Source organism: Panthera tigris, chromosome D2 (genome assembly GCF_018350195.1).
Source record: "Panthera tigris isolate Pti1 chromosome D2, P.tigris_Pti1_mat1.1, whole genome shotgun sequence".
In the NCBI taxonomy this organism is placed as follows: Eukaryota; Metazoa; Chordata; class Mammalia; order Carnivora; family Felidae; genus Panthera; species Panthera tigris.
This window is the reverse complement of record NC_056670.1, coordinates 13660849-13732168: the sequence shown is the minus strand read 5'-3', so window position 1 is coordinate 13732168 and position 71320 is coordinate 13660849. Positions and strand designations below refer to the sequence as shown.

Here is a 71320-nt window from a genome sequence, read left to right as displayed (position 1 = left end):
AAACGATTATCGTCGTAAGCGGCCACGTTCCGGGGTAATTTGTTATGCAGCAGCGGGTGGTGAATATGGGCAGGTGCTGGGATGATTTGCACTTTACAGAAGAGGAAACCGAGGTTCAGAGAGGACAGGAAACGGTGGAGCCAGGATGTGGACCGACCTCAGAGTCTTCACAATCAATGACTAGGGTCAGCCTCGGATCATGTTAAGCATGTAGCTGCTGTTGTCCAGTCAGAGTTGGTATCGTGCAGAATCCTCACGTGCACAGACTTTGGACAGGTGACTATGTCTCCTCCAAAGCCAGGTAACGTTTTTGAAAGATTCCAGGGGGAAAAAATGATACAGCATGCAAACAATGGTAGAACATGGCCGGTGACCCTCTGGCAGAGATGACCTCCCTGCCTCCCATCCCACCACCCCCAAAATGATCACTCCCAGCGGTTTCTTCTCTACCCCTTCACAATTATGCAGAATACAGCAAGTGTGCATGCATGATGGAATTTCCACAATTTTATAGAGAGTGCGTGCACGCACAGCACGCACATACGTACAGCCACGTGTGAAAGGTTAGGGTCACGATTCTTCTGGTTACTTATGGCTGTGTGGCAATTACTCCAAAATGCAGAGGTTTCTGAGGGTCAGGAAGGTGGGAAGGGCTCGGCTGTGCGGTCGGCTTCGTAAGGCTTTGCAGTCGCAGCCAGACAGAGGCCAGGGCCACCGGGGACAGGACGGCAACTCCCTCCCTCCCATGCTGGCTTGGGCGTCCTCATAGCACGGTGATCTCAGGGCAGCCTGACTGCTCACTTAGCGGCCGAAGGCTTCAGGAACAAGTGTCACATTTCATAATGTGGAGTTGGAATCACATGTCATTTCTGCCAAAGCATGTTGGTCAGAACAATCACAAACATCTGCCTGGTTCCAAGGGGACGAGGCATATAGACCTCACCTTTGGGCGGAAGGTGTGTCAAAGAACGTGTATACACATTTGTAAAAAAAAAATTGTTAATGCCTATTTCTTTTTGAGAGAGAGGGAGAGAGGGACAGAGCGTGAGCAGGGGAGGGGCAGAGAGAGAGGGAGACACAGAATCGGAAGCAGGGTCCAGGCTCCGAGTGGTCAGCACACAGCCCGATGCGGGCCTCGAACCCATGAACCACGAGATCATGACCTGAACCGAAGTTGGACAATTAACCAACTGAGCCACCCAGGCGCCCCTGTATACACGTTTTTAAATCGCCACAGGGATACACTCCTCTTCTCTCTACTGTGGAACAAGTACACACAGCTAACAGCATCTCGAAAACAATGCGGGAGAGGGGAAGGCAGAAAAAATATTAGAGCTTAGATTTCTGTGTTTTAATCTACTCATTTTATGCTACTTTTGCAACTGTTTATGTGTACTCATAAATATTTATAAATACATCAACAAATACGTTGGGGAATGTGCTCCAAAGGTTTTGCTAATGAGGCACACCATTTAAAAACTGTCAGATAATTGAGTGCAGAGCTTGTTTGGAATTCTGTTTCCCTCTCTCTCCCCCTCCCCCACTCGTCTTCTATCTCACTCTCTCTCAAAAGTAAAATACAAAAAAAATAAATAAATAAATAAACAGTAAATAAAAGGAGGGGGGGGAAACTTTGCCAGATATTGCTAATATCTTGTCCAGAGCCTGGCTTTCATTCTCTGCTTATTAAAAACAACAACAACAACAACAACAAATCAATGATCCCCTGAATCAAGATCCACCAATAAACTTTGAACCTTTTTCTAGAAACTGCTTCACAGGGTTCTATTTTCTTATTCTATTCTATTCTGTTCTATTCTATTCTCAACAACAACAAATCAATGATCCCCCGAATCAAGATCCACCAATAAACTTTGAACCTTTTTCTAGAAACTGCTTCACAGGGTTCTATTTTCTTATTCTATTTTATTTTATTTTATTTTATTTTATTTGTGAGAGCACGAGCAGGGGAGGGGCAGAAGGAGAGAGAATCCCAAGCAGGTTTCACGATTCCACGAACAGGAGATCATGACCCGAGCTGAAGTCAAGAATTGAACGCTCAACCAACTGAACCACTCAGGTGCCCTAGAGAGTTCTATTTGCTAACCAGTCTCAGTGGATCCCAGCGTTTTTGACATTCTGAACAACACGACGTGTCATGGTACGATTTTGCCGCTGTAGTTGTGGGCTAAATTCAGGCAACGGAATTCCTGGATCAAAAGTTATGTACATTGAAAATTATGATTGATGTTGCTAAATTGCTCTTAGAAGACTCTTAATATTGGCAAATGACCTCGAGTTGACGGTCCTCATTGCAATGTTTGCAAATACCTGTTTCTCCACGTATCTTCACAGGCAGTAATTATTACAGACTTTACCTTCTTTGCCAGTCGGACGACAAGCGACATCCAGTTACCACCTGGATGTGTGTCTTCAATTTCAAGTGAAGTGCTTGTTGGACATTCGTATTACGTCTCTTATAAACTGCTCAATTTATATTCTTTGCCCAATGTTTGTATTGGGTTATTCTGCGTTTTGTCTATTGATTTGTACGAGTGCTTTGTTTTGCTTTTTGGTTTTGTTTTTAATTTTTAACGTCTATTTATTTCGGAGAGAGAGAGAGAGAGAGAGAGAGAGCACGGGTGGGAGAAGGGCAGAGAGAGAGGAAGACACAGAATGGGAATCTGAGCTGTCAGCACAGAGCCTGACGCGGGGCTCCAGCCCACGAACCGTGGGATCATGACCTGAGCCAAAGTCTGACACTCAACTGACTGAGCCAAAGTCTGACACTCAACTGACTGAGCCAAAGTCTGACACTCAACTGACTGAGTCACCCAGGAGCCCCTGTACTAGGTCTTTGTGATTTAAGGAAATTAGCCCCGTGTTTCTAGTACATGTTGCAAATCTTTTCCCTGTTTTTAAAGGTGCCTTTGTCATACAAAAGTAGATATGCTCTGGTAGTATGGAATTTATGGTTTTTACATCTGTGACTTCCTCGCCAGAAGGGACTTGCTGTGCAGACATGATCAACAAATGCTCCCGTGATTGTGAAATCTTAGGATTTCAAATGTTATCTTTGAGTTTTACCTACAAGAAATGTATTGGGACCAAAGAGTAAGGTAAGCTTAACTTCTTTTTCCAAACGGCCAGCCATTTCCGAACGGTTCCTACACCATTTGCGGAAGAATTTCTCTTCACACCCCTTTCCAGGGGCTCTTGCTACCTTTTACCTAACCCACCCACCCCCACCGACCCCTCTGCGCAGATGGTGACAGTGACCAAGAATTAAAGCAGATGTGACTTGTAGCGTTGGGAGAGAAAATTGAGAAGCCTGGCAGTGGTCCTCCTGTCGGCCTTCTCACTGGAGGGAGATGCGTGCCCCACCTTGGGGACTGAGCTGAGCCACCCCACCCTGTTCCCCCGGCCCCCCACCCCGGGCCTTGCGGAGAACATCGTTGACCCTGTTTTGGGTCAGCGCGCTAGGCCGAGCCACGGTGAGTTGCTTTCACGGAGCGTTCTGGATGGACCCCGTTCGGGAAAAGCTAGCAACGCGCAAAATGGAATGTGAAATAAATCATTTGTCTCCGTGCAGGTGAACAACCGTAGGACTTTATGTGGACCCGGCCCCGACTTTAAGAAGGTGCGAGGCCCTCCGCCCCTGTGGCATTAACCCATTTGACTTGGTGGGGCAGGGTAGGGGGAAGCCTCTGGTGAGATCTTCACTTTGGCCCTCCGTTGATATTTCAGAGCCTGGGATTGAGCTGAAGATGTCTTTCCAATTGGCTGATCTTGGGCTACTTGGAAAAAAGTGAGGTTGGCGCTGGGATGGGGCCCTCACCTACCTAGACAGAGACAGCTGCTGGGTCACTGACATAGACATTGGCACCAGTGACTGCCAAGGTCCGGGATCCAAGCCAGCTGCCTGGGGAGCTCGGGACAGGCACCTCCTTCCCACACTGCAGGTCGGCCCCTGGTCCTGGTGTGAGACAGAGAAGCCCCGCCTCCCCCGCCCCCCCATTGAGGATGGGACAGTCCCCACTCTGCACTTCAGAAGAAGCAGGATCTGGGTTTTCCCACACCCTAAGGCAACTCAGAGGCCCCAGAGCAGGAGCGGAAGCCCCTCAAAACATCCCTGTCCCTCTCCTCTCTCCAGCGGAGGCTGGGCCCACTGAGGCCTCCCCAGCACAAGGCCCAGATTTCCATCCGAGGCTTCTTCGCGGCTCAGGCCATGCAGGGGCCTGGGCGAGAAGGGAGAGGGGAGAGCCCGCAGAGAAAATCTCACCCCTGTGGGTCCCCGCAGGTGGCCTCAGGGCCTCCAGCTTCCCAGATAAGAACCAGAAGGGCTGCTACCTCAATTGAAAAACAATTTAAGATATCATGCTAATTAAAGGGGTTTGCAGGCACAAGACCTGACTAGATTTAGATCTAGCAGTTAACAAAAATCAGATGGCTGAGAGCAAGAATTTACGGAGCCGTTGCAGGGTTTTTTTTTCCCCCTAAGTCGGAGGGAGGGGGTGCTGTTTCCCATCACCAGATACATTGTTTCTGATGGGGGGGGTGGGGGGAGATGGGCAGCCACTGACTTTTTTATTCACTCAAAACTCACTATAACTTGGGGGCGCCTGGGTGGCTCCGTTGGCTCTGCGTCCGACTCTTGATTTCAGGTCAGGTCACACTCTCTTGGTTCATGAGATCGAGGCCTGCGTGGGGTGGGGGGGTCCATGTGCTGACAGCGCTGAGCCTGCTCGGGATTCTCTCTCTCTCTCTGCCCCTCTCTTGTCCATGCTGCTCTCTCTTTCAAAATAAATAAACTTAAAAAAAAAATCACTGCAATTTGCTAAAGAAGGTTGAATGGTCCTACGTTTTTGTTAAAAATAAATAAACAGGGGCGCCTGGGTGGCTCAGTCGGTTGAGCGTCCCCCTTCGGCTCAGGTCATGATCTCGCGGTCCGTGAGTTCGAGCCCCGCGTCGGGCTCTGTGCTGACAGCTCAGAGCCTGGAGCCTGCTTCAGCTTCTGTGTCTCCCTCTCTCTGCCCCTCCCCTGCGCATGCTCTCTCTCTGCCTCAAAAATAGATAAACATTAAAAAGAAAAGCAAAGAAAAGAAAACTGAGGAAGAAATCAGCGCTTAAAAAAAATAAAAACATAAAAAATAGGCAGTTCTACAAATGAATGGTTTCAGTGAATCAAATCACGGAAACACTGGTATGGGCAAGGCCACCCAGGGCCCAGCACCACTCTCCCCCCAGCCCCCTTTGAAGGCAGAGTTTAGTCTTGTAATTAGGGGATGCCTTTGTTTCTTTAATGACGCTAATCCCCATCTAGAGGGAAATCACCTTTTAGGTAACCGGCAGCCACCAGCCCTGAGGGCACTGAATGGGGAGGACCACACTGAAGTCACAGGCTCCCAGCTGCCTTTGAGGAAAAGGCTGGTCACAGGGCAGGTAAGGGGGGGGGGGGCGGGACGCACACTCACCTGTGCCGCTGAGGGCCTGCAAAGGGGTACTACCAAGGAGGGCTCAAGTGCCATTCCAGGAGGGGACAAAAACGACTCTGCCGAAAGACAACCCTAAGTGTCTCTGGATCTTGAAAAGTTTAAGTGTCCCCTTCTCCTCCCCAGACAGCCATTAGAGCCTGAAGCAGGCGCCTGTGGGAAGGCGGGCCTCGGGGTAGCAATGAGCTACCAGGTCCCTAAGGTACCATGTTGAATTTCTCAATCTAACTTTGTTTAGTTTGGGGAAAACATTTTTTCGGTCCTGAAAAAAAAAAAAAAAAAAATCCCTGTGGTTTCGCTCCTACTCCTACCCTCTATAATCGCTGCTTGCAAGAAAGAGTTTCACCATTTTCCCAGAAAACCAAAAAAATGAGGATGCTGGGCAGACATTCTTTGTTTCTTTTCTTCCATCTCTGTTGAATTCCCTCCCCCGCCCCCCCGCACTCCCCCCACCCCCCACTCCCCACCAGCGCTTCTGCCCCAGGCAGGCCTGTCTGCCCACTGTCCCCACACATCCCTCATTCACGCTGGGTTCCAGCCAAGCACCGTCCTGCCTCTTTCTCCTGGTCACACTTCCTCTTCCAGAAGCCGGCTTAACGCTCACCTCGCTAAGCAGCCCCCCGCGGTGGGGCTGCAGGTAACCCTGGGGTCCTTCGGAGCACACACTGGCCAGGACGGCCCTGTGCCACCTGCCAGCAGCAGGGAGCGTCCTGCTTCCTCCCTGCCGTCTCCCCAGATTGTCTGCAATGACTCCTTCGTGCTTCCCTTCTCCCTGGGGCGGCTTGTAACTCATCCGTTCACCCATCATCCGGCAGGTACTGGGCCCCCACTATGCTGGGTCGGCTCATTGCACGGTATTATTTTGCACACACCGCCTGGGTGTCTTCTAAAGCTGGTTAGCTGCATGGGCAAGTGGGCATTCTCTTCGCAACCAACATATCTTGAGGGATTCCTTTTGTCTTCTGGATGTTTTCTGCTGCTGGTCTCCTCACCGTTTTTACTCACCTCTTGGCCCTGGTGTGCGGTTTCAACCAATTTCTGTCCCTTCAACTCCCTTCGCAGGGCGGGGTCAGGGGTGAGTGGCACCTTAGTCAAAGCTCCTGGATTCTCTGAAATTGTTCAGCTACTGACTCACTGCGTGAGCCTGGACGAGTCACTTCCCTTTCTCACCCTCAGCTCTGCCAGCCTTACCAGGGCTAGAAGGAACGCGACGTCCTCGGAACGTGGGATGACTATAGAACCCACCGTCCAGCTGGCGCTTTTGAGAGCAGGACGGGGTGTTAACAATTATGCTGAGACAGGTTTACTAAGAGGGGTGGTCCCCGGAACGTTCTAGAATCTCATGTGAAAATGGGGATAGGAGCAGGCTTTCCTTAGCTTACCACCTCCTGGCTCATGGGGGTAGAACGGCTGCTTGCTGCAGCCTGTGCCATTAGCTTTGCTCTAGAGAAGGGCCGAGAAACTCTGTCTTTCATACATTTCTAAGCATGTGAAAAAATAATCAGATACAACCCTGTAACACTCGGGGGGGGGATGTAGGGTCTGAAGAATGATGAGTGACACTGGGCAAAGCCATCATAGTGACAACGAAGGCTCTTATCTGCTCCTTGGAGGTCCCAGCCTCACGAGTTATGCCAGGCCCTGCCCCTCTGACATTTAAACTACCCTGATATCAAGCACTTGCCTATTTGGGGTATCGTAAATAACACGTGGCCATGTCGATTAAGCTGGGCTTGGAGGAAGGGCCAGCAGAACTCCAGAACGGCCCCAAGGGTAGCCCCTACTATATTCTGAGAATTCAGTTGGCAGGAGCGTACCCATGCAAGATGTACATCTGGGCCGTGGCAGTCAGACCGAGCTCCTTCTCCTGGGAGGGGGCAGCCGGGCAAGAGGAGAGAACCAGCACGCAGTGTGCAGCATGGTGGGGAATCAGCAGAAACAGAACTACCCAGGCTTGGCTCGGGAATCAGATACGCCAGGCAGGAATTCGCCCTTGGGAAGCTGTTGCTTAACCCTCTGGTTCCTCGGGCTCCCTGCCTCCTTGACAGAGGCCAAGGCAAACAAGGATTCCGGGTGAGACCAGACCGACCAGTCAATGCCAGCTCACTTGGGGTTAGACCGGGGCTGGGAGGGGCCCAGGCAACCCTGCAGGATGCCGGGTGCTGGGCAGAGCCCCAGGGGGAGGCAGGTTTCTGCAGCTCCCTTTTCCCAGTGGAAAAGCTCAGGATTCCCAAAGGCTGTTGGGCAAGAGTCTCAAATTGTCTTCAGACTGGGTCTAATCTAGCTAGAACCACTTGGGAGCCAGGATGTAGATGGATCCAGTGACAGGCGTTGCTGAGAAGTGAAGAGAGGTCCGGCGACAACTGGGATCTCCAGTTGACCCAGTCTCAAGAGTGAGCCCAGCCCCTGGGTGTAGGGCTAGGATCTGTGGCCTTTGGCCAACAGCCAACAACTTGGTAAAGGGTTTCTTCCATTATCAGAGGGAAGGGAAGGGAAGGGGGAGAGGCATGGGAGATGGTTGTCTGGGTGTGTTTATTTTCTTTTAAAATATCAACTTGAGTGGGGGGTGCCCACGGGGACACGGAGGGCACGTCAATGGTCAGCCTGTTCGCTGGGCAATCCATGTAATCTCTGTCCTGCCCTGTATACTGTTGGCACTTGACCAATGGGTGAAACGCCCCCATCATGGCGGCCGTCTTTACGTGAGCATCTGGACGGCACAGAGGGCTTCTGACACTCACCAGGACTTCTTTCCCATTAAAAACGGACAGGCTGCAGCAGTCTGGAAGGAGACCACAAATGCACAAGTTCAGAGGACAAGCTGCTCCCAGGAAGTCACAAACAGCCTCAACAGTTCAAGAAGGTAAAAATTGGTGGTTGGAGGTGAGAGAAGCCAGCGAGGGAGGAAGACCGCGTCCCAAGGAGGCTCATGCTCACCACTGTCCAGGTTTTAAAACTCTAGTTTGCCCTGGGGCGCCTGGGGGGCTCAGTCGGTTCCACGTCGGACTCTTGGTTTCAGCTCAGGTCGTGATCTCACAGTTTCGTGGGTTCGAGCCCCGTAAGGGGCTCTGTGCCCACAGCCTTGACAGGGCGGAGTCTGCTTGGGATTCTCTGTCTCCCTCTCTGCTCCTCCCCCGCTCGAGCGGTCTCTGTCTCTCTCAAAATAAATAAATAAACTTAAAAAAAAAAATCAAGTTTGCTCTCTTCGGTCCCTTGGCTTTGAGGCTGTCTCAACAGACACGAGGAGAAGGCTCAGTACGTGGGAGACAGGCCATCTGGGACGGGACCAAAGAGCTGCACATTCTCAGGTGAGTTCGCGTGAGTCACCAGCCCAGGCCTCTTTCTAGTTAAGCAGAGGCCATGCCCAGTTTTGAACACCTGAAGGCCCTGCGGTGGTGGGTGAGAAGCCCGCCCTGATCTGCATACAATGGGGGACAATTGAAGGTCCAGGTTGGAGAACCAGAACTGAGAACCCACTGCCCTCCGTGCTGCCCCTAGGGGTCTTATCCCCTTATTCGCTACAGTGCTTCCTGGTCCCTCGAGCCATGCAAGCCTGGGTCCCCTCAATTCACTGGGGGTGGGGGGAAAGGGGGATGCCTTTTTGAGTAGTCCTCAGCCAACCCCTCTTCCACAGGGCAAGTCCCTTCTTCAAGGCCAGAGGTCCCCTGTTGACGTCACACCCATGGAGGGAGAAGAAACACCAAGAAGGGGTGAGGCGGTGACATCGCCCTGTGTTCTCGCCGGGCTGAGGAGGTCTGTGCTCTACATTCTTCCGTGTTGGCTCAAGCCAAAGCCCCTGTGATGCAAACCAGGACGAGGTAGAGCCACTCCCGGATGCCGACATCTTTTGTTAAAGAACACGTGAGGTCACATACACAACAATCCCAACTGAGTTAATTAATTCACCTACTTATTCAGTGTGTGAAAATCCTCCCGGTTCTTGCTAAGTGAGTGAAAGGTGCAGGCTGGGTGGCTTTGGATCGTGTCTGGTTGATGAAAGACAGATACGGATACAAAACCTGTAAGTTCTCGAATGCCAGTCTACTGCCCCGGACAGCATTCAGAGGGGAGCTATTGGAAGTTGATAAGTAAAAAGAAAACAAACCTGCTTTTCTTTTTCTTAATGCTTCGCCCCTGCACAATAAGAGTTTACCTACAGACTCAGCAAACTCTGGAGTGCTGGGTGGTTCTGGGGACCAGCCAGGATGCTAGCTGTGGGGTGTGGGGTCCTTCGCCTACCGGTCCTGGTGGTTCAGCCAGTTGTTGACAGGGCCTCTCTGCTGTCCTGTGGCAGGAAATAAGGAAGCAGAGGCAGGGCAGTCGGGGGAGGGTTGGAGTGACCTAACCTTTCCCTTTTAGGTCCGAGGGCCCTCCCTCAAGGCGCACACTGTGTGAGAAAGGGACCCACAGCTCAGGAACCAAAACAGACACACCCAGCCCAGTGACCTCCCCACCAGCCAGTGACCAACAGCAGCCAGTCAACAGCTCTCATCAAGAGGCTCTTATGTACATGACACCATGGGGGATCCAATTTCCTGCAGACCGTGGCTTGGGGTTTACGTAAGTCTAATTAGGGAAGTGAGAGGCACTTATATGAGAAAAAGAGTGGATAGACTATGGCCAAGGTAGGCTTGGGAGGAAGTGGATATTCAGCATGGCAGTGCTGGGGGTCTTGGGGCTGGGCAGGAGCGGGGGTGGGAGTGGGGGGCTGTGGGAAATAAAACAGCAAAGGTAGGTTCCAATCAGCCTATGGATGTTCCTCAGGCTAAAGGTTTGGACTGCATTCAGAGGTCTGCCATGGAAAAGCTTTGGGAGGAGAGTCAGTATTTATTGAGAACCTATCATGTGCCATGGACTACGGTTGGAACTGGTGGCTCAACCATGACTAAGACATGGTCTTTTCCCTTAGAGACCTTTCCCGTTTGGGCGATATGATGGATAAGAAACAGATAATTTCAGTAAAATGTGCTAAGTGCTGTGGCAAACATATTCACAGGTTGCTCCGGAGCCTAAGGACGAGGCTTGAAGCCTGGTCCGGTGGAAGGTGGGGAAGGACAAGCAAGGAAGCTCTTGGCACCAGAAGGAGCTGGAACTTTATCCTGAGGGCAGGGGAGAGACGCTGGACTGGAGGAAGGACCCAGAACGAAGGGAGTGGCAGGGAGGATGCGTGAGAACGTAGGAGGTAGCCAAACAGGGCAAAGGAGGAGGAGAATGGGAAATGCAGGAAGATCCGAAGAGGAAAGAACATCCGCCAGAATGTGACTGAACGTGGCTGGAGAGGAGACAGAGGCCGGAACTGAAAAGGGGCGAGTGAAATATGACAGAGAGGGACAGGCCCCTCCACAGCTCTCCGGATGGTGGGTCGCCTGGCCATGGGTGCTGCATGGAGCCTCAGGTGAAAGGGGCATTAGAATAGACGTATTAATTCTTTTTGTTATAGAAGGAGAAGGAGGAGGAGGAGGAGAAAACTACCCCTGCCCCCCACCTCGCCCCCCGACCTCCCAAAGACCACCACCACGGCTAACACCCTGGAAATTTTTCTGCCGATGCATTGTCGGTTTTTATTTGGTTTTCACATTACTGTAATCATAACCATGTTTACAATCCTGCATCCCGCTGCACTTAACATCCTGGTGTGTGTATTTTTCTGCACGTTAAATTTATCCTGGTTGCTGCGAAGGTTTGTATTTATATATATATTTACATGCAAAGGCTCCCTTCACTGGTTTTCTCTTGGGAGAAAGAGGCTTCCCCTCACTGCCTCGCTCTAAGGTCTAAACTCCCAGAAGCTTTGAGGCACCTGCTGGGCAGAGGGAAGATTTCGGGTGATGGCAGTTCTCACCCGGAGGGGCTGGGGCCGGCAGGTCAGTTACTCCTGGCCGGGGACAGTTGTCAAGATGAAGAGGACAGGAAGGCGAATCTGGGCCAAGGCATGTAAAGGTGTTTCCTGGCTTTTTCAAGACCCTAGAGTGTCAGAGAGAGGGAAATGTAACATATTCTACTGGGAGAGGAAATAAATGTGTGGCCTGTCAACTAAGCCCTCGGAAGAGAGGTTTAATATCATATAGCGTTTACAGTGATGTTTCCTAAGAGCGACTTAGCCCTTCCCCTGCTGGGTACCATGATTAGGTAGGTATATGCAGCCGAGTAGGTAGGTAAACGGAGCCGCGCTCTCTCTCCTTCCCCCTCCCTGTCTCCTCTCTCCCTTAACCCCTGGTGAAATGTCCAAAGGAGCCTCTGTTCAGTAATTACGACCACGAGCTCTCTTTGTCCCACGTGCCTGTCACTGTCCCCAGCCGTGGCTTGAGTGTTTCTCACGACACTACCAGGTGGTAGGTGCTGTCCTAATGCCCAGGGAGGGTATCTCATTGTTCAAGGTCACTCAGCGAGAATGCGTCGGAGCCTGGATTTAAACCTAGGTCTCCTGACCCGACAGCCCATTCCCTTAGCTGCTGCTCCAATACTCCCTTTTTCAATGCAGGACAGATCTTCAGTGGGATTTTGTTGCACAGATATGCATGCATTTCAAAGCTCTTTTTTAGAAGAGGTACCAAGAGGTCTGCATTTTTTGCAGTTCAGTGTTGGGTGACTGCTTTTTTGGGCCAAGTGTAAGAGCAACCCATAAAAAACTCTCTGCCTTTTCCTGAGCCATCCAGAAAAACACTCAGAGCTTTGCCCAAACAGCGCAGCCTGGCTGTAGACGTGTCAAGGCTTTGTGTTCGTCTGACATCCAGGGCCAAGGGCCGCAGAGCAAGGACAGCAGAGCAAGGACAGCGTGTTCCGCTGGCCTGATCTAATCAGAACACTGCCGCCACCGCACGCCTGTCTCCCACGTGTCCTGAAGAGTCCACCCTCCCATCCCCCAATGTCTCTGTTCCTGCCTCCATCGACCAGCAGGACAGAGTTTAAGGAGTAGAGAACTTTGTCGGGAAGAGGAAGTCACCAGCATCGATTTCGAAAGATCCTTCTGCGCGTCTCCCTTCCGTAAGACCCTTGTATGACTTTCTCGGGGGGCAGCAGCCCCGCCTGCAGTCCACCCGCCCCCACTTGCCACATGCTTCCTGCCCCAAATGTCAAGGTTTTCATCTGACCGTGATCTAATGAGCTGCATAAAATTACAAACAGCGAAATACCGTCTTATTTACGGTAATTTTCTGAAGTCATCACAAAAACCTCTCCTTAACGACGCCAACCTCCAGGTCATACCGATCACCAAGGAGAGGCCCAATCACCACAGCCACCCACCGCAACCTAAATCGGCTCGGAGCCCCAAGAGCCCGCTCGCCCTCGCTCGGTCCTCAGCCCAGGCGGGTTTTTCCATCCCGTGCCTTTTTGGCAACAGGGAGCCGGGGCGCAGGGAACGCTCAGTTCCCTTTCCAGAAACTGGGGACACTTAAAAACATCTCCAGGCCGGCAGCCGGGATTCGGAGGAACGCCGGTCACACCTGCGGGAGCCCAGTGCTGGGTGTCGGGCTCCTGGGTCCCCCCCCACCCCCACCTGCACTGGGCCCCACAGCTAGCAGATCCCTGCCGTGCCTCCTTTGTATCTCCATCTGGGTGGATAGCCTAGCCACAGCCCTAACTCCTTGGAAGGCCTGTTATGGGCCGAATTGTGTCCCCTCCTCCACGCCCCCCCCCCCATTCATATGTTGCGGTCCTGACCCGCACCCCCCACCATAACCAGCATGTGACTTGGAGATGGGGGTCCTTAAGGAGGTAATTATAGTTAAAAAAGGTCATAAAGGTGGACCTTAATCCTATAGGACTGGTGTCTCTATTGAAGGAGGAAGAGACCTGAAGGAAGAAAGGCCACGCGAGGACATGGAGAGAGAATGGTCCCCTACAAGCTAAGGAGTGAGGCCCTGGGAGAAATCAAGTTGCTGACACCTTGATCTTGGCCTTCCAGCCTGCATTCTGAACGTACAATTCATCCCATCATTTGGGTACTGATGGGATTTTGGTTTGTCTCAAATATATATCATAATCCCATATCCCCAAAACAGATGACGGGCGTCCCACTTCCCTATGCTTTGCTGACATATTAAAGTCTGTTTCTCTTTCTCTCAACTGACCTGTCCCTACCGTCCCGCTCTTTTACTTGTCAAGCAGAGATTTAATTACCATCGTAGGCAATGAGTCTCTGCTTTTTATCGAGTTTCGTTCCTGGAGAGTTTATGGCAAAGGGAAAGCCTGAAAGTAGATTATGCTTTACCGTAGGAACAACAATGTAATTGAGAGTTTTATTCTTGATTTAACAGCAAATGAATTCTAGATAGGACCATAATATGTCACAAAAGCAAAAAACACAGCCATTTTAAGCCTCTATAATTGATTACAAGAGCAAAATTAATGTCCAAGCCATTCAAAATGGAATTAGTAGATTTTATATATATATATATATATTGCCCATCTCTCCACCCATGCAAGTCTCATTCCTCCGCTAAGCTCTGTCCAAGTCCCTATGTCTCCCAGGCCTCACACGACACCCCTCCAGCCCAAGAGGACTCCCATGCCTGACCCCAGAGCCCTGGCTGGCCGGTCCCCTCGTTTCGCCTTGGGACATCGCTCCGTGTTATTCTCGCCTGGCGGTGCTATCCGTGGCGGACAGTTGGACGTCGGTGAAGGAAAGGGAGAGACACCAACATTGGCTGAGGACCTGCTATGTGCCCGGCACCATGTCTCGCTTTTTTTACACACCGAATCCTTACAACAACCGTATGTGGTAGGCATTCGTATTTCCATTTTAACGATTGAGAATGCAGAGGTTCTTGGAGTAACTCAGCCAAGGAGGAATGATGCCAACATCTAAATGTAGAAAGTACACAGGAAGGACATAAAACTAGAAATCAGGAGATCTCCAGTTCAATTAACCTCGGGCAGATTAACTGAAGACTTACTTCCGAAAGGCTTTATCAGCCATGGAGGTATTAGTTCTCATGTGCCTAGCACAGTGTAGTGCTCAACGAATATTTGTTGTCAGTTGGATTTCCATTTCTTCTCAGAAGAGCTGCAGTCTTCGCTGGTCCCTTCCGCCGTGCCTCCCCGCGATGAGCTGGTGACGATAATATTCATGTTTTCCACTTTGAAAAAGAGATCACACCGTTGCTGAGAACCATTTCCTGGTCAGAGTGATCAGGTAGTCAACACTTACCTGCACACATTTGCAAATATTGCTTAATGTCCCGAGGAGAATTCCTCCCTATATTTTGTAATCTGTGTTGGCGAGTGCTAACGAACTCCAATGTGTAAGGTCAGTTTGCTTCAACTCCTTGAGAGATAACAGTGGTCAGTAACCATTTCTAGGTCTCCTACTTGTAGGGCTTGATAGAGGGTGATTATCAGGCTTTTCTCTGCAGTACTTAAGAAAAGCAGTATTGGTCACATGCTAAGTCATTTGTTTTTACCAAGAGTGATGTTCCTTTGCATGATAATGGTAACTGAGTTTTGGCTTCTGACTTATCTTTCCGTACCTTCTGAGTATCCGTGTGCTATATTCAGCGTCTTTTTTTTTTTTAAGTTTGTTTAACATTTATTTTGAGAGAGAGAGAGCACAAGCAGGGTAGGGGCAGAGAGAGAGGGAGACAGAATCCCAAGCAGGCAGAACCCGATGTGGGGCTCAAACTCACAAACCCTGAGATCATGACCTGCGCCGAAATCAAGAGTTGGGCGCTTAACGGACGGAGCCACCCAGGCGCCCCTATATTCAGCGTCTTTTATGGTCTGTGTTCTGTTATTTATTTGGGGCTTCAGGTTTCCTTCTCTGTCTTTGTCCTTCCTTTGATGATTATGCAATGTAGCTCCTTGCAAACAGTCTTCTGCATTTATTCTCATCACGGTATGCTTTTGACCCTCAGCTTTCCTATTTAACCTTTCAGAAATTTCCCGAAGCAGTCGCCTCTTGCTCTGGGTAATTAGAGTTCCTGTCTCTGAACTACTGTAGTCAGAACTTGCCTCTATCCATAATTTCTCTCCTGCTTATAAATTTCTTTTCATCCGAAGGAGTAAAATCAGTAACTTTTTACATTTCTTAACTATAGTTTTAGTAGCTTGGCTTCTTTTCACAAGAAACTTGCTTCAGAGTGCCTTTTCCATCACAACTTCCTCTACAAAATCACAGTGATTTTTCAGATGGAATGGCACACAAAAAGTAGGAACCAACAGGGGTGCCTGGGTGGCTCAGTTGGTTGAGCGTCCAACTTCGGCTAAGGTTATGATCTCGCCATTTGTGGGTTTGAGCCCCGCGTCGGGCTCTGTACTGACAGCTCAGAGCCTGGAGCCTGCTTCGGATTCTGTCTCCTTCTCTCTCTGCCCCTCCCCACTTGTGCTCTGTCTCTCTGTCTCTCAAAAATAAATAAATGTAAAAAAAAATTTTTTTTAAAGTAGGAACCAACAGAACTTTTGTGCACAATGCTAATAACTTCTAGATACAGATTTTATTTTTCTATCCTACATTCCTGCTCTATAAGCTTACTTGGTGATCAAAACAGAAACCTTACCCGAACAAATCCCCCCTTTCCCTTCTTGTCCAATATACGGGTCTTTTTCACTCGGTCGAGTCTGGATCTTCTTAAATATTAATCAGTCCCATTGATTCATCTTTCCATTTTACACCCATTAACAGACACCTCTCTGGACGGACATCAGATAGTTTACGCACCCCAACTAGGCTCACTGTTCTCTTTTCTGAGGAACGCTTGCTTTAGGGAAGTCAAAGGAAACTGACTTCTCTTCCTGCTTTCTTTGACTGGTCTTCCGAGGACGAGCCAAAGGTAAGGGGAGGCGTAGCCCACCAGTCTTTCTTCCTCTCGCCCCCACATGGCCCCTTCCTTTGCCCCAGCATCTTCTCCTGTGTGCCCATAGGGCTCATCCTCCACACCATTTTGTGACTCAGCGACCATGCTGCCTGGCTGCCATGACAGTTCTCGCCCTTCCAGTTGGCCTGGGCAGCCGTCGTTCTTGATCCACGTATCCTCCCAAGAGCCCCGTTAAGTGGAGATTCAATAGGACCAGGGTCACTTACGGACTGCTAATGGATTGCTGACAGACTGGGTGGACAGAAGGTCAGTCAGAGCCACCCGTGCTGCAGTGACAGCTGGTCTTCGTTGGTCAAGCAGCCTTCCTTGGTCTCCTCATGGGGGACACTCTGCCAAGGCGTCAGAGTCGACCGGGATGATATTCACCCTCCTGGCAGTGACCCCCTTCCTTTGCTAACTGTGCTGATAGACAGGTCTCCGGGACAGAGGGGGTCCTCTCTTTCCACGGGGCCACCTGAAGCCAAGAGACTCTTTCTCTGCTGTTTGCATATCATCTCTCTGGGAAATGGTTTGTTTTGTGGCTAGAAGAGGTGAGCCCAACAGACTCATTTGAACCAGCTCTTCTGGAAAGAAAAGCAGATGTGTAAATGAAACAAAAGAAGTGTATAGGAGGTTACAGGACAGAGGTCAGTGGTGAAAATGAGAATTGAAATTCAGGTTTCTCAGTGTCAGAGTCCCCCCTCGACCCCCTCCCCTGCCAGGGGAATAATGAATAATAACAGTAATAATAATAATAGCCTGTGTGCTCTTTTATGTGCTGGGCATTGTTCTGTGCTGGCGATTGCTCTAATGGTTTAAATATATTAGCTCATTTCATCCCCGTGCCTACTACAACAGCCTTCATGTAACAGACGAGGGAGACGAACTCATCAATTAAGTGACCAAAGTCACAGGAGAAAAAGGTATACGGTCCCAGGACTCAAATCCTGGAAGCCCGGGTCCAGAATCCATGCTCTTTCCCACACGTGTGTGTGTCCGTGTCCACGCACGTGTGTGCAGACATATGTGTGTGAGAAGCAGAGAGAGTCATATTTCAAAGACAGATGTGGAGCTGTTGATAAGCATATGGCTCGTCTCGTTCTTCTTCCCAAAATATTCCCAGACTAAATAATAGCTCCAAGGGCTCCCATTTACTGAGCGCCTATTAAACCTCCAATTCTTACACTAATCCAGCAAGGGTTTTCGGTTCCTGGGGGAGAAAACAGAAGCTCAGAAAAGCGACACGAATTGCCCAGGAACACTCAGGTGGTATGAGGGGAGGGCCAAGATCAGAGGCCAGAGGTCAGGCTCTCTCCAGGAAACCTGGGGCCATGTCTAGAGAGGGGCGCCTCCCCTTGCCAAGGGCATGGGCCAATCCGAGAGCCCACAGAACTCTTTCATTAATTTAAAAACATTTTCCATGACACATCTGGCTGATTAAATTTAATAAGATCTCATCTGACTCTTGATCACTGGAAGAACAGAATGGACTCCTCTTTGCTGCTTATTTTCACAGAGTATCCATGCAATATTCTGGATTCGTTGACACGCACATACTTAACAGAACTAAAGAGATAGGCCAGTGATAGTCCCTGAATACTTAGCTCTGAAGAAGGAGCTGTCCCAAAATTCAAGGAAGGGAGATGCTGCCAAGAGTATTCCTGCTCCTCAACTCAGTTTAGCATCTACTTCTTGTTGACTAGCCCGAAGGGAAGAATGTCACCTGGGTCCTAACCTGGACATGAGCTAGGATCCAGACCTGACAGGCAGACTCATGGCTTTGGGCGGCATGAATTTGGGAGGGAGTTTCAGCCGAAGGGGGAGGAAGGCAGGTAGCTGGGGGAGAAGCTGAAAGGGAAAGCCACGGCGGTATTTGTCTCCGGAACTGTCCGTAGCTCTGCATTGAAAATCTGTGTTCAGTCTCCAGGCGAGAAGGTCTTCAGGCTGGGCTGTAGGAGTTGATGCATGGGGTCCGGGGGGGGGGGGTGGGGGAAGGGGTTCTGCTTTGAGGGAGGAGGAATCACACAGCAGGAGAGGGCTGTTTCCTCCACTAACGTGGGGGTCAGGGCAATCAGGGACGACTTGGATGTTCTCTTGGGGGTGGGGGGCACAGACCCGGATCATCAGTGGGGTTGGTGGGGCGTCAGCAGAACAATGGCAGGGCTGTGGCGAGCACCCGTGAGATGCCTCTCGGGACCCACAGATATTCTTGGAGGGTGGCACAGGGGATGAAAATCCTGTCTTCTGTGTGTTGGTGTGTGTGTCGGTGGGGGGGGGGGGTGGTTGGTGGTCAGAGCCTGTGAAATCTGGATCATTGCTATTGAGGCGACTCATTACTATCCACAGACCACGGGAGCCTGGACTTAATATGCATGTGAGCAGGGTGGTCCCCGAATATGGGCGCGGTGGGTTCTCTACCGCCGGGAAGCCTTTCAATAGGAGGTAGGTTCACATTCATGCTTAGATATCGGCGTGTGTTATAAAAATATATAAATACAAATCTATAGTTCTCTTTTAAAAAGATACCTTAGGGCTTTTAGTTCCAGGGTCACCGATACGATCCAAGTCATAGGAGCCCTGAGGATGGCCTAGCGGATTCAGAGAAATAAAAGTGCGCAGGGTAAATCCTGGGAGCCGCGAGGGCCCTGGGAAAGCTCATCCATCCAGAGGCTGAGAACACACGGGCCGAGTAACTGGCAGGTGGACTGCGTGATTGAGGCCGGGCAGCCCCCCTCTTGCTCCCTGGGCGCCTGGGGTATTTCCATAGGCGTCCACATACAGACACTTCTCAAGGGCAGTGGGGCTCAGTCTCCAGGAGCTCGGCCCAGAGCTCCCACTCAGGCTCTCCAGCCCAGCAGACACCGTCCCCCAAGCCCCCAACCAGACGTTAGAGCCGGAGCCCCACGCCCGCAAGCCGGGACAGGACCCTCCTGTGCCTTCACTAGTTCCAAACAGACCACCGGCTGTGCTGGGCGCAGTCCACATTTCTGCTAAGTCTTGCATCTTAACCCCGTGTCTCGATACTTTAATTAAAGGATCCCAGAAATCTGATTCCTAAAGCGGTTGGTATGGAGCGAGGCCCTTGAATAACACACCGACTTGCTGTGAACGAGAGTGCCAGAGAAAGATCTAGGGATCAGAAGTGCTGCCCTTGACTTCCTGCCGTTTGGACGGCAGCCTTGGAAGAGTTATGTGTAAGGGCGACTCTGTCCCACGTTCATTATGTCGTTACATGTTCTCTCCCTGTCTGTTCTCCCTTCTTCACCTTGAACTTCCTGTCGTGGAAGGAGATGAAGCTTTGTGGGGTTTTGTTTTGTTTTGTTTCGTTTTCTCTCTTTCAGCCTCCTCCTCCTCAGCAGAATGAGAGGCCTCTTACCGGGACCTCTTACCTGGAGAAGTTTCCAGAGCCTGGTGAAGGGGGTGGATAAACATGCTGGACAGAAGCAAGAGGGACGCCTGGACAGCAATTCCTTGTCCTTCCTCTGCTCTTTCCAAGCTTTGCTGGAGGGGGACTCATCTGGGGGGCTTTGGTAGCTGTCTTCATCTTGACACACAAAACGATCAGGCAGAAATGGAGAGGAATTTCCACCTAGAAGGAGAGGGAGAGCTGGAAGAAATCAGAAGAGCATACCCTCTTTCACCTCCTGAAACTGAGTTTAGGATGAGAGTGGCCCTGGGGGGCGCCTGGGGAGCTCCGTAGGTTGAGTGTCCGACTTCAGCTCAGGTCATGATCTCACGGTTTGTGAGTTCGAGCCCTGAGTCAGGATCTGCGCTGGCAGCATGGAGCCTGCTTGGGACTCTCTCTTTCTCTCCCTCTCTGCCCCGCCCCTGCTCGCACGCACACTCTCAAAAATGAATAAACTTAAAAAAAAAAAAGAGTGGTTGGTCCTGTGGTCAGCAGGGCTGGCTGGTGAGGAAGGGACTGGGGAGGATCTTTCCAGAACACTTAGAGTTCTCCAGGCGCCCCCCCCATCCCCCCCACCCCCAATGCTCCTGTGGAAACAGGCAGAGCGTTGACCCACCTCTACTCTGCTATGAGTGGGCGGGCATGTGACCTGGAGCCCATGGAGCTCGGGGCCCCTCTTCTCTTCCCGCAGAGGCAAGGATTGAACCAGGGAATGGGAGGGTCCAGAGAACCAAGCCCTCTGGTCCACCACCTGTGGAAGTGGAACTCAGTAACCTGTTTCTGGAAAAAAAAAAAAAATCAAATACATACCGAGAACCTCAAAATTGTGCCTCTCCTGCTCTAGATTTCTCTTCTAGGAAATCGTGGTAAAGATGTAATCCAACCCGTCGACAAAGACACAAGTGTAAAATGTACATGGTGACTTTATTAACATACAAAAATAAATGAAAGAAGTTGAACAGTAAGGGTCTTGTCCAGTAAATTATGACACATCTTTACTTTGGAATAGCGTGAAGATTTTTAAGATTTCTGTTCCCTGAGAATGGCAATAATGGGGAAAGGCCTGCTATATAACACAAAAAGCAAGTCCTAAAAATTACATACAATTTTATATTTATTTTATAACTGTAAAACTTATTTTCATATAAATTTTATTATATTTATATATAATAAAACCCAAGTTTTGAGGAGAAATAAAAACCCATAGAAAAAGCAGCAAGGGAATATATTTAATAAAGGTAGACATGTGGGTGGCTTTTAATTTTTTTCTTCATATTTTCCTGTACTTTCTTTTCTTTAAGTTTTATTTACTTATTTATTTTGAGAGACAGAGAGAGATGTGGGAGGGGCAGAGAGGGGGGGAGAGAGAGAGAATCCCAAGGCCGTCAACACAGAGCCCGACGCGGGCCTCAAAGTCACCAGCTGTGAGATCATGACCTGAGCCCAAATCAAGAGTAAGCTGCTTATCCGACTGAGCCACCCAGGTGCCCCTGTACTTACTTCTTTGAGAACAGCTTATATTTTACTTTCTAACGATAAACATAAAGATCTTTGAAGGTACTGGCTGAGAATTATTCAAATAAATGAGCTACTTAAAACTCAGTTTGCAAATGAAGCTACGTTACCTCCATGTTCACCCTGTTATCTACCAGGAATTGACAATTTCCCTCCAATCTAATGCTTTCATTATCTACCAAGCAGGGACCAAACTGGAATTTAAATCACAGTCCAAAGGTGAAGGATAACAGTGGTGAACTACCAGGAAAATAGCCCCAACTATTTGCAAGTCAGAGGTCAAGGCTTCTTTCTGCATCTAGTATGGGAAGGGGGTCCAAAGTCTTAGGGAAGACAGAGGCATTTCATGCCCTGTGCTCCTCCCATCACTACCCTGTATCGCTTTTTTCCCAGAAAAGAATAAAGATTACTCAATGAAACTATTAAAATGCTTGGCAAAACTACACAGACAAGCACAGAGGCCAATTAAGTATAAATAGTTCATACCAAAACTGTCTTTTTGACCCAGCCATGAATATCTACCCAACCCCAGATTTATGTGTTTGGCTGAAAATGACAGAGCAGGCAAAGACCAGCCAGTCAGCTGCAGAGGAGCGCCCTTGTCTGAAGAAGATGTGTGTTATTTATAGTATGTTTTCCTAAACACATAGGAGAGGGTATAGATAGCTCACAGTCACCCTAAACCTGGAGAAGATGATGTTTTCCCTTCAGATTTATTCTTCTCACCACCCACTTTGACTTTTATTTTCATTGTTTTGGTCTACAACAGGAGGGTCCACTCCACTTTTTGGGTTTTGAAGTTATTGGTATCCTTTTATTTTTTTTTCTTTTAGCCGCTTTAGACTCTGCACATAAATACATTAATAATCACTGTGAGAAGACAGCTTGGCTTTTTGGAGGACAAATGCTGTGGGGTGGTGGAAGACTGAGGACCCCAATCCTGGCCCTGGCATTTAGTGGGTGAGTCTTTCCCTTGTCTCTGTGGGCTTCGGTCTTTCCATCTGTAAATATATGATGGCAATACCTGCTGTGCTGTATGGCTGTGCTGAGGATAAAATGATATCATACTTTGTAACCTTTTAGACTCAATGCAGGTGAAGATGATGCAGTCTTAGGACCTTAGCTAAGTGCTTTACACTCACTGCTCTTGAGGTAAAATTAAAACAAAATACTAGGTAATGCCAAAAAAAAAAAAAAGTCACTGTGTTAGCCTGTTTGTATAAAGATTATTAAGGGAGGAAATGTACTTGGATTTTTTTTTCTAGGACAGGGGTTACTATCATTCATTTATAGTATGTATCTGTAAGATATTTGATAAGAAGATAGCCACTGTATAGACTGTCTCCCTGTATATTAGAAAAACCATTAAAGCTATTTTGAAAGCACAAATAAAAACTTCCATTTCAAAAAAAGAGTGGGGGGGGGGGGTGCAGATTACATTATCTGACCTGTCTCCTGCTACAAAATACCTAGCAGTGCTGAAAACCTAGAACATCCTTTTAGTCATCATCTGACTTCCAAGAAAGTAAGAGCCATCTCTGGGGTTAAGAATTGAAGGGAATGTGAACACCAAAATGGTAAGCGTGAGCTAATATTGCAACTGCCTGGATAAGAAAAGAGGAGTCAGAAGGTGGGAGATTGCCAATTTTATTAGGCAAGAGGACTCCTCTCTCTCTCTCTCTCTCTCTCTCTCTCTCTCTCTGTCTCTAAAAATTTCACATACACACATAGGATACTGTGAGTCCCCCGCATACCTACCAACAAGCCTCAACAGATTCAATCAAGATTTTGTAGCACTACATTTATATTTCCTTTGCTGAAATATTTTACCCCGAAACCCAAACATCATGTCATTTCACTCCCCATGCCTCCAGCAGACATGATGTGCCCCCGATGTGGAGCACTGAGAAGTACACAGAACTACCTATGAAGTATTCTTTCCAAATAAACACACAAAATCGAACCGAAATCTATATTTAACCATTGCTTTAGGGAGACAGAGGAACCAGGAAACATCTAAGCTTTGGGATACTGATCTGCATAACTCAGACCACAAGAGACTGATGCCAATATATGAATTTATGTTGCTCAGAGCTGCTCAGACGCTTTCTAATAAATGGAATATTCACATAGTTGCTTTTGGGAAAGCCCTCCTTCTGCCTTTTCTGTCAACCAGGTATCCGAGAAACTCTCAGACTTCAGAATGCTGCTTGGTGAATATAAAACGAGAACATAGTGGCTGTTGTTGAGGGTATTTGACCTTGGGTACAACAGAGATTTATGAATTAATTTTGTTTCACTCCAGGGACTTTCATTCTAATATTGAATGACTACATCCACAAGAATCATGCCCTGAAATATGTTTTTAGATTTGTGTATGCCCTTAAAAATACGCGATTTTTTGTGTTTATGCTCACGTATCCTTAATTTACATAAATGTCATTATAGATCTCATTTTGTTTGTATCACTGAAAAATGTATAGTGCTACCTAGTAGATATATTTAATAATGACAACAAAATAACAACTTATGGAAAACCTACCTTGTATTGGGCACTTTTGTGGCTGCTGGGGATGTGGTCATTTTGTAAACATGTTTTGAATGTATGTAAATGACACTACACTATATATCCCAATTTGCTTCTTGCTGTCGTTAATCAGTACTACCTTATTAAGCTCCAACCAGGCTGAGTGTGCACCATTTTATTATTCTGATTGCCACGTCAAATGCCCATATCAACCCTCCTTGTGCTAGAAACTTGTATAGCCTGCACTCATCACTACCACAAATAACACTGGGACAAATATCCTTGAACACATTCTATTATAATCAGAATTTATCTGGGTTATTTGCCCAGTTGTGGGACTCAATAAATGCCGCCAGACTCTTCCCGGGATTGTCTGCACCCATTTCATGAAAGTTTCTCTATCTCGAGACGTCTGGCTGGCTAATTCAGTGAAGCATGCAACGCTTGATCTCAGGGCTGTGAGTTCGAGCCCCCCGTTGGGTGTAGAGATTGCTTAAAAATAAACTCTTAAAAAAAGAGAGAGAGAGAAAGTTCCTATTTATTCAACTTTCAACAATAATTGGCATTATTCAATTTCGTATTTTCTCCCAATCTGATGGATGAAATGTGGGATCTCGTTATTGTCTTCATTGCTATTTCTTTTATTTCTCGTGTGACTGTTACCTTGGATTTGGGTTTCCTTTAGTATGAATTGTATCTTCATATCTAACAGCCACATTTTTATCTAGATCTCCTACTTTTTTCTCCTTTGAAAGAGATCAATTCTCAAGTCAATATGTTTCGTGTAATTTCAATCCAAATTCCAGCATGAGTTTGCCTTGTGTTAAAGCTGTTCTGTATGTCATATTTCTCCCCCTCAAGCTCCTGGAGGGTAGAGTTGCTATTATTTTTGGATACCCCACGACATTCAGCCTCAGCCCTGCTCAGAGCAAGCCTCAACCAGTGCTTGCTGACTACGAGCTGAGGGTAGGGGGAGGAGGATGCCACTTAGCAAGTGGCCACTTTGCAGAAGGCAGAGGCCAGGCATGGTGGTTGAGCTGGCTGGCCAGCCAAGCAAGACCAGGGGAAAGGGGGATGGGAAGCAAGAGTGGGGACACAAGAGTTCTGTTCCAAGGGGCCAAGACAAGTGCCTTTTGCAATCCCATTTCTAAAAACACAAATAAAAAAAAAAACAATGGAAACAACAAAAATATACCTGTAACTTTTTTATTTAAAAATATTCCACCTACACGATCTCACGGTTTGTGAGTTCGAGCCCCTCCTCGGGCCCCTTGCTGACAGTGCTTGAGATTCTCTCTGCCTCTCCCTGACTCATGCATGTGCGTGCACTCTCTCTCTCAATAAATAAATAAACTTAAAAAAAATATTCCACCTAGGAGCTTCATTTTTCTATAGTTCTGAGGGTCTAGGCGAAGTTCAGTCTTGAAGCTTCCGTGTCCTGTGGCCGATGACGATCTTCGACAATCTTACATTGAGTCCTGTTCTAGCCGACGAGGATGGTAAGATCGTTCCCTAGAAACAGCAGGCAGCATGGAGAACTTGAGAAGAGGCTGTCCTTGCTCAGCACCTGTTACCCAGATTGCACACTATCTCTTCTGGAGCTCGATCTTTATTCTGCAAGTTGATGATTTGGACTCAGTGTAATGAGTTGCAGAAGACTTCAGAGTTTCTACAGGTAAGTGCTGCAGAAAGACAGTGATTCTGTCGGTGCTGAATGAAGGCACAGGGTTTCACTTAGCTGGCATGCCGTGCTGAATTAGTTGGACAGCATTTCTTTCAGCACAAGGCTGGTTCAACCCACCCAGTTCTGAGATCATAGGAATTACCTGAAATTGTATTTGTTTGCTTAAGGGCGTATGTCTTGCTTTCCCAGATAGAGTACAAGCCGCCTGAGGATATAAACCATAGATGATACCTGTTTGCTTCTCGCAGAGAGCTATTCTGATAATTAAGCCCTTGATAATTATGTGTTAAATGTACTAATGAATGAGTTCATTAGAAGGAGTGATTGAGGCCAGATAGTCAATCTCCTTGCCCCAACTCTCTGGGATTGTATAGGGACGGGCACTTGGTCTAGCAGGCACATTGACCTAGTATTTGGGGATGGTGGAATCCACGGGGAGTAATATTACTTTGTAGATATGCAGAGAAAGGCACCATGTAGGAGGAGGAGAGAGATTAAACCAAAGAAGTATGAACTCCACCTTAGGAGGGACGGGTTGAGTGCACAGTGTGCTGGGTTGCTCGGGGCCCCGGTTATCTCTGTGTTGGATGACTGGGTCCGTTTCCTCAAGCCCCTAGGAGCAGAGCCGCGGCACGGTCGGACCATCGGCCGTGTGCTAGTGTAGACGGGGGCACCTCTTGCTGTGGTGGTCCCACTGTCTTGAAGCTCTGCCTTCCCTGAGTCCTGGTGCTCAGTTTTCCTTGGTTGGCTGCCATAACGATTTGTATCCTTGAAATGCATCCCTTTACACTTTTCCCTTATTCTTTCTAAAACCTGCTGCTCCGAAAGGGCTTCCGATCTCTACAAGCAAACGAGCCACATCGGAAGCACTCCCCTCGATGTCGATTTCGTATCTTGGGCACTCCATGGACAAACGGCACACCCCCTATCCCCACCTGGCCACTTCTGCAGATGGTGACCCCGCGGGTGGTCGGGAGGCATGAATGCCTCAGAGCATCTCAGCAGGAGGAGGCTTGTCGCAAACAGATCTGAGAAGGCCCAGAATAGAAAGGATCCAAAGGGAGAGCAGGGCAACCTGCCGTTCCCCAGGGTTGTGGCCACTTGGCATCGGCTGATACCTCCCATCCAATTGACCACACACGGTGGCCTTCGCTCCTGTGACAGCAATGATTCTAGCCAACCGGATGTGGCTGCAGCAGGGTCAAAGAATTCCAGAACTGGAATAAATTTTACACGTCTCTTAATTCCCATTAGGAGCTCTTCTACAGTTTTTCTTACAGGCGATCATCCCATCTCTTCTAGAGCATGACAGGACAGCCTATTTCTAGAAAACTCTATTGGGAAGAATGTTGACCCTCATTTTAAGCCAAAGTCCACCTCCTTTTAATTTTTACCCATCGGTACTAGTTCTGGACCTCTGCAAACATACACAGACAGAATACTTTCAAAACTGAAGCCAGCCCTTCAAATATTTGGACAAAAGAATTGCATCTCTTTTAAATCTTCCTTCTTCCAGGCTACATGTACCAAGTCCCTCCGGTCATTTCTTCTGTGACAGAATTTTAGAGCCATTTACCAACACTGTCACATTTCCTGGCTGTGCTCTGAGTTGACTCAGGATTATTATTTTTTTATTTTTTAATGTTTATTTATTTTTAAGAGAGGGAGGGAGAGAGAGAGAGAGAGCGCGCGCGCAAGAGGGGAGGGGCAAAGAGAGAGGGAGACACAGAATCCGAAGCGGGCTCCAGGCTCTGAGCCGTCAGCTCAGACCCCAATGTGGGGCTTGAACTCAGGAACCGCAAGATCATGACCTGAGCCGAAGTCGGATGCTTAACCGACTGAGCCACCCAGGAGTCCCTGGATTATTCTTAAAATCTGTCACCTGTACACCTTTGGATGGCACCCGGCCAGGGAGGGATCGAACAAGGCTATCACCCCCTTCCTTGCTTGTGATCGCACTCACCTTTGGAACACCCCTTACATTCAATGGCAGTTGTGTCTGAGTTCACCCACCCCTTCTGGTCATCCACTGAATGTTGGTCTGGGGTCAGTAAGGCTCTGACCTGTGTGAGCCTTCCTGGGGGCACCAGTGAGGCCACTCGTGTTCTCCCAGCTCTACCTCACTCTTAGGGAATCAGCCTTTGTCAGATCCTTGAGGGATACCTCACTCCTTACCAGGGTCATGGGCCAGCGATGGGCATCCTATCCAAGCTGAGTCAAGGAGATCCCTGCCCAGCTGGAGGATCCAAGCTGGAAGGTCATGGTGACATGGAAGAAACTGTCTTTTGGGATGATCAGGGGAGAGCAGAAAAGCCAATCTTCAGAGGACATAAAGGAGGCTCCTGGAAGCAGAGAGAGGAGTCCAGAAGGCCCCATGGAGGTAGTCAGGGAAATTAATCAAGGATTTGTCAGTTTCCACAAGTTCTCACTAAACCTCTTTCAAGTAATTGTCTTTAGGTTTCTTGGTAATAAACCCTCTTTAAATTTTTTTTTTTTAAGTTTATGCGAGAGTGAGGGGAGGGAGAGAGGGAGAGAGAAAATCCCACACTCAGCACAGAGCCTGACATGGGGCTCTATTTCACGACCCTGAAATCATGACCTGAGCCAAACCAAGAGTCAGACGCTTAACCTACCTACTGAGCCATCCAGGTACACCTGTAATTTGCCTTCTTTTAAATTTAAGATCCTCTGAATGGATCTTGGTTCTGAACAATCTTTAACTAAGACTTTAGGCAAGTCTTTGATCCTGATTGGGCTTAATGTTCCTTATGGATAATGTGAATTGACTATATGATAGTTTAAATTCACTGTGAGTCTACATCATAGTACTTCTGTACTTGGGAAGGTGTTAAAAATTTTATATTTTTTATATATACAATTTTATATGTAATCCCAGATAAATTCCATCTTTGTTTTGGTTAATCTTCCCTAAAAAAATCTCACCTATCGGACTATCGGGTCTTCGATTATCAAATCGTAAATAGAAGGGAGATTGAGAGTAGCGGGCTCCCATATCTTCACAGAAATCTTTATAGTAATTGTCTTTCACAGTGGATGAGTTGTCCAGAAATTTCATTTATAGATGGCTTAGAAACTTATTTATTCATTCAGTAAGTCCACTAGAAGTTGTTTGTAGACTGAAGGTGTATTTGTCCGGCGTCAGCAGAAAGCTATGTGAGCAGGAGGTACGAGCTTTGATTTACTGCCCTCTGGTAAGATGGCCGCCCAAGCCCAAGACACCCTTATCTTGAAAGACCCAGGAAGTGAGCTCGGGTGCCTGGGACTGACTGAAAGGCTTCATCACAACAAGTGACACAAGGGAAGACACACCACATAAAGAACTGGTGAAACTCAGATTAGTCAGGTTGCTATTTGTTAGCAACACCGGCATAGAAACTTGGTGGGGAAGGATGTGCGAATTCTGGGTGAAACGGGCCTTGGCTTATCTTCGGACTTCAATTACGCAAGGCTGTTCCCCATCCCTCATTACCACAGATAAATTAAACATCAGCTTAGGGTTCAACCTGGTAACTGGGAGAAAACAAAGAAATCTTTGAGGCAAAATGTGGGCTGTAGCTCTCCTGTGAAGTTCATAAATGCTTCACGAAGACGGGCGGCAGAAGGCAAAATGGTCTCTTCCAGCTACGGTGGCGAAAAGCAAAGGCAACGGGCACACGGGGTATTTCTGGCACACACCAGGCTCTGTGGGAAACACAGACTTCTGACTGTGATGTTCAGAGAGGTCTGAGAAGAGGAAAAGCAGAGAGAGAAGGCTTTGCATTATCGTCACCTGCAGCCACCCCCATGGAGGGCGTCTGCAGCTGGCTCGTTCTAGATAGCCACAAGGCTCATGGGAACGAACCATCGAGCCCCATCCCTTGCATCTGGTCTTTGGCACCAGCCAGAACTGGTGGACAACTCCAGGTCCCAAAGCTAAAAGGTAGACCTTCCTCGGCCCTCAAGCACCTCCCCCCACCACACCATTCTCTCTTGTTCCACTGCTCAGCCAGTCCCCTGAATCCCCCGGTCGGTGGTTTCCTCGTTTGGAAAAGTGGGCACGATCTCACCAGGTTGATGTGACGCTGACATGCCATATGCGTGTTCAGAGTATGACGCTGCAAGGACGACTCCGAGGACCCACTCAATAAATGGCAGGTCTGCTACCCGCTACAATCTCCCCTTCCCCACCATATCTTCCCCTCTCCTCACAAAAATGCTCTTTCCCTATTTTAGAAAAACCCTTTAGTGCTCAGAGTCTCCCTTTTCCTCACCACTAAACTTCACGAAGGACTCATCCATACTCGCCGCCTCTCCTTCCTCACGTTCCAGAAGCTGCCGGTCTGACTTCCGTCCCATCCTTGACCCACCCCCGTCCTTGTCCCGCCTTGCCTCCTGATTCCGGTCTCTCAGCTTCAAAACCTCCATGTGATTCCCAATACTTTCGTCATTTTCTCTCACTATACCCAGCAAGGGTCTAGGTTTGGTTGACCCTGTCACAGAAATGTCCCCTTCTGTGTCCCCACAAAGCCAGTCTCCCCACTCTCTCGGGCCAGGACCATCAGGATTTGTCTCCCTGTCGTTGTCTTGGCCTCTCTGAACCATACTTCATACCCTGCTCTGTTTCAACACCTTCAGTGACTCTCGGTCATCCCTGGGACAATGTCTAAATTCCTTGGTGTGCACATGAGGACCTAACGGTGGCCTCAGATTCCCTCACTGCTGGTCAAACCCATCAGATGCGAGTTGGTCACACTGACCTCCACATCCTGCCGATGTGTGTCAGAGCCCTCGGGGCCCTGTACCCACCCACCCTCCGTCTGGCAGGACAACCACCGACCTCTCATTGTTAAACGCTGAGTCCTGCTTGAAGAGCCCCATGGAACGTCACCATCTTTGTGAAGAAGTTCTCCCCCTCTCCTCCTCAGGGGACCGCCATGCTCTGCTCCCACAGTGACACTCACCCTCTGGTGTGTCTGCATCTTCCAGTGTAGTACGTCCCCAGTGGGGGTGCCCAGGGGCCAGGCTCACACTAGGTGACCAAATACTGCATGACACATAATTAATAAAATGAGTGGAGAAATGTTTCGAGGACCTCTCGACCCGGAGGCTGACAAGTACGTGGCATTCCGGAGAGGCGTGGGGCTGTTCCTTTCTCCATTTATGTTTCAAGATAGATTCTAGAGCCAGAGAAAGCCCAGAAGCTAAATAATGAAATTATACTCTGGAATGGAGTGGCGGTTTTGACCGGAAGCTGCAGAGGAGGTCTCCGTTTGGTTTGGCCAGTGCTCCTCAGCTCACCAAAGTGACAGGCCACGTGGGGAGGAAGACTTTGCCACCACCACTTGCAGGCAAGTCTCTGGCACGCACTCATGGCCATGGCCAGGGCAAGGCCACAGACAGGGAAGAACGTCACAACAGGCCTTGAGAGTCTAGCAGACCGAGCGCAAGGGCTGGTGGAAGAGAGGGGCTCAGGTTGGAGAAATAGCCCATTCACCTTTGCAGACAGTCCCTTGCAGGGCTGCATCCTGGGGCCTCAAGGAGGTGGGGAGGTTTCCCAAGACAAACTCAACCCAGAGATTCAAAAAATCCAGAGCACTGAGGTCTGACCCGAAGGCACGCTAAGCAACGCAATGCAGCATCAGGGATTCCAGGTGACATCATTAACATGTGACAGCGGACACGGAGGTGGCATCAGCAGAGGTTAATGGCTGACTCAGAGGTGCTATTTATTATTGTTATTTTTGCCCTCCCTCGCGGTGGTTGATAGAAAGTGCTTTGTCAAGATTTCTAGGCCCTACCATGTGCAGACGGCATAAGGCTGATTCTCAGGGGAACCCCTCTCTGAAACTAGAAGACAACATGGAAACAAGAGGGAGTGAAGGGTCAGCTGACCTGCACCACACCAGAATGATGAATGGTACCCTGTCCCAATGGTACTCAGTCCCAACCAGACCGAGCAGGCAGCTCAGAGCCCAGGGACTGGAGAGGAAGGGTCAGGATGGACCCTACAGCCCAACAGCTGGAAAAAAATTAAAAGCATTCTTCAAGGTGACCAAGGCTGGATTAGTTTAAAAATATCAGCAATCCTGAGGCCACATCGATGACACTGTATATAAATCACACTTGGAAACATTTGCCAAGGGACTGATGGATCCCATGATTTATACGAGGTGATAGTTGGTGACTTTATCAACATAGATGGTAGAAATTCCAGGCCATTCTATATGTGTGGTAAAACAAGGCTCTTCTTCACAATGTGACGAACTACTTTAAGGAGAGTGATAGTTATTTCCCTTGGATCTGTCTATCCATCTACCATCTATCTGTTGCTGGAGACAAGGTTGGATCAGGCAAGAAGAGAAGGCGTTTACATGGATGTGCCTCCATAGGTAAAAGAAACAGCAGCTTTCTAGAATCTTAGAATATTTTCCTTTATTTATTTGTTTGTGTATTTGTTTATTCCATTGTTTCTTTCTGTGTATCCCTGAGGCTCAGGGCCTTCATTTGGGTTTGGAAATCCCAAAGGATGAGTGACCATATTATGACTTGGATTTTTGGTTCTGTATGTCTGAACGTGCATATTAATATGCTATGATATGACTGAATTACTTTTGCACAGAGTTCACCAAGGCTTTCCAGGAACCAAGGAAACCAGAAGAAGGTCTTTGTGATAGCTTACAAGCCGACCATGAATAAGACCATTGAGCAACTATAGGGTTGCCTGGGCTAAAAATATATCTGTGGCAAGCTTAAGAAGTCAGTGAAATCCTGAGGACACAAGCATCTTCTAAGGGAGACACCTATGCTGGAGGGGGTCAGGGGTTAAGACATGCTTTCTCTTGGGCACCACCTTGTTAGATTGGCCAAGTTTCTCCATGCTTGCACAGCTTCACAGTGAATAGTAAGTCATCTCTGGCAGTAACTCTGGAACATCTGGGAGGGCGAGGAGGTAAGAGTGAGTGGCCAAAGGAGAGGAAAGATTAAAGGGGACAGGCTCTCAAAACTAATCCTGAAAATATTGCTAGCACAGCCCAAATCCTTCTTAGGAGCTGGGTTTTCCTTCAGTATGAGGTGGATCCAAATAGTGCCCTCCAGAGAACTAATAATGGAGTGTGAACTGCACACACAAATCTTGTGTTTGTGATGAACAGCCTAGAGGAAGATCTTAGGAGAAACCACAATTCAGGCAGATGCTGCAATACAGTTCCACTGATCTCTCAGCCAAGAGGGTTGGCTGGGGCTGAGGCCAGGAAGACAGGGAACAGAATTGAGCTCATGGTACCAAAGGGACACAGCCTTAAGGACAGCGGTATTCCAATCACATGATAGCATGACAGGAAGCAATAAATGGAGAAACCAATGAGAAGCCCTAGGATACTTCTTTGGAAAAACCTAACAGGGCCCTTGAGCAACAGCCAGGATTATACAAAGACTGTTCACACTTGGCTAGAGAGTTGGCTCTAGGGAGAACTCATGATCAAACACCCCCTGGATATGTGCTCATAAGAATGATGAACACTTCTGATTCCGGAGCTACTCTGGGGCCAAGGAGAGCTCCAAGGTTCCCTTGGTCCAAGTAAACAGAAGAGGGCCTCCCAAACTCCTGGCCCTAACACACAGAGAGGTTGTTGGCCCATGACTTCATGTTGGCTGCACCATGCTTCTCAGGACATCCTGGACAGCTCTTCTTGGTGTTTTAGGCAGTAGCCATCCCAGCTGTGTTAAGAAAAGGTAACAGAGTAAGTGAAGAATTCAGGGCACTGGAAGGAATGAAAAGATAGGCTTCATCAGAGTAACCAACACTTTCCTGTTTTTAGGGCATGTAATTACAACATCTGTGTTCAGTTTGGGGTTCAGCTTCCTGTACTGATTCAGTCCACAACAGTCCCTCCCTCCCTCTGTATTCCTACAGGACATGTATTGCCATGAATCCTTTCTAAACATTTCCCGTGTGTGCTACCCTCTTTCCATTTTAATAATCCTACACTGTGCCTGAAATGGAATTCAAAGGCAGGTAAATTAAGTCCTTGTCCTCGAGGAACTTAAAGTTCAGTGTGGGAAACAGGTACATATATAATCACATTACTGTGGAGGCAGAGGTAGGAGCCTTGGGGCTGGCCTGGCCAGTTGGGTTCACAAGAGTAGGAATGGGCTAGGATGTTCCTCCAAGAGACAGGGGTATGACCTTAAACTCAAACCAGAAGTATAAGCCAGGTGGAGGATCACAATGGGAAATTACATGGAAATCTAAAACCAATGAAGCCTAAGCGGCCGGAAATGGAAAAGCAAGTGGGGTCACAGGGCAGGAATCAGGAAGCAGAGAACTGAGAACAATGAGGAGGGGGCTGGGCTCTTGCCTAAAATCTCTGTCGTTCACAGATTTGGGGGCCAGCCAGGACAAAGTATGTGGGTGGGCGAGCTGGACTTAGAGGATCTGGGATGGAATGACAAGAGGGAACCAATTTTAGAGATGATCAGGAAGCAGTTAGATGTGAAACATGACAGAGAAGAAGGCATCTGAAAGAATCCTGAGCTTCTAGCTCGAAGGCTGCCTGGTAGATGGATGCACGGTGATGACATAAATTGTCACACAGAGTGGGAAAGAGGGAGGCTTGAGGAGGACGAGGATGAGTCCATCTGGGGCATGTTGAGTTTAAGGTTATCAAGGGATGGCCAGGGGGGCTTGTTGTGGGGGAAGTCATTGGAAATACAGTCTCTGTACCCCAGGGTTTGGGTCAAGATTGGAAACTTGCATCTGGGAGTCATCAGCCAGAGGTACAGAGGATTACCCACAGAAAGCGAATAGCGGATGTCCAGACCAACACTTGGAGGCCATCTACATCCCAAGAGCAACATGAGTATGAGAGAGCCATTCAATGAGGTGGTCGCGGCAGAAGTGAAACGCAGGGGTGGAGGCAAGGCAGCAGAGGGGCTAGTGGGCACAGTGAACGTAGCCTTCTCAAAAATGACATTGGCTGTAAAGAGAGGGCATGAGACGGATCAATAACTTGAGAAGAAGGTTTCTCAGAGTAGGGGGTCTTTGGCATGTTTAAAGGATGTGGAAAAGGAGCTAATGAGGAAGATTGAAAGTTCAGAAGAGAGAGGTCATCAAAGAAAGCTGGAGGACTCAGAGGAGGGATGGGAGGTGGGGTCAGGTGGCTGGGCAGCCTGAGGCAGAGGAAAAGCTTCCAGGATGGCTGAGAAGCTGGGTGAAGTGTAGAACTGTCAGGCAACAGAACACAACCCTGCTCTCAGGATTCGCGTGTGTGTGCGTGCATGCGCGCGCGTGCACAGTGCAGACCGTGCTCTCTTGTACGTAGGGGTCAGTTTCCTCTGCATGCTGCAAGCATGGACATTTTCTGTCCCTTAGAGAAGTGGCTTCCACTTCTTTTGTCATCCCAGCAGTGCCAGGGACGAGAATGGAATGAGTCGTGAATGCTCCTTGCTGATGGCCTTTTTCTGCCAGATTATCCAGGCAAGTCTCCGAGAAGCACCAAGTACCATGCAATTTTCATCTTTTGAGAGCTGGGCTGTGCCTTTAAAAGTGACATGTACTGGGGCGCCTGGGTGGCTCCGTTGGTTAAGCATCTGACTTCGGTTCAGGTCATGATCTCATGGTTCGGGAGTTCGAGCCCCACACCGGGGCTCTCTGCTGTCAGGACAGAGCCCCCTTCAGATCCTCTGTCTCTTTCTCTTTCTGCCTCTTTCTCTCTCCCTCTCTCTCTCTCTCAAAAACAAATAAACATTTTTTTAAAAAGGATGTGTACTGACCTGGCACATTTTGTAAGCATTAATATGATTAAGCTGGTAGAAAAACCCAACTTACAATTGGAAAATAGTAATAAAGACGTAAGGACAACAAGAGGATATTAAAAGAAACAAAGATAGTTTCCTTTTCCGTCTTTTAAGTTGCTATCTTCTTTAGAGTCAGGCTGAACTGGAAAGTCCCATGGTGGCAATTCGGTGCATTTACCCTTTTAGCTCTCCTCCAGGTCTCTCTCTTAGTCATGACAGGGCACACAGTACACTCCTTCTAAACATGGGCTAAATCAAGTTCGTGAGCCTTCGCTAACCAAGCACAGGGCAGGGCATGGGACTGGCTTCATCCTCTAGCTGTGGGTGGATGTTTGACGCAGACCTACAAATTCCCTTTCTACCGCCATCTGCCCTCAGCTCTTCCCTTCTTGGCCACTCACGGCATTTGAAGTTCTCCCTATTCATTTTTAGACTTGATTATAGTCCTGTTAGCATCTTCATGGTGCTCGCAGCTTCCTACCACACAGTCTACTAATCGATGTTCATTAGAATCTTCTCTCCCTCAGACATCAAACCCTAAGTTGCTGGAGAGCAAGACCCACAGCTGGTTCATCGTTTATACTTCTATCACAGCCACGGGATTAGACATCGAATAAATACGTGTTCCTGAAGGAATAAATGGATCCCTGTTTTATACGTTCACACTCCTCTGAACTCAGCTTTCTTCCCTATATGATGTGGGAGCTGAACTAGATTCTTTACAGTCTTCCCGACTCAGACCACCAAGTGTTTTACGGGTGTTGCCTTACTGACTTTATTCGTGGGTGTTCCATTACTGACTTCACGCACATTAGAGAGTCATTTCTGACAGTTAACCAATGCGTTAGCTAAGGGCAAAGTGGGTTTAGAATAAAATCTAGACAGAGAGGTGTGCCTGGGTGGCTCAGTCGGTTAAGTGTCTGACTCTTGATTTCGGCTCAGGTCATGATCTCACAGTTCATGAGTCTGAGCCTCGCATCAGGCTCTGTGCCGACAGCGTGGAGCCTGCTTGGGATTCTCTCTCTCCTGCTCTCTGCCCCTCCCTAGCTCATGTGTTTGTGCTCTCTCTCTCTCCCCCCAAATAAATAAATAAACATTTAAAAAATGTTTTTTAAATCTAGGCAGAGAGACAGTAATAACCCTAGGAAAATGTCCCCAAATATGGCAAGCTGCTTATACTGAAATCTGAATTGCGTGACAGGCCCTAGAGGACAAACAAAATCAACACCCGGGTACAGGTGTGGGCAGTGTCCCTTTAGGAATTCTCTGTCATCACTCAAAACACCCTGGCAGAAAGTGCTTTAGGACGTGTCTGCCCTAAGCCCTGGAGAGAAAGAAGGGGGTGGAACTGACGATCAAGCTTCTTTCCTAGCAGCAAGCAGAAGCAGAGAGGAGAGCCATTGTGCTTTGGTGAGAGAATGCAAAAGGGCTGGCCCGGTGAGGATCTGGATACGAAGCTGGGTGTCAGGGAGGCCAGGAAGAGCCAGAGTACGGGGGCCAGAGGGAGGCGGCACTCGTAGAGTGGTGACGGAGAGAAAAGGTGCGTGAGGGATAGACCGAGGCCCAACGCTGTCCCCTTCCCCCCTGTGTCTAGGGCTGATGGACTCGGCTGAGGAGAAGGGTCACGAGCGGGGCTGGAACAGGACGGGAAGTACTGACCTTCTGAGGTGGAGCCGGGAAGGGGGCTCCGGTCCCTGAGTATCTGATGTGTAAGAGCTTCCGGTGCCACCGGCCAATGGGATGGATGGAGGTGTGTGTGTGGAGGGGGCGGGGTCCATCTCCCTCTCCCAGCAGAACTGGAGCCCCTCTTTCTCCTCCTTCCCTTGTGTACCTCCCAACAATGGACTTGAGTAAACCCCAGGGAAATCGTTTTGAGATGGTGTGGTGTGATCACTGACCCCCCTGGCCCCTGGGTCCCAGGGTCACTGAGCAAATCCTCTTTTCCATGGGCGTCTGGCAGCACGTTTCCACGGCCTGCCCCCCGCCCAGCGTCCTCCTGGGCCGGGGAGCAAGACTAAACTGCTCCAAACCCCACGAGGAAGCCCTGTGAGACTGCGTGAAGAGCCATGAGGAGGCTTTTCGGTTAGCAGGGAGATCAGGGCGATCTTCGCTTTGGGGCTTTGGCTGTTCACGATCAAGGTGCTGGTGTTACTTTCTCCAAACTGGGGAGATCGTGAGGAAAATGCACGAAGGCCGTTCTCCAGGGTTTGCAGAGTTTAAACCCAAGGCTTGTTATGCCTGGCGACGTGAAGGGGGGCCTGGGACCCAAGCTGCCAGAATCCTGAGGTCTCTTGAGAGCGCTAAGCTAAGCCTGTGAGCCCTGCCCGCCCCCCCCAACCCCAGGCCACAGTCTCGAGGTTTGGAGGGAGCATTCCTATCTTGTGTGGTTCTTTGTTTGTTTGTTGTAATAACCTGTGTGGAGTGCCCTTCTCACTCCCAGCAACCCTGCCTTTGCTGGTAAAGATTCACCACAAACAGTGCAGGAAGGGGCAGTGAAATCCACGAGGTCAGGAGGCCCTTACCAGCGCCCAGGCCGCAGGTCTGGAGAAGGCCGGAAGCCCTGTGCCAGCCTCCCGAGGTGGCCCAGGCTGCCAGGAAGGAGGAGAATCAGAGACAGAAGGAAATACAGAGGCAGGAGCCGTCCCTTGGGCCCAGTCTGTTCTCTCCAGCCTGGCCCTGGTCAGGCCTTACGTCACTCGCAACATCAAGGAGGTGCCCTTGAGTCTTGGCCTAGGGCTTGCTTTGGGCTTACTCCAGAGGCTCCCTCAGAAGTACTCAAGTATTAAAGCCTTCCTCCTTGCAGCTAATTCCACCAGGAAGCCCAGTTTCCTTCAATTTGGAAAATATTTGGATTTGGGCCCAGGCCAAAAAACATATATATGGAAGTCACAAAGACCCAGAGTGAATCTGTCTGTGCTGTCCCGTCCTCACCATGCCCACAATCCAGCAAGGAGGTGGGCAGAGCTTAGGTAGATGAAGGAGAGAGAGCCATGACTACTCATGCCGAGTGCTATGATGGCACAATTCTGAGAACCTCTTTTAGACAGACAGACAGACAGACAGACACGGAAGGCCTTTCTGAGGAGGTGACATTTAAGCCGAAACCTGGAATACGGATGGTGAGGATTCCGGGGAAAGGGAGGGGATGGCCGGTGCAAAGGACCTGAGGCAAGAGGGCAGACCTGAAGTGGTTCCGGGAACGCCAGCGGGCCGATGGTGCTGGAAGGAAGAGGAGGGTGAGTCAGCGGTGCGCCAGCTGGCGCAGGCTGGGGGCCCCAAGGTGTGTGGCCTTCAGTCTAAACTCGCTGGGGAGGGAAGTAGTGGCAGACCCTGAAATGGGCTTCAGATGATCGCTCGGATCCTGTGTGCAGAGTAAACGGCAGGGAACAGAGAAGCAGCAGCCAAGTTGGGGGGTGGGGGGATGGGCGGTCAGCGCCTCCCCTTCCCCCCCCCCCCCAGAGAATGGCCCCTCTTGGTCTCATGGATGCCCAGAAGGTTACTGAGAGGCAAGCCAAGAAGATGGCAAGGGCACAGGGTTAGCGGGAAGACGGGGGCACGTAGGCGGAGGCCTGGGGGGGGAGGCGCTGGGCCCCCCACCCAGCTGAGGAGCAGGGCCGGGTCCCGGGGGGGGGGGGGGGGCGTCACCTCGCGTCCAGCTGTTCCTGCGTGGCCTCTGAGCTCACCGCGGGGGCCGACGTGGCTGCGGGCGGTGTCACTAGGCCCAGGGCACCGGGGCAGCAGCAGAGACTAAATGAGAGAGGATGAAGCCAACGCCTTTTGCGCGCGAGCTGGGAAGTGTCCCGGGCTCCCTCCACTGCTGCTGGGAGGCCTCCAGTCCAAGTAGGGGTTAAGGGGTGCCTGGGCTCCTTCCTCCAGCTTCCTTCCATCAAAGCCTCCTCCCGCCTGGGGCCTCTGCCTCTCCTCCGAAAGATCAACCCAGTGGGAGTGGCAGCGAGTGTTTGTTGTCGATGTTACCACCACCTACCCCTGGCCTCCCTCCCCCCAGCTGTGGGGTCCGCCCCTGCCTCCCCAGGGCCTCGGCCTGTCTCCCCACCCCTCCTCCCAGTCACCTATTCGCACCAGATGATTCGTGCTTTGGTACAAGTCTGCCCCAAGAGGTCTTCCCGGGGCCTGGGGAAGCGCGGGGCCGGTGGGGCCTACTCCAGAGCAGGCCTGTGCCCAGGGGTCAGAGGGCGGGAGGAAGCCGCGGCTTTCCTACGAGGCCGGTGCTCCTGGGACAAGCGTGGCCTGCAGGGCTGGCAAGAGGAACAGCCTCCATTGTCTGACCAAGAACATAGCAAAGCTCCAGCCACTGGGGTCCCTCCACAAGAGGGGGTCTGAGGAACCCGGGGAGGGTCTTACCAGAGAGCACCAGACCAGGGGGCTGCAGGGGAAGGCCTCGTGTGAACACACTAGCACTTCCTGCCAGAGCCTCCCAGGGCCACAGGGGCAGGGCAGCGGGGTGGGGATGACACCAGGGCTCCTTTGGCTGGGTCTGGTTTAATCAAGAGTCTTCCCCTGGATCCCCAGCTCATTAATGGCATCTCCTTTGACTGAAGCAGCATCTGTGAGTCACCCTGGATTATCTTCATTTTCCTTCATCCCTTAATCCAGTTTTCCAGCAAATTCTACTGATTTTGCCACAGTTTCCCTTAACCTCTCTACCCCTCTCCGGAAGACTGGGGACATCACAGTGCCTCCACTGGGTGCGGGTAAGGATGAAACGCCTTCAGAATGTGGACAGCATGCTGGGTGAATATTAGCAAATATTTTCACGAAAAGCCCGGTATCCACTTCCGGGCACTGAAAGACCGAATCCTTCCAACCCCAGAAAAGGTAGACAAATTCCTAGACTCTGAACTGCCCAAGCTTCCGAATGAGCCATTGAGTGCTCCGTGAGAAAGAAGAATGCAGAGAAACTGGTCTGTGCTGTTTGTTGGTTTTTGATGGGGTTGTGGGGAGGGGACATGGGACAGAGAGGGAGCAAACAGACTGAGAAAAGGGCTGGAGATTTGCAACTCAAAAGGCAAGAGGGTGGTGCCAGGTTGGCTCACATTGGGTGTTGAGTTTACTTAAAAAAGGGTAACAGAGACCCCAGTCTTAGAACATTCAGGACCTAGGATGGATGGGTGAGAGCTATGGGGGTTTGGGGGATGCTGGGTCCCCAAAACCCTGGTATTGGGGTTCTGTGGCAAGGTTTGCAAAGAAGGGAGACAAGGACCATGAGGCACATCTCTGCTGATCTCACTCCCCGGATGGGGGTACCTGCACCAGCTGGGCCACAGTAGACCCGGAGTTCTTCCTAAATTTTATGCCAAATGATTGACTGAGATAGACTTTCTAATCTACCTTTATTAGAAGGAGCTCAGTCATGATTTGTTTTCAAAAAATAAAGGCAAAATTTCTTAAACTTCAATGTTGGGGAGAAATGTATTACTTGCACGTAACTGTTGTGGTCAAAATCAAAATTCATTTTAAAAATCATGAAATTTGTAGGAACTTTTTAGTCTAGATGCATTTTCTCAATGTGCCTAAAAGTACTATTGCCACTGTGTGAGGGTCTGAGAGAATTTTTTTCTCGTAAAATATGGATTCTTACTCTTTTTTATTTTTATTTTTTTTAAGAGCAAGAGAGGGTGGGAGGGGCAGAGAGAGAAGGAGAGAGAGAGAGAGAGAGAGACCCAAGCAGGCTCAGTGCAGGCTCGAACTCAAGAACCGTGAGATCATGACCTGAGCCGAAACCAAAAGTCCGACTCTTAACCACCTGAGCCACCCAGGTGCCCCTGGATCCTTATTCTCTGTCCAGTTGAGAACAACTGGCTTATGGGTGATTCACATGCCCCAGAATTCCATCCATATCAGGGATCCCGTTTGCTCCCCAGCCTTTTCTCCTGGCATCCCCTGTGCCCTTGAGAAGGCAATGCTCCTGTGTTCATTCGTTCATTCATTCGTTCGTTCACTCATGTGTTCATTCATTCGTTCATTCTTTCATTCATTCATTCCACTAATATTTGTAATGCTCCTGATGGCGCTCAAGAACGAGCAGAGAATACCCGAACACCCTGCTGTCCTGGAGACGACATTCTAGTCTCCTAACAAATCATGCTGCTTCACCCCTGCGCACTGTCCTTCTCTCCTGCTGAAATATCCTGCGTCCCCCTCTCCATTTGCCAAGGTCCCACTCATACTATAAGCCACTCAGGCTTCACCCCTTGCAGGAAACTTTCACAGCTCCCCTGGAGAGCGGGGTCCCTGGACTGTGCCCCCTGAGCACGCCTCATAGCACAACCAGCTAACACAGACACGATCCTTTATCTGTCTGAATCCCTCTTTAAAGTACAAGGCCACCTGTGCTCTATGTATTGATGTATTTCCAGAACCCAGGCATACAACCTGCACAGAGTAGGGCTCCTTAAAGTAGTGAAAACTTGCCTAAACGTTGGCACGCTCCTATCTCTTCTCCCAGAGCCATGGCCATTGACCTGGCAGTTCTCATCCCCGGGCTGCACGTTAAACTCATCTGGGGAGCTCACCGTTGCCAGCTTCCCCCCCGCCTTGCTCCCAACAGAGAATCTGATTTTATCGGTTGGGGTAGGAGGGCGGGGGGGGGGGGGGGGGTGTGGCCCAGCCATAAGTATTCTTTAAAAGCTCTCTAAGTGACTCCACTAGGTTGTCAGAAAGGAGAACAGCTTACACAGAGGTACAAAAATAAAGGCCAAAATGTCCTTCAGAAAGCTCCTACCACTTGCAGGGACATATCGAGGGCATGAACTGGGTCATCAGGACAACACGGATTTTCATAGGTGCCTCGCGATGGATCGCCATCTTGCAGCGTCACTCTGGGGCCTGCCTTTTGCCTGTGTCTAGGTTAGTAGGGACTGAAGCAAGGACAATGGCACCAAGGGGTTTGGAAGTAGAGAGGCTTCTCCATTCCAAGGGGGTAGGGATTGGTGGTTGGCAGTGGGGAATGAGTTCATGTTGGTCTATTGAGAGGAGGTCCAATGAGGTGGTCCCCCACATTTGCCATGTCAGCAGGTACTTCTAGAACCTTCCAAGGTGTGCTGCAGACAGTTGTTGCATCTCATAGTAGAGTGCCCCAAGAACCTCACTTCCAGAATCCCCTCAGTGAAGTGTGTGCAGGCAGATGACTCCTGAGGGGTAACCCAGTAAACCCTACCACTGCAGCTGTCCTGCTTCTCTCCCCACCCCAGCACCCCCCACAGCTACAGTTTGACTACGGGGCATGTCTCCATTGTGATTCCCCACCCCCCCTTACAGGGAGGGAGTCAGGTCCTCTGAAGAAAAGGTGTTAAAAGAAGAAAAGCGTGTGTTCTCAATACATCTTCCCTAGGCGAGATGTGATTTGGGTGGGATAATCCATCACTGCGTAATTTCCACTGGCTTCTGCAAGGTGCAGACGTGGAAATTAGATATCGAGCCTTTTGAGCAGATCAGGGACGTATGTCAGACTCCACAGCCAGGGACAGGGCAGTGCGACATCTTAAAAAAAGCAAATAACAGAAAGTTTCCCAAGACCACACTCTGAGAAACTCTGCTCTGTAGTGTAGACCCTACGCTATCCGTGTACAACCACAAGGAAAGTGTTAATCCATTTTTCCTAATATCTTCTCCCTATCTCAAAAAAAAAAAAAATCCTTGATTTCTAGCAAGCATTAGCTGTTTTTAGGGTTTTTGCTCTTTTATTATTTAACCTACATATTTCCTGCACCCCTGAAGTCTGTCTCAATGTTGTGTACTGTTTACTGGTAAATAACAGTCTTACAACCACATTGTGTACTTCTAGACCAATTATTCAGTGAGCTTTCACTTCAGACTACCCAGAATCGCTTCAATTTGCATATGTTCCCTAGGTTATTGCAACAAACAAACAAACAAACAAAAGCCAAAGACCCTTGTGCCCGTACATTGGAAGTATAGACAGCGATCATTTGAAATCATAGTCACTGGCCAGCTTTTCACTTGGATAAAATTCAGGTGCCTTTCAGTTCGCAAAGATAATTTTGCTGCAAGGTTTACAGCAATGCCTCTTGTCTGGAGTAATCTCCCTCACCCCTGCCCCCCCCCCCCCAGCCCAATTTCTCCCCTCACTGGCCCTTAAGCCCACAAGGCTACATTGAGAAATGATTAATCAAGAATAAAAGCGTAATAGAAGCTGCTGCTGTTATTAGAAAAATGCCCTGGGCATCCCTGAAAGTCAGGGAGAACGTGTTATACATTTCTTTTATCTTACCAAACAAGGGCAGGCCATGCCTGAGCGTGAGGCCATGGGCGTGCTGGACGGCAGGGCCATGTTTCCCAGAGCTGCATTCAACCCTGTGCCTGGCCTGAATGCTCACCAGTAACTGGCACCGGAGCGGCATTCCTGGAAAGTCAAGCCACGTGGGGTCACTGCCAAGGTATGGGAGATGCCGAGCACACACTGTGTACCTCTTTGTTGTATCGGGTCCGTACTTAGCATCATCTCCTGGTACCGTCCTACCCCATGACACCAAACTCGGGTTTTATGGCTGACTTGGGACCCGTTAGATTTCCATCTGTGTTCCCCTGGAGTGCGGTCTTTGTCCTGCTTCAGGCTGGTGGTTTTGTGCGGAATGGAGATAGCCGCACTTGCTCCTACCTGGCAATAAGAATAAAAAAGGAAATACGGATGGAATATTGGAAACCCTCAGACAAGGAACATGGGCAAATTCACAGCAGTGGTCGCCTAAGCGGTGACGTAACAAGAGCACAGAGGAGAAAGGGTGCGGTTGTGTGAGTTTATGGCTGGGCCTTTAAAGGTTTGGACTTAGGGCTCTGTGGGTGTGAATAAATAGGGTGAAGGCCTTAGGAGGAGCTGATTCTCTGGGTTTCTCGTCTCTTGCCTCTAACTCAGCATGAAGGAAGGCTGAAAGAGCTTCTAGCCTAATAACTGCAAAGACTTAAAAAACAGATCGACGTAGAAAACTACATCTCTCTTTTCACGACAACCCTGAAGCCAACAGCAAGGGGCCCCGTGATGAATTCAGCTGAATTACATTTCTTACTCCAATGGATCGGCCAGGTAACAGCACAGTGTATCGGGGTGGGGGTGGGGGAACGGAATAGCAGGGCTCTACACTCCCATCTTTCCTTTGTCCCCTTGCCTCAAAATGCACCTGATTGTTAAGGAAGGACGAGTGACAGTAGGTGGACTCCTAAAATGGGATCTGCAGGTGACTGTGCCATTGAGGGGTTCGCAGCCCAGTTGACAAGAAAGATGGGAAACCCAGGGGGGTGCCAAACAATGTAAGGACCACGACATGGGAGTGATGTCCAAACAGAATGGGAAGCAGAAAGGAAGGCATTGTCAGCTCTGCAGGTGAGAGGCAGGAAAGCCTTCATGGAATGAGGCAGCTGAGGTGAGTCTCAGAAGATCAGGAGAACTACCAGGTGGTCAGCCGGGGCGGCAGGTTCGAAAGTCTTGCGGAAGCACAAGCAGTTTGGTAAGGCTGGAGCCCAGAGCCCGAGGTCAGAGGTCTTATGTGTCTGTGCCCGGTTCAGACTGTGTGCGTGGGGGTCTTGGATGAGACTGACAGGACGGCAGTTTATAGAGCAAATATTTCAGAAAGCTACAACCAGTGGTGATGTGGAGGTGAACGGGAGGTAGACCAATGAGCAAAATAGCTACAGATGCTCCCGGAATATAATGAGGATGATGAGGAGTGGTGAGCGGGTACCAATTTTGGTGGGAAGATGATGGCACTACTGACTTAAAGGGACTACAGTGCATCCCCTTGGAGATGTCTGGTATGTTTGGGGGAATGACGGTCCAAAGCTTGGTGAACTGGTTTTTGCTAGAGATGAAAATCTGGGGCTCGTTCCAACGTAGAGGGATATGGGAGCCATGGTTAGGATAGGGCTGCTGAGGGAGAGGAGGGGGCCCAGGAGGCCGGGGGCACCAATATTAGCTGGAGACGCAAGGTTCTGTGAAAGGAAGGAAAACAGAAGAGTGTCGCACCGTGGACACCAAGGTCGCGGAGAGAATTCCATTGTAAGGGAACCATCGCCGGTGCCAGACGTTTGGGGAGGACTGAATAAGGTACATCCTGAAAAATGCCCTTTGGAATACAGGTGCTTAGGAAGTTCGCAGAACAAGCAAGAACAGTTACAATGAAACAGTTACAGGTAAGGGAAGGAGCCAGTTTTCATCGGACTAAAAAAGAATAGGAAGGGACTAAGTGCAAACCACAAGAAAGATGTGTATCCAGACCTTCCTTGACTTACAATGGGGTTACTTCCGGACACAACCATCGTAAGGTGGAAATATCCTAAGTGGAAAACGCATTGAACACGTCTAACCAACCAAACATCACAGCTCAGGCCAGACGACCTTAAAGGTGCTCAGGACACTCCCATGAGCCTACAGTTTGGTGAGAGCATCTAACACAAAGCCTATTCGATAACGAAGCGTTCAATATCTATGCAATTTATTGACTACTGTGCCGAAAAGTGAAAAACAGAAGGGCCGTGCGAGCGCCAAATGATGGGACCGGATCCATTGTTGACCCTCGTGATCGCACAGCTGCCTGGGAGCCGAGGCCACTGCGCGGCTCAGGAGAGAGGACTGTACCGCTAGGCCAGGAAAAGATCCAAATTCAAAATTCAAAGTATGGTTTCTACTGAATACGTATCAATTCCACACCATTGGAAAGCCAAGAAATCACAAGCTGAACCCTCATAGGTTGGGAACCGTCTGCACTAGGGAGTGTTGAGAAAGCTGTATGGACACTTAGGTCTTCTGTCTATAGGTTGTACAACTCCAGTTATGCAACAGGCATCAGAGCACCTTCAGTGTGACAGATGACCTGTTCAGCACTGCGGATACAAACACAAAACGAAGTCCATGTGCCCAGAGAGCTTTCAATCTATGGTTCCAGAGAGACACCTGGACAGAGGCATCAAAATGCAAAATAATAAACTCTGGACAGAGCAGAGTCATGATCTGGAGGGAAAAGACATAATCTTTCCCCTCAAGGAGCTCACCATTTGGTTTGCCCAACAGACAGCTGTAACAGAGAAGGAGGGATAAGGCTTCGATAGAGGGGTACTGTATTTTGGGCACCCAGAAAAAAGGTGAAATCCATTTTAAGTGGGGACTGAGGTAGGTCTCCAAGGGAAGGTGGCATTGGATTCCAACCTCGGACAATGGGCTGTAAAAGCTAACGTGATGGCAGAGATGATCCCTTCAGGCAGAGGACGTAGAAACCTCTGGAGATACCGTCTTGCCGTAAAGGAGTAAGCATGCATTACGCACCTAGAGCACAGAGTCAGACTCCTTGGAAAAGCTACTTGGATCCAGGCCCCATCGCATCCTGTCGAATCACCCGGATCTGAGCTCTGGAACTGCTCTTGGACAGAGGGCCGGCTCTGCACGGCAGATACAGTGTGAACATTTCACCTCACTTGGCCACGTCCCTGTGGTTCTTCAATGAGGGCAGTGGCACGAGCCTGCCTTTTGTGTCCATCCATGCACATTTGTGCGTGCATTCTCGACGAGTCTGTATTCTTGTGACTCTCCCCAGCACTCCTTGGGCGTTTGATATCACACTGACATCAAAGAAAATAAAACAAACACATTGGTCCACACTGGTTAGAGATAATTGAGTAAACCTGCCATAAACTCACGCGTTAGCGTCTTGTTTGTGGTCCTGTTACGAAGATCACATATTCTCTCTCTTGAAAAGACCTCGTGTCTTGACCTAAGTGTTCGTTTTTTAAAACATCGTGTTGAAAATACTGTAGGGATGCCTGGGTGGCTCAGTCGGTTAAGCGTCAGACTCTTGATTGGGGCTCAGGTCACGATTTCACGGTTCATGCCCCATGTCGGGCTCTGCCCTGGCAGCGGAGAACCTACATGGGATTCTCTGTCTTCCTCTCTCTCTCCCCTTACCCCCCTGGTGTTCTCGCTCACAAATAAATAAGCACTGAAAAAAAAAAAGAAAATATTGTATGAAGATCTCGGTACAAGATCTAGGAATGTGGGGCTTAAACACGGTTGGATTAATTTTTAAATATCAGAGAGCAACTTTTAATTAAGGCAAGGGGCTTAATTTAAACAAATAAATGATTCGAGTTGACTACCAATGCAGACACAAGACCCTAATTTAAAAATGTAATCCTCGTTCTTTCCATTTCAGACATTATCCTCGTCTGAATTTCTAGCCCTGCTCTGGCTATACAAGAGGCTCCGTGAGCTGAGGTTTTGGCCTGTTTGAGCAGCCACTTTTTTGGCAAACGACACAGCAATCAAATCAGCCTCTAAATTGGCCCCAAACATCAAATAGACCTGGACATGATGGTGTATTTTCAGGCACATATAAACTTGGCCTGTATTCTTCAGGGTGTGAGTCTGGCACCTCTCTGGGTCAGTAAATAAGCTTTTTGAAAAGCCCAAACAAACCATAAGGAAATCCTGCATTTTGAAACAAAAGGTATGAAAACTAAGTAAAGACACACACCGCCATTGTCTGGTTTGCCAGGATGTGAGCTGTTGCCTTGGGAGAAAGATAACACGACGCCATAACTGCGAGGCCAAGACTACGGGTCCCGTGAAAACAAGACAAAAGATACCAAGAGAGGCGAGCTCCACGGGCCTCTCAGCTGGGCCAGGGCAGAAAAAATCCAGAGAGCAACTCCCTCCTCAACTTGTTTGAGAAATGGAGACACGGCGGGAGGACAATGAGAACATCAGGTCTAAGTTAAAGTTTTCAGGAAAAACATGAGGGCAGGGAAAAAAAAAAAAAAAAGCAGGATAATTTAATGCCAGCCAAAGGAACTGAGGGGAATGTGGTGTGTTTTTTTAAACATGTTTTCTTTTTTCCCTTTTTTTTCTTCTTTCTTCTTCTTTTTTTTTTTTTTTTTTTTTTGGTTCAGGGGAAGGCGTGCGGAAACAAAAAGTAGGCCCGTTTCATGAATGAAGAGGAAGTTGAAAGGTAATTGACTCCATATTGGCTGAGCTTTTAGACTGTTTTTTTAAAAATTACTTTTTTGTTTTAATTTTGTATTTAAGAACTCTCTACCCACAACTTGGGGCTCGAACTCAATACCCCGAGATCTAGAATCGTATGCTCCACTGACTGAGCCCGCCAGGCACCCCTAAAAAATTATCTTAACCAAGAAAAACAAAGATGAGGGGGAAGGACAATTGGGAACTTACGATGATGTTGTCCATGAACTATTGATAAGAGGTGTTAAGAGGGCATTTGGAGAAATCGAAGATATGTAAACGAGAGGCTGAAATAACACGCATCCCGGGGTGTTTAATGGCAGTTGCTAAAGCATTTACGAGAGCAGAGAGGCAGGGATTTTGGAATACCATCCAGTCAGCAGGGGCACTAAGAACAGGTGTCTTAATATTATATCACATTTCATGTTAATATCATGCATGATAAGTGCACTACTTGTTCTCATAATCAGACCTGATAGCCTGGGTCTCATCTCTCCCTCCTCTCTCAGTAGCAACGTGATAGGATCGACTAAAGCAGAAGACATTTAAAATGCTTTTTGGTTTTCTTTCTTCTTTTTGTTTTTCTTTTTTTTATTTTAGAGAGAGAGAGAGAGAGAGCAAGCAAGTAGGGAGGGGCAGAGGGAGAAAGACAGAGAGAAAGAGAGAGAATCCCAAGCAGGCTGCATGCCCACTGCAGAGCTCTACACGGGGCTCGATCCCATGACCCCGGGATCGTGACCTGACCCGAAATCGAGTCGGACGCTCAACCGACTGAGCCACCCCAGCGCTCCCCCCCCCCCCCACCTTTTATTTTTAAACTGCTTTTTGGTTTTCAATAGAAACAGAACACATCTCCCAATAAAAAAGAAGGGAAACGAGGCACTGGGGAACGAAAGGAATTGCTGAGGAGGAAAGGTCAAGTCAAAGACAAGAGCATGGCCTGTCTTCTAGAAGTCAGACATCTTCCAAACAGAGGAAGAGCACAGATGGCGACCTGGGTCTCGGGTGTCATGCACGCACGCCTATGGGGGGGGCAGGGGAGCTCACGTTTTGGCTGCAGCCTCGAGCCCTGGGAGCCATTAGGGAAGCCAACCTTGCCTGCATTCACAACGTGACCCCCGCCTTAACTCGTTCTCTCCAGCCATTTTCCTGCTCCAGGGAACACTCGGCCAATGGCAGAGCTAAAAATACAAAGAGCGCATCATTCGCTCACCCCCTTCCCCAAACACATTTCAGAAGGACCCTCCGTATACTTTGTGGACCGCAGAATACATCTGTGCCTGCCCCTTCGCACTGCCAGAGCTCCCCAGATGAGAGAGGGGAGCGAGGTGTTTCACTGGTTTCTGCACTTGGACCAGACCGAGGGAGACAGTAACCTCAGCCAGCGGTAACCAAATTCAGGCTTTGAGGATTTAGACGGTGAGGGGGCGACGGTGGTTAGTGGGAGCCCTGAGCACCTTATAAGGTCTCTTGCTGAACCACCCAGTGCCGGGCTGGCAGATGACAGTCACGGGCCCGCACGACATCCTGGATTGGTCTCCGGGGGCCCCTCCAGCTTCGGCCCCTCCGGGCAGGACTGGGCATCCCAGGCCGCCCCTCCACACCTGTTACTCGACCCCAGCCGCCTGATCCGAAGCGTCCGCACGGTCAGTGTTTTTATTCTGCCTGGTCAGTCGTGCTGACGGATCAATGACAGTCAGCAGAGAACAAAGCGTGCCAAAGAAGAATGTCCTCTTCTGGGCTGACTCAGCTTGGGACAGGAAGGCTGGGGCATCTGGCGTTCGGCGAAGCCCTTGATTGTCCCTTACGAAATATTAACTGAGAATGGATTTGCCCTGGCCTGGTTCTAAGAAGGTCGTCCAGGTCGGGCTTGAAAGGCAGAGGCACTGTGTCAACAAAGGGAAGCGACAGGCTGCAAGCCATTTCTCTGAGCTAACGTGTCCAACTGCGTGCCACGGGGATGGTTTTATATCTCTCCACAGATCGGTGTGTTTTTATGACAACCGTCTCCATAGCAACCAGGTGTGCAGACACTAAATGGATCTCAAGGATATTAAACCCCGGCCTGGTGCCCGAAGCCCACCCATTTCTCGCCGGGGGCCGCTGGGTGGGCTCAGGGGGCGTGTGGGCGGCTTCGGCGAGGCCCAGCAGGCCGTGGGGACGGAGCGACAAGGAAAGGGACCCTTCTTTGTCATTTTTACTCGTGACCCAGAAGAAGAAACAGCAGGTAAATGAAATTCACGTGGCACGAGATGGGGAAGTGTTACAAACACCAGAGTGACCGGACATCTGATGGCCATGGCCGCGGAAGAAATAATCGAGTGAGAATTGTCCTGGCAAAGTCCTGAGCTGGCCCATCTGGAGACCAAGATTTCCAAAACGAGAAGGCGTAAGAGACTCACGGCGCAGGAATTGAGGAAATCGGGGTGGGGGGTGAGGGAGAGAGGCAACAATGAAGCTTAAAACAGGTAGAGCACACAGGAGCCCAGAGGGGAGGGCTCCAGGCTCGGGTTGGGCTGAAGCTGAGATCCCAGTCAGGGTGATGAGCTCCCCCCTACCATTGCTGGGGCGAGTCCTGAGAGCTGACCCAGGGAGGAATCGCAGGGGGGTGCCCGGGACGCAGGAGGGGACGAGGGCATCTCCTTAACACCTTGTGTCGCTGGAGTGACATTGGGTTCTGCCCAAAGGTGAGCCTGGCCGGTGCTGAGCCCTTCCCTCAACGGCGGCGCTGTACCTGGGCTTTCTTTTGTTTTGAAGGGCTGCCCACGTGCACAAGGAAGGCAGGGTAATGATGTTCCAGGCAGAACCGGAAGGAAGGCACAGCTGATGAAATGGAACAAAGAGATATGCGGTTGGAACCCCGGGAAGAAGTTTCCCTAGTGACATCTAAATAGGCTGCAAATGGCCTTTTGCAGGGAACTCCCTGTCATAATCTAAACCAGGACTGGACCAAGCAGGGTGGACTGCTGGCGGTGGGGGGCGGGGGGGGGGGAGCAGGGGGAGTGCACGGTTGTGAGGGGGGATGGCCACCTCACGTCCTGTCTCTCTCTCTCTCTGCAACTGTTCTATCAGCCCATGATTCATGCGGTTGACTTCTGAATGTGTGGTTTCTCTGTCGCACCAGGACACTCGGGTCCCCCAGAGCTAGGTGTGGCCATCTGAGACAGCTGCCCTCTCCCGAAAGAAAACTCGGGGTTGAATCTGCAACCGTCAGTGCATCTGGCAACAAAATAGAAGGAAACCACACTCTCCATGAATGAAGGAAGAAGGTAGTTGTTTTGTTTTGTTTTTTTTTTCCCTCCCTTTTCTTTTTTTTCCAAACATGAGTAAGATCCTCAATATGTTTGAGATTATTTAGCAAATTCTCTGAAAGGGGCCTCGGGTCACTAGCCAGCGGATCACGGATGGAGAAACCACATTCTTCCGACGTTCCCTCCCCTCCCCGACCCCAAAGACAGCAGGGTGGGCGTCCTGAGGGTCTCTGTTTAGTTAACCATTAACAATTCATAAAAGTCCAGACCTCTGCACGATAAGTCCAGTCCTTGGAATGTTATTAGAAATAGGAAAAAAAAAAAAAAAAAAGCAAACGAGTTAATGCAAAACATGAGCCAACCCACTATCCCCATTTGCTCTGAGGCCAGCCAGCAAATTTGTGGGAGTGATTTTAACCCTTGGGGCCCCGCAGGCCCGGGACTCTGGTTGGCTGAAGGCTCAGCCCCCCAAAGGCTGGGGCGGCTCAGAACCGAAAGGCACCTTCACTCGGTATTCACGGGAACACCAAGCAGCTCTTTCTGCCTCCGAACCAATTGCTTCTTGAAATTCACACAACCCCATCTTCTTTCCCCTTCTTGGACCGCTCTCAGCTTCTCTGGGCCCTTGCAGGGATAAAAAGGGAGTAAGGTCACATCATCGAATCCCAGCCAAGTTAAATGCGTTTAATGGCATGACTGTGTGTCTGAAGTAAATGGATAAGAATCTCATCTCTAAACGCTTGGATCCAAAATTATGTAGATTGGGCTCGAATTCTTTTCTGGTGCTGGTCGCCAGCTTCTGTGGGGTTTCTGAAAAGCATACGTCCAGTCCCTTGTTTTCAGTCTGCCTGGGGTGGGAGGGTAGGGGTGGAAGGACGTGGGGGCAGAAACCACACAGAATACAATGTGAACTGCAAATCAAGGCCAACAGCCTATCCAGATCTGCTCTCACAAGAGCAGTGTTGGAGAGAGGAAGAGAGGGTTTCTCGGCTGTGCGGATAGTCAAACGTGTTGGGCTGGGTTGCAGTGGGGGGCACCTGTCAAGAGGGAAGATGGTTGAGTTGGAACTCAAGTGGAGAGAAGAAAGGCCATTAGAGGGAAGCAGATGGGCAATCCTTGATAAACCTGCTGGGGGACCCAAAGTCTCTCTTTGAGCTGCCCCTGGACCAACACTCAGTGCCCACTTCCTGGACAATTGGTGATAAGAACATTGGTTACGTCATTTGGGAAGGAAAACACCCATTTCATAAAATTCCAGAGCCCCGCGTCCATGTGAAGACAGTCATCCACGGGTAGGCAACCGTTCCCGATAGAAATCAGATCACCCCAAATCTAGAAGATCCACATCTGCCCAGTCCTTCTTGGCTAAAGAGAGTGGGGGCGGGGTGGGCAGCAAAAGCTAAGAGCAACTGTTGGCCTTAAAACAAAGAAAGAAATCCCAGGACCTCCTAGTTAGATTTGAATTTGAAGTCACCTTGTAGAAGGTGAATTTCTATTTTAGGTAGTCCTTGAGAAGTCACCAGAAATCCAGAAAAGAATTTGCCCTGAGATGCCTCTTAAAAGATCTATTAAAAGTGAAAACAAAGAAAGATGGAGAACACTAGAAGCAGGCAACAGATCTGCCAGAGGAAGACGGCAGAGTCCAGCCACAGTCCCTTCGCCGTTTAATAGTAAGATCTTATTATGCCCATTTGATGATAACAAGAAGGGGAACCCTCGCAGAAGGCTTCACCCCAGGACTCCTGCCTCCGCCCGCAGGTGGGGGCGCCTGCCTGCAGACCTCGGATGCCGGCCAGCGTCTGGTCGTGGAAAGCTGTCCACGGCCAGAATGGCCATAATGAGCCAATTTCAATTGAAATGAGATCAATACTACTCATTTTTCTCTTGCTGGCTCCCGAGTGATTCATGAATCTGAAAACTAGTTCATGAATCAGAGTGAGGTGGGGGGGGGGGGGGGACTGGGACGGGGGCGGGGGAACATTTGTGCAGTCGGGAACCTCAGTTTCTTTCATGAACCCAGCCATTAGTTGCATAACGCCTGCCTGCCTGCTAGTTTAAACCAGTCTTTTTGGAAGCAGCTTTTGGCTTCTATTTATTTACCTATTTTCTTTCTGCAAAGGGAGAGAAATGATACTGTGTACTGATTGTGTGTTCGTTTGTCTTGGTGGGTAGCTTCACACCCTTTGTGTAGCTAAGGATGTGTGTGCATGTGTGCGTGTGTGTGTGTGCGCATGTGTGTGTGTGTGTGTGTATAATGGCCTTTGGACACACATCCTGTGTGTGTGTGTGTGTGTGTATGTGACAGAGAGAGAGAGAGAGAGAGAGAGAGAACAAGCAACGTGGGACCGGCCGCGGGCCCTTTAAACCTGAACAGGAGCCAAGTTCATTTCTGAGCCGAGCTTCATAAGGAAGCAGGAGATGGGACAGTTGGAAACCACAGCCCTGTGAGTGCTGATTACAGCCTGCTAAGGAAAATGAGATTTTTATCTCACAGGAATTCAGTTATAAAAATAAAATACAACGTCTGGCTTGATTCAGCTAAATGTACAAGCACCAGGGCGTTTTTAATTTAACAGGGAAGCTGGACAAGAAGAATGACCTAAAACACTGCGTTTAAAGAAAGTCAGAGGAGAGAGGGGGCCGTTACAGGAAGGAAGTGGAGTGTGTGTGTGTGTGTGTGTGTGAGAGAGAGAGAGAGAGAGAGATGGAAGGAGGGAGGGAGGGAGGGAGGCAGGGAGGGTGGTGGAGAGAGAGAAAAAAACCACCCTGCTGGCAAATGAATGCAGCAGGGATGATGTCACTGGAACAGTTGGAGGAGAGAAGAGAAAAACAACTCGAGCTGTGCTAATCCTGTTTGCTGCCCTGAAGGGAATGGAAGCCGGCCAAGGCAGGGAGTTCTGGGAAACCATATAAGGGTGCCAAACAAGCTTTGCCGCCAACATTGGGAACTGACAGCTTTGTTCTTTGTAACTTGGCTGCCCGCCAGAGGCCTCATTTCAGCTCTGCGGCATGATTACCCTGGCTGGCCGCCAGGCCCGCGCTGAGAGCTCCTTTTCTTCTCTCCGAGCCTTTTTTTTTTCCTCTTTCCCTTTGCCAAACATGGAGCCGTTACCATGGCAGTCGAAAGTAAAGTTAAAACACACACACACACACACACACACGCACGCACGCACACACACACACACACACGACGAAGCGGACAGGCACGCCCTGATCCAGATGTGCCACGGGAGCGGGTAGAAAAGGCAGTGTACCTATTCATCAGGCCTTTGACTGGAGGGGAAAAGGCCGGAGCCCTAGCTGTCAGGCTCGGGGAGGTGACTCCAGGATAAACAGAGGACCGCGGCGCGGACGAGGCCTGGCCCGGCTGTTTACAGAGAGAGAGGGGGCTGGCTCCCAGGCCTTGTTTGCCTTCTCTCTCTCTCTCTCCTTTCCTGAGGCATTGTGGAGTACGTAATGTGAAACGGAAAATGTCATGATTTCCACTGGGAATGCGTCCACAGTTTTTGAGAAAGCTCCAGAAACGTCGGGTCCGTAAAGCGCTGGCGAGAACAGGAAGGAGGGGGAGGGCCGTGGACGGTCACGGTGGCCCCTCGGTCACCAAGGTGAACCCAGGGGCCGGCGGCCAAGGGTGCGGCCTGCAGGAGCAGAGCCAAGCCGTGCCCCCGGGGCTCGGGGCTGCGCGGGGTCGTGGGGCGCAGCACTGGGGACCTGGCAGGCCACGGGGAGCCTGGGGACCCAGGGGCGGGGGCGGGCCTTTTTGCCACTTGGAGGAGCACAGGTTGTTTCGCTTTACGAGGGGACTCTGTAAAGAGTCCAGTTGACTATTTTTAATCGGGTTCGGTTTTCACCTGCTTGGAAAGTGGAACATCTCCTGGGAGGTGACAAGTCGTGATCAAAGGCAGGTCTCCAGGCACATAGCTGGCAGGCGGCCGAGGCAAAGGTTACTTAGAAGAGGCTCTCGGGTTGCCAGCTTTCCCCACTGCAAAATCTGACACTCCTCGCCCTCGGGGTGCAGCAAGATTCTCGGAAAGGCCTCTTCTGTTCTAGAAGGTGTTGCGGCAGGGGCTGACTTGGCCGTTTCCTGGCGGCTTCACATGGACGCCGGAAAGGCCGAGGCGGGGGCCGCCGTAACCAGGCCTCCAGCGCCTCCCTGTCAGACAGATGGGCCCGTGGCTCCCTTCAGATGGACCACGGTCGGCCCTCTGAGAGGGACCCCCTCTGCCCTGCAAGAGTCTGTGTGCCCGACTCCCGCGTCCATGGCTGGCAGCAGAGGTGCCTGGCAGGAAACAGCTCAAGGTCATAGAGGAAGAAGTTGGCAAATAGGAGCCAGATCCCAGAAGTCCTTGCTCCTGCTCCTCTCTGCTTCCATTACGGGCCTGACTGCCTTTCTCAGGATGCATGGGGCTGACTGTGGCAGTGCTGGGGCGGGGCGGGGATGACCTCCTTGGGGGATGTTCCCCAGGCAGAGAAGTGTCCCTGAGAGGGCAGTTCCTGTCGCCCATCCTGGTAGGGCAGAGTCCCGGACCTCCCTGGACCGCCCGCCCCAGCCCCCAGGCCCCCCAGGCCCCCCTGGCTGTCACCAGAGCCAAGGACATGGCCACTGAGAGGTGGAGTGAGGAGGTGGTTCCTCTGAACAGCACCCGCAGCCTGTGGTTCCAAGAGGAGGTGGAGGCTAGCAGGGGGCACCCTTCTGTGGCCTGCCTACAAGACAGGGCAAATAAAACCTTGTTGCAAAGCAAAACTGATGCCAAGACGATCTTCAGTTTCCTCAGAATTAGGAGAGGAAGGGGTGGCCTGGCTTTCAGGGCAGAACTCAGAAGCCGTTGTCCCCTGTCCTCCGGAGGTGACTCCAGAGCAGGGGCAAGGGGCTCTCTGGCCTCCAAGCAGGGACAGGCTCCTGGAGTTCGCAGAGCGGGCTCACCCCCCCCCCCCCACCAAGTGAACAGGGCTCTTGGAGCTAACTGCAGCGAAGGAGACGCTCACCGGGAACATTCTAGAAGCAACACTGGGTCAGGACGGATTTGAGACCACATGGCACATCGGGACTTAGCGTCGCCGGATGTCTGAGTGCGTGAAACGCTGCGGCTCCCTGACCCGATCCGCTCAGCGTGTGTCTCCCTCCCTGGGTGCGGCCTGGAAAACCAGCCTGCCCTTCCCACCTCGGACGAGGGTGGAAATCCGATTCCCTGGGTCTTCTTTTCAGAGGGGCAGTGTTCTCAGTGTGAGAGAAGGGTGCGTGGGGGTGGGGGAGAGACTTTCCCCGGTGGGAGCGGGTAGCCCCCGTGCACCTCACCCAGCACCTCTGCGTGGCAGGTCACCTGGCCCCACGGAGGTGAATCTGGTTCCCCAGGGGCCCTTCCTTCCTCAGGATCCATGAATTGGACGTGGCACTTTATGAAACAGCAGAAAAACCATTACCCTCACTTACAGATTAATGTAAGTTTCCTATTAGGTTTGTCAGGCAGACAGAAAAGGAAGATCCTGGGGGATTTTTCTTTCCTGAGAAACCAAGGGGAAAGCAAAAACAGATCTATCTGTATGTGTGAGTGTGTGTGTGTGTGTGTGTGTGTGTGTGTGTGTGTGTCGGGGGGTGGGGGGTGGGGGGAACGCAGCAACAGAGACCTAAAGCAAGAACAGCATTTGCAAACAGGTTAGCTGCTCAGATCCTCCTGTGATCTTTTCTTTCTGGTGCTGGTTATTCTCCTTCATTAAGGAGCCCAATTTAATTTCTTGCTTCACCTGCATGGTAAACATAATTACATACAGACGTGGAGCCTGTGCTAAAAATCAATGTACAGAGAGATTCCACCTTTTTGCCCTTGGTCATTACAGCCATAAAGAGAACGCATTGAAAATACTTCTCTTTGCGGACGGACAAGAGAGACTCATCACCAGCCCTGTAGCTGAGAGAAGGCTTTGTGCGTTAGTGAAAGTCAAGGATCGGAAATTCAGATAAGGCTCCGACATGGATTTCATGGAGTCAAGGGCCTGTTTGTTTACTAAGGAGTCTAGGATGATCACGTGGTAAAACACTCTAACTTCCCATGCGGGGCTCCAAAGATTACTGCTGCTTTTTGTTTGTTTTTAAAATTTTTTTATTTTGAGAGACAGAGAGAGGGCATGAGTGAGGGAGAGACAGAAAGAGAGGGAGGGAGAGAGAGGGGGAGAGGGAGAGAAAGAGAATCCTAAGCAGGCTCCCTGCTGTCAGCGCAAAGCCCGACTCAGGGCTCGATCCCATGAACCGTGAGCTCAGGACCTGAGCCAAAATCAACAGCCGGACACTTCACCAACCGAGCCACCCGGGCGCCCCAGTACTGCTGCTTTAATGGGCACAGGACTCTCCCTTATTACCTGGAGCTCAAGCCCGAACCAGAGCGGGGCAAAAAGAGACCCCTGGGAAGGCATTTCGGGCTCCAGCACCCCACACCCCTGTCTCAGCACCCTCTTCTGCTAACAGCTCTCCCTGGAATCTGAATTAGCTGGGCCCTAAGGAGACTGCTCTGCCTTTTTCTGGCAGGAGGGATTAGGAAAACTACCCTTTACCAAATGGGTTTTCAGGGTTTTGCAAAGAGACTCGAGGGTGTGCGCTAACATTCACACGTTCACCATACGCCCTACTAAATCACGCATCTTCCTGGTACAGGCGGTCACAAAGGTGGGTCAGCGGACGCACACGCAAATGAAGCTCGGGGTCGTCGTGTTTAAAATCGTGCCACGTAGGCACCTGTAGGGTTAGTCAACAAGGTCATCTTTCTTGTCTCGATAGCTCATTTTACTAGTGCAGCAAGACCTCCCCCTGCAAGGTGGAGAGAAGGTCCCCAGCACCTTTGTGTGTGAGGCCATCCGGGCATTCACCCTGCGTGTGCGTATGGCCGTCCCCACATCCCGGAAGGCCGCGGGGACAGCTGCTGTCATTCTCTCCTCTCCGATGAGGACTGAGTAGCGGGATTGGGCCCCTACAGGGGACACCCAAAACGGCTCCAGGACCTGGCTCCTTCCCCGAGGAGGCCCAACCCGGAATGCCAGGAGAAATCTCTCATGTGGCCGCAGGCTGGGCACTGAGACCTAGCTTGCTTCCTGGTCCTTTTAGATTTACACAAGAAGGCGTCGGTTAAAACGAGGAATGTTCTTTCCGGCCGCGGACTGAGCCGTGGTGCATAATGCCGGGCAGGATGGGAAGGGGAAAGTGATGTGTCCCTCCCTCGTCTACAGAGAGGGGCCGCGGGGCTCTAGGGGCCCAGATGAAGGGCTCACTAAAAATGACCCTCCCTCAAGTGTCTGCATTTCCCTCTGGCCTGGGATCAGCTTCCCAAGGCCCAAGGTGAACGGGGAACCTGGTGACCTTTGGCAAATCTTATACTTCTCCGATCGCATCCATTTCCCCCACTTTGGTAGATGACCTTCTGTAAAGCATTTGATGATTCCACCGTCGAGGGAGAGCTACAGGAAAATCGCCCATGGCAAAGCACAGCGGGGCCGGGTGAATTGTGCAGCTAGCCGACCACATCAGCATTCTGAGGAAGGAAAGCTCTTATTAACTCGGCCAGTGAACGAGCCGGGCTCCGAGCCCGCACGACCGGACCGGGGGCTCGGTCTCCATATGTCCTACACGCATCCGGAGGTCCGATCCACCCGCAAAGCACCTATGCTGAGTTACTTAGGTGCCAGTTCTGTGACGGGCAGCCTCTGTGCATCTTGTCTTTTTCAGCCAGTACGTGAGCCCTGCGAGCGTGGAGGCTGCGTGTCGGTTCTTCCCCGCCGTGTCCTTGTAGAAACGGGCAGGACGCCGTGCCTCGTCGGCAGCCCCCAGATCTCTTCTGGATGGACTGACCGCTGAGAGAAAGGGATGAGACCCCGAGAGGCATGTGGGCTTAGCCTGAGCACCGTCCGGACGCTGTTCGGAACTGCAAGGCGGCTCCTCAGGCAACCAGGCGCCGCCTTAAAGACGGTTACAAGTGCCGGGGGCGTCTCAGGGCTGCGTGGACCACACGCCGCGCCCCCCCCCCTCCGCCAGCCCCCCGCCCCCGGGCACGGGCCATCCAGGGGCTCACCCGGCCTGCTGTCCACCGTCCCACAGAGGGGAGGCCTGGCTAGCAGACCAGAAAATGACCCATTCCGTCATGCTGTTCAGTCATGGCCCAAACGTGGAGCGTTTGATTCTGTTCACTGTGGACTTCAGCGCAGGGACCTGCACATTTCTACCACCTCGCGTGCAATAACAGCAGAGGGGCCGTCGTCGTTGTTGTTGTTGTTGTTGTCGTTGTCAAAGATAATAGAAGTCTCTGATATTCAGCCAGAATGTGTCCTTGTGACCTGCACAGGTCGGTAGCCAATGATACCACACATAACCAGGAAAAGGCAAACGTGGGTATTATCTACATCTTCTCGTAACTGCGTGCGATAACATAAAACTGCAGGAAGTACCGGGCAAAGAGAATAAAAGGCGTCTATTCAACCCCTGGCATGCCTGCCCTCCCCCGCCTGCTCGAAGATCACCCTTCCGCAGATTAGGACGGGGCCGCTGTGAAACACACCCTGCCCCTGCCCCTGCCCCTGCCCCTCGTCAAGGCTGGGCCAGGCTCCTGGTTCCTGAGTCACAAATCGCCTTAACATCTGCGTTGTGTCTGCTGGAGTTTAGGGGAGGCCCGTGACGTGCTTCCAGCCAAAGTCACAGGCTGGCTTCGGGTGCAGGGGTGCGGCCCACTTTGTGCAAACACCGCCCATGTGCAAAGCCACCTGGAGGGAAGTGTGACCTTAGGGAGGGCACAGTCAGGCGTGGGGACAGCGTGCCTTGATCCTTTGGGAGAATTCTGATTTCTAATGACCCATGGTTAAGGAGGACGATGCCCTGTCTCCAGGTGGGCATTTCTGCCCAGGCTCGCCAGGCACAGGTGAGCGGGAACAAGGTCCTTTGTCAAGTGCCCCAGAGACATCGGCTGCATGCCCACCTTGCACAACAGTCCACAGTAACCCTGCTCTGCTGATCCTTTGGGAGAATTCTGATTTCTAATGACCCATGATTAAGGAGGACGATGCCCTGTCTCCAGGTGGGCATTTCTGCCCAGGCTCGCCAGGCACAGGTGAGCGGGAACAAGGTTCTTTGTCAAGTGCCCCAGAGACATCGGCTGCATGCCCGCCTTGCACAACAGCCCACAGTAACCCTGCTCTGCTTGGTCCCAGGACAGACTCCGCCTTCCTGAAGCCCAGCTTCTCTGAGGCGGCAAGCAGGGTAGAGGACGGGCTCTCCACGGCACGCCCAAACCCAGAGGTATTCGGCCTCACTCCCAGAGAAGAGGCCTTAGCTACATTGCAGGCCACGCTAGGGGCTCTTTGTGGAAATTTGGGGATTGGCTAAATGAAATCTGGGAACTGGATCCAGGTAGGGAAGCCCAGCCTGCACTGTGGCCATCTGCACACCAGAGAAAGGGGGGTTCTGAGCTGAGGACTCAGTGCTCAGAGATACACTTAAGCTCCCTCTAGGGCGGCCTTCTTTGCCGTGGTTTCCTTCCCAGCGAGGACAGGGGAGGCCCCACACCTGCTTCTCCTGGAGACATACAGTCCCTGGCGTGGAGGGTCAGGAAATTCTGGGGTCTTTAGGATGCAGAGAAGGAACAGAATAGCGCAGGACCGGGCCATTTCCCGGAGGAGGAAGGAACCATCACCAACCAAATTCCTTATGACGCGTGCACTTGACAATTTCCAAAACACTGTCAAAGCAAGGGCCTCAGTGGAAGGCAGGACACATTCTCACCGCACGCTGTTCCTGATTTCAAAACCAAACCGCCAGAAACATGAAGAGAAAACAAAAGGAGCCACCAGGAGCAATTAAGGCGTCCACCGGTTTCCCAGCTCTGACGATTGATCATGACTGATCATGATAAAGACAAAAAGACCCTGTCAGGCAAATCCTCTGATGCCTTCATTGATCTGACTCTTTCACCATCAAAAAGGAATGTGGTAAGACCAGCAGGGGCAGGGGAAAAAAGGGAAAGAAGGAGAGTGACTGGGGAAAAACTAGTTTCCTGCACCTAGTCATGCTTTTACAGTGACCCAGGCCTGCAGCCGTCACCGGTGACAAATAACGAAAATCCAAGCACTGTTCCTTCTGGCGTGGTCACTTGTGAGTAAATGCAAGAACTGGCCTGTTTGTAAATATTCCCATCGACCTGATCCATTAGAACTCACAAAAAATATTTAAACACCCAACGGGTAATTAGAATCCACAACCACAAAGTTCAAAAAATTGTATTGTAGACAGTGATTTTGCATTTTAATTTTTTTTAATGTTTATTGTTGAGGGAGAGAGAGACAGAGTGCGAGCAGGGGGAGGGGCCGAGAGAGGGGGAGACACAGAACCCGAAGCAGGTTCCGGGCTCCGAGCTGTCAGCACAGAGCCCAATGCAGGGCTTGAACCCATGAACGGTGAGCTCATGACCTGAGCCAAAGTCAGACGCTTAAGCAATTGAGCCACCCAGGCGCCCCGTAACTTGGCATTTTAAATAAAAAAGCATTCCCTACGGGGCTCTGGAGATGGCAGAGGGTGTGTGTGTGTTGAAGGTGCTGGGACGGGAAGGGAGCCTGGCCTGGACTCTGGGCCACCAGCCCACCCAGCGTTGCGCAGGGGGCGCGCGGTGCAGGCGGGGCCTGGCTGGGGGCGATTCTGTCAGAGCACAGTCTTCTCCATCCCGGCTCGTCCCTACCCACTGGGTTCTTGCATCTTTCTGGTTCCTAACCTCCCAGGCTTCCTCTCCCATTTCCAGGCCTCCTTGTGGAAATCTGGCTTTTGCTAGTATGCCCTCGGATCCTTCGTTAGATGTGGTGGACACGATGCTGTCCCGACTCCGGGCCACCAAGGATGACCTCCCTGGGAACCCAACTGTCCCCCTGCGCCCAGAGGGCCTGGGGCCACGGCTCCCTGAGCAGGGAGCCCTCCTTCACGGCACAGGCACTTATTAGCACCCGGCCTCGGCTAGGGCCTTCCCCTGACTTGGAGAGACAGCAGAGAGCACAGCACACCTGCTCCCGGGGAGTTGCCAGTCTCACAGTGGCCAGAGACCAGGAATAAATAAAGAACCACACACATGAACTGGGAACCAGCACACAGGGGTAAGTGCTCCGCAGAGAACCAAAACAGGGTGGGAAAACACCTGGGCGGTGAGCAAAGGCCTCGCTGGAGAGCTGGTCTTCGGTTCTGGATGGAGGAGGGAGCCGGGTCCACAAGGCCTGGGAGCAGCCTTCCTGGGGGAGGAGCCTGCTGGGTCCAGGGGGACAGGGATGAGTCTGGTGTATGTAAAACAGAGCAAGGGCGACTCGGGAAGAAGGTAGGGAGCCTGCAGAACTTCCAGCGTGCGTTCTGGAAAGGCTGGAGACCAGCCGTCGGTTAGAGAGCCTCAAGGGCCGTGACGGGTTTTGGGTCTACAACGTGCACCTTCACTTTGGTGGCTGTGTGAAGAAGGTGTGTCCGGGGGAGCCCAAGAGGAGGCAGGAAGCCTGGGTAGGAGGCGCGTTCTGGGTCCCAGAGAGGGAGAGGGCTCTGACCTAGCATGGGGGTCGCTAGCATGACCTTCGGCAATGCCCCACCTGGTTCGGTGAGTGGTGCTCTGGGATCCAGGCGGTGCCTCCCTCCGCGTGCCCTCATCCCGAGCCCTCCCACCCCAGAGCTGGATTCAATCCAGCTGAGGAAGGCCTCTAGGTCATTTCTGGCTGTAAACGGCCTCGCAGAAAAGATACACCTTGTCAGAAGAGCCTCTCACCTAACCCAGGATGCACCGCGTGGTCATTCCTTGACTTCCCGGTCCTACCTGCCACCCGCCTGTCCGACTCCACATGCAGAAGCTGGCCGCTTCTGACCTTTGACTCCATCTCCTGGCCTCTCATCCTGGCTCCTTCTCTCAGCCCAGCGGCTTCAGGGACAGAAGACACAGCCAGGACCCTCCTGTTCGACTTGGCCCAATGGCACCAACACCGGGCGTCCCTCCGGGCGGACCTCGCCCAGGCCCGGCCTCGCTGGGGGGCGGCCCTGCTGACCGAAGACCAGTGAGCAGACTAGGTTCAGAGGTGAGACAGGAGAAAGAGAAGAGTCTCACCCGCTGACGAGGGAGGCACAGAAGAGTGAAACCCTTCCACACGGATTTCTAGAATGATCGTCGGGATGATGCCACCCTTCGGGTGCCCGCCCACCCTGTGCCAGCTCCTGGCAGACAGTTGCCATTTTCTGATCTCACCACAAGTGTCAGGCATAGGGGTTGTCCCCGCATCACAAATGAGGAAACTGAGGTTCAGACAGCCTTAGAAGCATGTCAAGAAATCTCATCTAGGAGTGCCTGGGTGTCTCAGTCGGCTGGGCATCCGACTTCGGCTCAGGTCGTGATCTCATAGCTCGTATGTTCGAGCCCCGCGTTGGGCTCTGTGCTGACAGCTCGGAGCCTGGAGGCTGCTTCGGATTTTTTGTCTCTCCCTCTCTCTGCCCCTCCCCTGATTGTGTTCTGTCTCTCTCTCTCCCTCAAAAATAAGTAAACATTTACAAAAAATTCTTTTAATAAAAAAATTTACAAAACAGAAAGCTCGTCTGGCAGTGTAAAAGGACATTCCATCCCAAGCCTGGATCTGTTCCCACAGCCCTGCTCCAGGAGTAGGTGGCCCCTGTAGCCCGGACACATGGGAATATGCCAGACGGTCTTTGCTCCCTTCTCTGAGAGTCAATCAGGAGAAGACAGCTTGTCTCAGGCCTAGCCTGGGCCTCAGTCAGTATAAATCCGGCGTGTTCATTTGTCCCTGGGTCTGTGTTCGCGTCAAGGGGCTCCTGAGTCTCTCTCAAGCGTTATCTGTGCCCTCCGTTTTCCTCAGATTCTCAGCAACTCGGGGAAGGACTGAACCGTACGTTCCTTGTTTCTGGTTCCACAGCTCCAGGCTCTGTGCTCTAGGCTCTGTACCCAGGGAACGCTCGATGAGTGTTATTGACTGGCTGACTCAGGCCCCGTCTGCCCACAAGAGCCATTTTGAGCAGCTTCGACTGAAATGCGGATGGAGTCAGTTAAAGTCAAATAAGCAGTCTGGTCGATTTTCTTCTTCCTCCCCACCCCCGTTCCCAGTGCCGCCGGGAGACTGTGGGTTCCCTCCTTCAGGGAGGAGGACAAGAGCCGGCAAAGCACCCCGCTTCCCCGAGAAAGGCAGCCCACGCTCTCTCCACCCTTGGAGTGTGTCAGACGGATCCCGATTCTCCAAAGTGTCAGCCTCACCTGGCAAATGTTATCGGACACCTGCTCCTCGCCAGGCAGAAAGGAACAAACACGACCTGGCTCTCTGTGTCCCTTCTCTGTCGTTCTGCGAAATGACTGGGGAGGAAGACGATTCTTAAAATTGAAAAAAAAAAAAAAAAAAAGACACCTGTGATTACCCAAGAACTTACTTCTTTAGTCCATACACAGATACTTGAATACAGTGTAGCCTTCGTTAATAAAGTAAATCGGATACAAAACGAGTCACGGTCCGTTCCCCGGGTAGGACTTTCTAAATCCTGAAACCCTACTTTTTTGGGACTCCATATTAAAAGGAAACACAAAATAAAATAACACACGTGTGTTTGCTTGTGAACACTGTAAATATCTCCCATATAAACTGATGATACTGGTTGGATCCCAGAAGGGGAACTGGTGTCTGGGGGAGAGGTGTGAGAGGGAGACTTTGCACATTAATTCTTTGAAGTATTTTAAATCGTGATAATTTGAATAGATGGCTTATTTAAGAAATAAGGAGATACCTTTTTTTTTTTTTTTAAACAAGACCAGGGAAAGCAAAACTACACAGACATAAAATCATCCAAGCTCTAGGCTACACCGACAAATGATCTTCCTAAAAAAAACACACCCTCACATGGGGGCGCCTGGGTGGCTCAGCCAGTTAAGTGTCGGGGACTCTTGATTTCGGCTCAGGGCATGATCTCACGGTTCGTGAGTTCGAGCCCCACATCAGGCTCTATACTGACAGTGCAGAGCCTGCTTTGGATTCTCTCTCCCTCTCTCTCTGCCCCTCCCTTCCTCACTCGCTGTCTCTCAAAAATAAATTAAAAAAAACATTAAAAAACCCACCACACCATCACTGTAATAACTTCATCATATTCAGATTTTGGTGGCATTTATAAATAACTTTTTCTGTAGGGATCCACTCTTCCAGAGCTGCTGGGTTCCTTCCTAATGCTCCATTAGGCACGGACCAGAGGGCGTGGGTAATCTTATGGGAAGGAAAAGTGGTGGAGAAGAGGTGAGTAGGTTGGCCCCGGACTGTTGTTTGTAACTTCACAGAACTCAGCAAAAACAGCACAGGAGGTGGGAGCAAGGGGGTGGAAGGATGGTGTCTCCAATTGGCCTCCCAAGTCAACCTTGACCAAGCCCCAGCCTTGACCCTGCCTGGTTAGTCATCCATTGCTTTGAGCCCTGGTATGGAAGGCAGGAAGAGCATTTAGAAACAAGGAAAGAAAGAAAGAAAGAAAGAAAGAAAGAAAGAAAGAAAGAAAGAAAGAAAGAAAGAAAAAGCCAGATGAGAGAGAAGAAAGAAGGGTGAAAAGGGAAGGTTTTGGACACTCCGCAGTGGGGGCTGGGAGTGCTACATCTCAGCTCACCCGGCCCCCATCCACCTGCCCGACCCCCCACCTGAATGAAGTCAAGGGAGCTTGTAAAAACCCGCAGGCTAATTCCGTAGCCTTTAAAGTAGAACCTCTCCTGCAGCAAAGGTCAGATGCTGTGGCTGGTTCCAAGCCTTCCCCGGGGGCTCCACGTACCCCCAGCTGTCCACCCCCAGGTGAGAGAGTACAACCTGTGGAGAGGGAAAAGGGACGTTGCAGTAGGGGGGGAAGCATATCCCCCCGAAAGAAAGTCTCCTCTTCCCTTCCTCCAAAACCATCAGCTTCAGGGTGGCGTCACTCACGAGCTAAGCTGCTTTCCACTTACAGATAAAAAGAGAGGGGCGAGAGGAGAGGGAGGGAGAGAAGCCAGCACAGATGTGAATTACTGGGTAATGCTGAGCGGCTCCCCTACTGAGCCTGTTGCCATGGCAATACACTCCGGTTATGGACCACTTTGGGAGGGGGTGCAAAGGATTGCAGGGAAACATCACGAAAAACAGCAGCGTGAGTTGGGCCTAGGCTGTCTGTATTTCTGGAAGCATTTTTTGGACAGATGCATTTTTTTTTTTTTTTTTTTTTTTTGCCCCTGCCCCTGGCTCTCCCTCCTGCCTGCCCAGCGCTTCCAGACTTTCCATCTTCTTTTCCTCGCTTGCACCTTCCCATCATTCAGAGTGCCTCTCCAAGCCTGTCTTCCCTCAATAAAGCAGGAGGCTGTTGGATGTTTCCTCCACACACGCTTTATTATACTCGCATGTTCACCACGGCTGTGTTCAACCTCGCAGGGAGTCTACAATATGGATTTACTAAATGTCCTGGGTCTGTCACATTGATCCTCGATACGAGCTCTTGGAGCACTTCTCTGTTTCTGTGCCTCCATCCAACAATGACTACTCTGGAGTGTGACACGTCCTGAGAAGGCAGAGCCAAGAGCCCGATCAAGCTAATAGGGGAGTTGGGGTTTGGCAGGCGGCAAGGAGCGGAGGGCAGCCTCATTTGAGGTCACAGATCTCAGACATGAGGAGGCCTACGTGAGAGCGGGTCATCCGGTTCAGGGCTTGTTCGGTTTCTTCTTGGACACGGCTACCTTCTTCAGGAGAAGACCATTCAATGACTTAGCGATTTCCTCCTCAAAAAATACAAAAAAAAGTGCCGGTTGTCCCCTGGGTGGGGTTGTCTTCTCCTGCCACCGGGACTTTCTACGATCTATTGAGCACCCAGTGGGTATAAGGTGCTTGGCATTTCATTTAATCGTATCATCCCCACTTTACAGATGGGAAAACTGAGGTTCAGAGCAAGAGACTCCCTTAAGCCACTCAGTGAGCGAGGAGCAGAGCTGAGATTGGACCCCCGTTGTGCCTGACTCCAAAAACCACACCGTTCTGCTGCCCTTTGCTGCCTCGTAGAGTATATTGAGGATGAAGGAGCCAGTTTGCACCAGCTGGAGGGGGTCGGAGAGGAAGAAGGAGGCTGACTGACTCTGTCTGCTGGCCACCGACCTGCTCTCGGAGCTACAGTGTCAGTCGTGGGGACTGGAGCTCCATGTTGCTGAGCAAATTATTGTCGGGGCAATTACATACCTTGTCACCACCGCCCTCTTACCAAACAGAGGAGCAACGGGGATGGGCAAGAGGGAAGCGTGGCAGGTGCCAGGGTTTATGGTCCCACTTGAGAAGGTGGGCTTGGGTAGAATATCCTTCGAGGCTATTGCTGTGTCATAACGGGTATTGGCATACCCAGCAGTAATCACAATACCGCCACGCCCCATTTATTGAGTGTTTATAGACCCAGGCACGGTCTCAGATGCTTTATAGTTACATGACTTTATATAACTGCCTCAGAAAGTTAGTGACTTGCCCAAGGTCCCACAGCTAGTAAGCAGCAGGACTTCAACCCGGTTTACTTGCAAACCTGTGCTCTTTTCAACACCGAAAACCAGCTCCCTGAGTCATCAATTCACCCGCCAAGTATTTATTGCATACCAGCTACGGGAGGTACTGCTCTGGACGCTGGGGATACATCAGTGAATACAGATTCCGGACCCCGTGAGAGGGGAGGAGGAGTGTGATGGAAAGGAAGAAACAAACAAACAAACAAATAAACAAAACAAAAACAAAAACCAGCATGGGAGAAGAGGGCCTGGGAGGCAGGTGAAACCGGTGATGTAGGCAAGTTCAATAGAGGTCGGGTGGGCCCGGCGAGCCGGTGAGATCAGAGCCGGCACCCGGCGAGGGACTTAGCCACGGCACTGTCGGGGGAAGAGAGCTGCAGACACAGAGAACAGATAGGACAAAGGCCCTACCGTGGCCACCCCTGGGGTGAACCCCAGTGGGGTTCTGAGCAGATACAGTGCCACCTGCCTTACATTTTCAAAGGATCACTGGCTGGCCTGTTGAGAGTAGAGCGCAGGTGTGGAGGAGAGAAGGAAGAACGCCTATTGGAGGTCACTGACACAATCCGGGGGGATGTGGTGGTGGCCCAGGATGACAGCAGAGCTGGATATATTTTAAGGAAGGGGGATTTCCTGATGGTTCAGACGTAGGGTATAAGAGAAAGAGAGGAATCTGTATGACTTCAAGGTTTGGGGCTTGAACGGCTTGAGGAAAGATGTTCCCACCAGCTGGGATGGGAAGGCTGTGAGCAGAGCAGGTGTCGGTGGGAGGGGGCCCCAGGGGTGGTGAGGAACTCGGTTTTAGACACGTGGCGTTTAAGATGTCTGTTCCCTTTGCAGCGATGTCAAGAAGGCCTCTGGGTAATATTTTGAATGGGGGAAATATTTTAGAACTTCTATAAATAAGTATGACTTTCAAGATTTCAGGTGTAAGCTTCATTCACCAGGGGAGCAAAAACGATATCAAACTTCTTATTTCACATAAAATGCCTCATGGATTCAGTGCCATAGTATTCAGTACAATAGAAATTCCTGACCCGGGTGGGCAGGAAAAAAGGAGGAAAAATCACCCAGAAGCAGAAGAGGAAGCTAGTCTAGGATTACTAATTTTTGTTCCAGATAATCAAGAGCTGGCTGAATACATTCAAAGAAACCTTATGTCTGAGGAATAAAATGAATTTGAAATAAGTACGTTATCCGAACGGAGAATTCACATTTCACATATAGATCTGGAAATAAAAAGCCTGATTAATTTCACATTAGGTTAACAAAACTCTTTTGGGACCTAGTCGTTAACCAAAAGTTAACCAGAGGGCCAACAGGTAATTATAGGTAGCTCTTTCTCTGAATTAAGAAGGAGTGGGGAAGGGGCACCTGGGTGGCTCAGTCAGTTAAGCGTCCAACTTCAGCTCAGGTCATGATCTCGTGGTTGGTGAGTTCGAGCCCTGTGTTGGACTCTGTGCTGACAGCTCAGAGCCTGGAGCCTGCTTCGGATTCTGTGTCTCCCTCGCTCTCTGCACCCCCCCCCCGCCCCGCTCCCCCTCTGTCTCTCTCTCAAAAATAAAATAAAAACATACAAATAATTTGAGAAGCAGTGAGAAGCACCATTGCTCTACCTTCTCCACACCAAACTTACTCTAAAGCGTTTCCAAGTTTCTTGCCTAGTTGCTACAAGTCTCAGAAAAAGGGCAGCCTTGCCACCCAATGGTTGGAGCTCCTGCTTTGGGTAAGTCACCGCCCGCGGTGTCTTTCCTTCCTGAGCTCTCGCTGTTCCGTGTACCTTTTGATATCCCTACTTTTTGATGTGTAGAAATGAACCTCATCAATTCAGATCTTGGGAAATCACCAGGCAAGACTGAGAAGTTTCGAGTATAAAATAATCATGGAGACGTTGAGAATCCACAGAACGAGCTCCGTCTGCACAAAGTTCAGAAAGTTCGGATAAAATACTTCTTGGCAAGGCAGGGTGGGGACTTCAACGGTGGACGAGTAAGATTTGAAGCCTTCTTGGAGAAAATGGGGCATCTTGTCCTGGAGCCCACAGCACACCTGCTGATGTTCTCTGTTTTTCTCTCGGGCTCTTGATTCTGTTTAGAAAATCTCTCATCATTATCGCCAGCAGGGTTTATGCTGAAGAGGGTCTGTGTGCATTGAGTGAAACAAAGATGGCCCAGGCCTCTGTGGGCACTGGCAACGTGTTTTGGATGAAGAGAGATAAGGAAACACCCTGAGTATTTCATCTTGGCCCTTCCGTACGCGTCTTTGCACCGCTGTACTTAAGGGTGACAGCCTCTGTCACTACGAGCCAGCTTAGAACATGGGAGGATGTTTACAGGCTCCAAAGAACCAGGGGACACTACTGACAGAGGGTGATGGGTGTTACACACACACACACACACACACACACACACACCCCATTCAACCTGAATATCAAATATCCACTGATATTACCCTCACTACTGCTGGGTTTGGAAACCAATTTGATAAACGTTACAGATACAGGCTTTCGATAAACAATGGTAGCTGTCTATTACACATCTGTTTCCTCACCACTCTGTGAGCCCTGGAAAGACAAGGATGGGGCCCTTCAACTTTATATCCACAGTGGGAACCTCCTCGGCCTGGTGCACAGGGGGTGCCCAATAAACATTAACTAGCTGGATGGGGAAACTGAGGCACGGGTCTTGTCCTGGGGTCACTGTGAGACCCAAGTCTGGAAAAAAGTTCCGAATTTCCATTTGCAGACCAGAGGGCAGATGAGAGCATGTGCTCCGAGCTCGACATGATCCACAAAGAATATTTCCTGAGCTCCCTTCTAAGAAGGGGGCCAAGGAGCTAGCCATCTTTCTCCCCCGGACCCAGGCTTTTGTGCGTCTGCCCAGTGGAGGCAGCTCTAGAGGGCTGCTCCCGCGTCATCTGCTGGGAACATCACGGTCGAGGCTGTTCCCCACCAAGCTGCAGGATAAATGTCAGAGGGAGGGAAACACAGCCGCATTGGCAGACCACATTCTACTCATTCTGCTGAGGGTCATGCTTTGAAAATATCTCTAATTTTGTTTTCATAGCTTGTTAACCTTTTCCTTCCCAAAACAATGCCTGTGTTTGTTTTGGCTCCTGTCACGTACTGAGGACGGGTCTGAGTTGGTTGCACAAAAGCATTTTTTCCCTTAATCTCATTACAAGGGCTCCTCAGTCTCAAATTCTTCCCAGGGCTCACTTGCTGTGAAGTGATTTCCTCTTGGAATCGTTTTCTCTTTGTGAAGCTGGGAGAGCCAGTATGTTTGGTTGTGTAGGGAAACGGGGACAGAGAGCAAAGACAAAGGCAAAGAAGGCAAAAACAGGCGATGCTGTGCTGGACTGA

At 50.3% G+C, this 71320-nt stretch overlaps 1 long non-coding RNA gene across 2 annotated transcripts; it reads right to left on the bottom strand.

The window, feature by feature from the left end:
- Nucleotides 1-38295: 38295 nt before the first annotated feature.
- Nucleotides 38296-51015, bottom strand: LOC122231989. Of its 2 annotated transcripts, XR_006209302.1 has the most exons (5): nucleotides 50932-51015; nucleotides 43685-43850; nucleotides 43464-43595; nucleotides 38858-38959; nucleotides 38296-38431 (listed from the first exon to the last, which is right to left on the bottom strand). It is a non-coding gene; the product is annotated as an uncharacterized LOC122231989 (long non-coding RNA). The 2 variants fall into 2 exon arrangements; XR_006209301.1 differs by having other exon boundaries at nucleotides 43464-43850.
- Nucleotides 51016-71320: the final 20305 nt, after the last annotated feature.